Here is a 56,257-nt window from a genome sequence, read left to right on the forward strand (position 1 = left end):
ATCACAGAATAAAATTATCTCATTCTGTGGGCGAGAGAACAGCTACAAAGTCAGACCTTTATTCACATTATCTGAGTTGATTTTGTCTGCCACCTGATGATAGATTTGTTCGTATCACTTCTCAGAGTCATTCACCGGTAAAGGTTAGCGGTTTTCAGCTTGACAAAGACGCTTTAAGAGGATATGAATGTTATTTAAAGCAAATGAATCAACATAGGTGTACCAGATTCACTTGTCTCAAAGGAAAGAATAACTGATTATCATACTTTAACCTTGGTAAAAGAAAGGAGACAGCAGCGTGATTCAGAAGGAAATTGAATTTGCAGATGCAGAGGGAGAGGAAGTGCTCGCTCGAGGACATTAAGTGACCATGAAAGCTGAAAGCATGAAAATACAACAGACGGGAGTTTAATTTGGGTGGAGATGTTTGTTTACAATCTCTTTTTCTCTGAAAACAATTTCCAAAACATTGATTTAAATGCTTTCATGCTGGTTTCTTTAATAAAATGGGTTCTGTAAAAGGAAAATCAGCACCTTTTATATATTGTATCCAGAGTGTAAATAGACATTGCAGTGTACTCACCTGTCTGTGGTAACAAGAAAAAGAAATATTTTCATGTTAATTTTGCATTTTTACATGTGATTGTTGAAGCTGTCAAAATTCTTGCCATTGCTGCACAATGCTCCTCTTTTCTTTGGAGGCTTTCCATTAAATGTTGGCTGCAGTTATTTGCATCCATTTAGCCACAAGAGCATAAATGAGATTGGGTTCTGATGCTGGCTGATAAGACCATGTCGGCCTTTTTCACGGCAGACATTTTGACTTGGCATAGCACAGGTGTTACTAATGACATTGACAATGGCCTGGTCCTATTCAAATATCCCAGTAAGCCATAATGGTGTGATGGCGAGCCAGCATGCAGAATGAAAGGAACCTTAAATTGAAGCATCTAAATGGAGCGCATACATCATTCATTTTTTATTTACATCTATGTTTTTTCTTTTACTCTGACATGTCAAAATGTAATGCAAAAGTAGCTGGATGGGATGTAGGTTAGGGATCAGTGCAGGCCAGTAAAGTCCCTCCATTAACATTTCATGATACGTGGAGGCATGTTGAAACCAACCCAGTCTCTTAGTGAAGGGTCCTCGGTGTCAGATACTAACACACCAAGGAACCCTTTAGCAGCAGTATGAGGAGCATTAGGTGGCAGCTTTTTTAATCTGCAGAGCAACTGCATAAACTGTACATTTCTTATGAAAACAAAAGTATATGTTAGAGAAACACAATGCATCGTGTTAACTTGCTGTCTTTTTGGTGGGGGGGTGGGTAGCTAGAGACTCATAATTTGACGTGTAGGGTCATTGGCCAAGTGTTGGTATTTGACGAGTTGGGAGTTATATGGGAGAATATGCTGAAACAGAAAAAAGTCTTCCCCAGATTGTTGTCACAAAATTAAATTGACATTATTGTCTAAAACATTATTGTTTTCTGTAGACAGCATTAGTGTCATTTTTGTGGTACAGTGTAGAAAAAGGGAACCACAGCGAGGTGAGGCTCTGCTCCCAGCCAGGAGAGAAGCCCCTGCTGTCGGGCAAATATACTCAGATCTCTCCATGATGTCGAATCAGTCTGACAGCAACAGGTCACTTTGCATGAGCAAGAGGAAAAGAAACATTTTACAGTGCAGATCAGCTGACTAACAACTAATTCAGATGTGACTTTGTACACACTAATCCAGTGTCGATATTTCATTAGTCTCCATACACATGTACTAATATTGTTGCCTCTATGTTATTATAATCTGTAAAATATTTTTTTATATTTTGACATGGGAAATCTCTGTTAAGCATCAGAGCTGCTGACGCTTTCGGCATCCCTGTTCCTTTTGTCACACTTATAACTTGACAGTTTTTAGTATCCTGTGTGGCTTTTCCTTAGCCCGCACAAACACACTGAGCTCAGCATGCATCTCATCAGTAGTTGCAGTTTAATGTTGCTTATGGAGTTCTAATTAATAACCTTTAAGAGAGTTTGTGTTGTCCTCCCAGACGTGACGCCTGCTGTCCGCAGAGCAGGAAGGACACTGTTAATTATTGTCAACTTATTATGAACTCTACATTTCATTAGTGTTAATGATATAATTCAGTTTAATGTTGGGGTTATCATCAGGCATTGGTGGACAATGACAGCATGTCGCACAGACTCCAGAGGGACTTCAGTTTCGGCCAAATAGGCTTTTACTTGATCAGTGAGTTTCAAAATGGTTTTAGAAAACTGGAATCCCAAATGAGCCCTTTGGCCAAGGTCTGGTCTGAGCCTTCTATTTATATTCTACAGCTTTTAAAAAGGTCTTTCCAATTTTCTGCCTCTCCAAACAAATTAAGTTCCAAATTTGGGAAAATAAATATGACACTCACATGAAGCACTCAAAAACAGAATTCATCAGCTCAAGGGAGTCACAAAGGAGATAGCCAAAGACCAAAAAAAAAACCCCAACAAAAAACAACAACATAAATGTGTCAGTTTAAGAGGCAGTTTGTCATTGGCCAACTGGCACATCCATCTGGACCAATAAGATAATGGCAATAAGTGGCAGGCAAGCAGCTTGGCAGTCATTTCCGTGGACAGAGTAATCAGATTATTATCCACAACAACAATCAGGTGTCTGGTGGTGATTTTTGAATAAGCCTTACTAATGAATCCTAAACAGAAGGCCTCCACAGCCAGTAGACAAACTCCCCCAAGTGTAGCTGAACAAACCGTTGTCATGCTAACAAGGCTCATTAATAGCCAATGCCAGTGTTTTTATCATTCCTGCTTTGTGCATCTGTGCATGGCAACTTCGGTGTGGTTATGTGGTTAGAGAGGGATCGTGGTTAAGTCAAACAAAAAATAATAATAATAACTGAGGTAAAGCTGGCCACTGACACACTTTATGACTGAATAGGTAATCTGCCAGTCATTCCCAAACCAGCAAATTAGACCATTAGATATCACCACCAGTGACAATTTGTGGTGTACGTTATTGAACCGTTGAGCTTTGGTTAGGTTTATGAGAAGATCATGGATCGTATTAGTAACTGACCTACTAATTAGTAACTAAAATTCTGTACCTACGTATGAAACACCATGTGGTACGTTACCACGTTTACAACTAAAGTATGTCTTGTACAAAATATAAGTACATTTTGTAAATATGCCAGGTATGTTACTTACAGCTTGTATGTGCACAATTTAAAACAAGTCAAAGTGAACTTTTGGTCTACCATACGACATGAACAGCTGTCTCTTGGTTGAAAATCCTGTGTTTGTTTGACCCAAACATCTACTCTGACCTCCTCTTTCGCACTCTTTATATGACATCACCTGACTTACTCCTTTGCAAACATCATTACTGCAGCCACTGAAGGTCGCCACCTAACAATATATGTAAGTATGGGTCATTATAAGCTGCTTGCACAAATAGTTTATGGTGTGATTTGTTATGAGAAGATTGACACCACTTTCAGACAAATTATCTCTCAGCAGGAAAGTGAATAAGCTTATTTCCCGAAGTGGTTAACGATCATCACAAACAGCACTGCTAAGAAACAATTAATACAATTTTACAAGATTTCAAGAATGAACTTGAAATCATTTGAGAAAAAGTTGTGCTAATATTGGGAGAGCTGTGCATTCTGTTTACTGTGACAGTCGAACAGGAGGCAAGCCCAATTTTAGACCTTGGTTATTTTAATTCTCTTTACCTTTAATGTGGGACTTCCTTCAACCATTTTATTTGTTGTTTATAAGAGTTTATGATGCTTTTAGAGGTGTCCCATTAAAGGATACAGTCATCCAGAGAGAGGGTTTAATGCCACGTCTCACATCTGCTGAGTCAGACCAGGGGTCCTCTAATAGGGAACAGTGAGTAAAATCCACTCACATTTGCCCTTTTGCCTCTTTTATGTATAAATGGAAATATTACTCAGCCTCCCTCTTTTTTTTCTCCTCTGAAGTGTCTGGACATAAAACGATGAGAGGCACCAGGCTGGAGCAAAGTGACAGAGAGAATACTAAAAAGCACCTCCACACAGTGCTGGCAAGAATACAAAGAAGGATGGATGATGTAAAAGAGAGAATATGAGGCATTGTTGGTAATATGCAGATGAATGAATGGATGGAGCATGGAGGTAAAATAGATGGTGTAACACTGTGCAACTGTGTCTTCCTTTGTTTCTCTAATTGACAGCTGTTCAGCACTATTGCCCTTGAGCTCTCTCCGTCTTTCTTAATATGTGATGTTTTGATCTTAACATATTCAGTCTGGATGAAGTGGAGGACAAATCAATCTGAAAATCCTCACTTTCTAACTTGGAACCACACACACACACACACACACACACACACACACACTTGTGTAAACTACAGTGCAAGGCAATCGAACTTAAAACACAACTCTTCTCCAGTACGCCAAACTTTACTCATTGAATTTTTTTTGGCTCTTTTTGCCTTCATCAGAGTGGTGATTGAGGCTGATTTCACATTACCATCATCATCATAAAAAACCCTCCTATAGATACATACATTTCCAAGAGAGTAACAATAACCACAAATACAAAAATATAAAAATATATAACCCTCTTTTCTGATTTTTTAAAAAATCTAATAAAATCTTTTATCTTAATCCATCAGTGGGTAAAAAACAAAATAATAATGCAGAGCAACACATTTTGTATCTTTTCAACCCTCACTTTTCAACTCAATAACCAGAATACATGTTGGCACTGTAAATTTCTGCAAATGATGAATAATTTACATTTGTACGTTATTATCTGGAAGATATGTTGAAACTTTGTTATGGAAACTAATGTTATGGTTAGGAAAAGATCATGATCAAAATACCAGGTTTTGGTAACACCACTTTTTGTGGCACTATCCTGGCAGGAAATGCACCGATGTCTTGATAAAAAACAAACATATGACTGATATGACACATATGACCGGAGAACTAGCCAGTAGACTGTAGAAAAAACATTGATGAATGAAACATATTGGAGTTGAACAGTCTGAACATTTAGCATTGCTAGAGTAATATAATTTTGTTTAGGGAAAACAGCTGTATAAAAACATAATCTCTTGAGACAAGGTTGTCTATAAAATATTCAAAAGGACTATACTGTCACTCCTCACAGTCTTAACACAGATTCTCAATACTAAGCCAAGATTTAGCGTGTTGTTTTGAATAGTGGGGGTGATATTTTTCCCTCTTATCTGTAGACACAGGGGAGCATGTGTCGTTGGAAAAGAGCTGAAGCAAGAACTGATTGCTTGGTTGGTACATAGGGGACGATTAATTGGACAGACTGACAGATGTGGGCTACCAGCCAACAGCAGGACTGCTGATGCTCCTCCAGTGATTAAAATTCAGTTGTTAATAGTGTTGTAGGCTCCATGGAAATCTCAAATAATTACATTTGAATACTTCCCTTATACCACCTTCAAAAACTATCGCCATGTATTCATTTTTTATATCTACTCAGACTCTCTTTGTCTTGTGCAGAGCTTTAAAACCAGACTGATGTTTCTGGAAAAAACACTGAAATATTGCTTTAACAGTGACACAAGGTCACAAGGTTCCCTAACTCACAGTGCCGAAGGGACTCACAAGATGACTCATTCTGATCCCGTCATCATGTTGTCTACCTTCAGGCCACTCACCGTACAACTGAGTTTGCTGGTGATCCTGAATTGGACAGATTCTCCGGCAACAAAGGACACATTTGTGGAATAAAACTGTGTGCACAAGCTTGCTGATCTAATCTTTCACACCTGAGCCTCCAACATGTGCCTGAATCTCACCAAAATGTTATTTTGCTGCTTTAGAGTTCTATTACAGTAAAAGTCAAAGACATTTAGACAAACAACAACACCTCCACGACTCCTATTGAAACAGCTATTCTTTTATATTTTTTTTATGATGATATGAGCAAACAGACAAATGCAGCTTTTGCTTATTTGTTTTGATCACTTTTATGAGTTGCAAATAAAAAATAAAAAAACTAGAGGCTGCGGCAGTTTCACTGAATTAAATTCAGCTCATTTTTCAAGGAAACAGGCTTTATCAGGAGTCCCATTACTTTAAAGTGCTGCAGCACAATAACACTTACAGTATGTGCAGTTTAATAAGAAAGCGAACCATATGTCACAACAAGTGACTTAAAGGTTACCATTTGTCCCTGAACTGTTTCCTTTTTCTATTTCTTTTTTTTTTTTGAAGGGAAGGTGGGTAAGGCATTTAGACAGTAAGCTCTAAATCACAGCTGTATGTCAAAACACATTTCCAATACCACATCCTCTGAATTATGGTCAAGTGTCTTCATTTATTTTGAGACACAAAGAATCTATTGGGATCTGACCTTGAGGGATAAAAAAAGCAAAGGTGCAAATATGCAATGGAAAAAAATGAAGGATTTTCACGAGCCCACAAAAAGTTACAAGACACTTGAATGGTGCTGCACAGGGATTTTCAGTGTGTTTTCAAACGTTTTTGCCATCTCTTGTTCTGCCTCTGTCGAACTTTGTTTGCTTTTATTTTTCGGGTGCTCTACTCCCTTTATTGGCATTCAATTCTGAGATGATAGAAAGCCTTGGGAGATGATTACACAAGGAAATGCATGTTAGTTGTATGTGCCGTGTAATGATACCGTTCTTAAAGGTGGTGGAGCGAATACTGAAACTATATAGAGTTAAAAAGTAATATATTACAAACTTATCAATTACAAATTTGGTTTGCTTTATAGCAATATATGACTTTGGGTAGAGCAATGTTTGTCAGAAACTTTATACAGATTTTCATAGACGATGTATCGTGATGACTTGTGATGCTCTAATGATTCCTCTAGTGTCATCAGTGGGTCAAACTTTTCAGTAATCCAGTCAAATATCTCAGCATCTATGTGATGAATTAGCGCTTGATCAGTAATATTTTGTACACACATTTATTTTCACTCAGGATGGGTTATAATTGTGTTGGAGATTTCTTGGTTTTGATCATTCAGTGCCATCATCAGGTCATCATTTTGCTTTTTCCAATACTTTTGTTTATGACCAAATACCTGCTAAACTATTTCCCATGAGCCTCAGCTGGTTTGGTTTTTATTGCCAGTTAACTAAATTTACAACCCAGTTGCCAGGGGAAAATATTGGTGTTGTTGGTTTCTGCACTACCACATATGTTACATTTGCACGTTTCATATGCATAATACCAATACTTATAAAGTGGAGTAATTCACACGCATATGAGCTGTGTTTGTTATCGGGAGGTGGAGGGGATGGTGGACGGCAAGGAGAGAAGCACTGCACAGCTCAAGACCATTAAACAACAAAACCGATAAATGTTAATTAGTGAGACATCGAGGAACACTCAAAGGCGATTGTGCCACCAAACCTGGGTGCTTTTTAGTGACACATCACAGCATTTTCAACAGCAGGTTACGGGTATTTTGAGTCAAACATGATCTTTCCTTTGCCATAACCAAGCACACTTTGTACCTAAACACCACAGTGTTGTTTCACAAAGTGACACAAAAAAGTTACATATCCATGACTTCCAAAAACATACAATACTGGCACTTATTTTGGTGATTGGGTTGAATTTTAGCACATGTGGTTAACATTTTATATGGCAAACATGTTAGAATGGTTATTGTGACCATGTTTGCATGTAAATATTTAGCTCAAAGCATCACTGTTCCTCAGTACAGCCTCAGTTAATAGCATGGGTGTACAAGTAAAAAATAAATCATTTTACAGACTAGCCACTGCATTTCAGTCAGATCTTTATTTCTAAAAGCTATTAAGATGGAATATAATGTCCTTTGAATTTTCACTGACCTTCAGCATTTAAATTCCTCCTGCCATCATCCATATTCTTTTCTAAAATCCTTGCTGACAATATGCTGGTGACATATTTCATCATTAGTGGCAATCAATGTCAAAATGCTTTGTCTTCCTCACTTTGAAAAGCGTAAAATATTCCATCAAAGCGATGATCCATAAATCAGTTGAAGCAGAGGAAGTCGGAGCTGCCGCAGGCAAAGAGACAGAAAGACTTTCAAAGGGACTTTGACTTCTTGGGAGTTACTCAGTTTTACCCATTTCATCATTTTGATGGCTCTGAAACAAATTGTACCAGAGCAGGACAGGTCAACATCAGAGTACAACAAGCTATTATTTGTTTAAACAAAGAGATCAACTGTAGAATTCAACCTGAATTTAAAGATGATAACAGCTCAGGGGATACAAAATTCATGAAAACACTTTCACTACCACTGAAGTCCATCATCTGTCAAGATGGCCTCGCTGTAGCTGAGAGATCATTTTAATATGAAAACCCTCACAGTCAGATTGTATCTATAAATACCTTCTCTCCATCTTCTTTTTAAAATCTCTTTTCCCATTTTTAATGTTTTTCTCTCACTTTATTACGTTATCTCCCTGTCTTGCATTTAAATGTCAGCTAACTTTATAATGTTTGCTGGTGTCATTCTGTGTGCTTTTGCATAGTTTTCTTTGAGGATGAGGGGGCACATGTTTCCATCACAAAATGTACAGGTTTATGGTTTCCATTAACTCAACAAAAATCCCTCCAAACAGTTGTCATCTAACTCTCCAGCTGTCATTATCCAGATGAGAGTGGCCAGGAGCTGATGAAAATGCAAATTCTCTGAGCTGCCTTCAGTTTTTACTCTGCACTCACAGCAATAATGTTTATGAGCTGAAGCAAGTGCTTTGTGATTTTTTGTTTGTTTGTTTTCCATATGAAAATGTCCATCTCCTCAATTAGTATTGCATTTTCAGGCTGTTGGGCTCGTCAAAGCAGGCTGACAGCCCAGCACCTGCTAATGTGTACTCACTTTTTTTCTCGGATAGTTTAAGATCATTCAGGAGTTTTTAACCAGGAACTGCATTATCTGCAAAGGTCTCTTCCTCTCTCAAAACAAATGGACCATGTGATTTAAACTGGTGAAAACAGTGAAAAAACAGTCTCGTCGCAGAGGGGCTGGTAACTATGGTGGCTGACACAAAAATGCAAAACTACAAATGGACCTATCTGGAGCAGTGATGCAATGGTATGAGAGTTCACGGTACAAAAACCATTTTATAAAATACTGGTTTTCATTGTATTACAGACTTATTAACATTAATATCAGTTACAGTGATCCTTAAACAGAGGATTTTTCATTTGGTTGAACAAACATTTTATTACTATAATTGAATCATGAAACATATTTTTTAAATGTAAGTATGTGTAAAAAGTTCCACTTTAAAAAAATAACTAAAATAAAGGTAAGATTATCTAAACAACTGCACTTTTTGTCAATACTGTGGATAAGCAAATGTACACGGTATGATAAACATACTTTTTCATACCACAGTATACCTTGAAACTGGTGTATAGCTGCAACTCTAACCTGGAGCCAGTGTTTGGTTTGTCCATTCTGGGCTACTGTAGAAACATGGTGGTGTAACATGGCGAACTCTGTGTATAAGGACCCGCTCCCATTGTAGATAGAACAACGATTCTTATTTTCAGGTGATTATGCACTAAAGAAAACATACTTATTTTATATTCCATTTTTACCAACACATCCCCCTAAATCCTGAACACTGGACCTTTAAAATCAATATTTTCCTGCAATAGAATTGAAAATACAAATGAGTGTTCTTTGCAGTAAAGATAAAAATGCCACATTATCAGTCAAAGTATCAGGTGTCTATCAGTGACACTAAATGAGATTTTAAAAAAGTATAATCATCATATTAATAACACAGTAATTTAAACAGCATATCTCATCATGTAGTTAAACGACAGTACCATTAACATTCACAATATCTCATGTCACTATGATGTGCTCATTGCTATACCAATAGAAATAAACACGTAGGAAATACAGTCACATCAGATGCAGCTTTTTGTTCCCTTTCTTTTTGTTTGGTTCTTTTGGTTGAAAAACCTGTGACTCATTGTTTCTGGCTGCCTAACTTGTGACCACTGTCCCTTTGTGTCAGTGCTGTTTGTCACATGCAATCATAATTTTCAATTGTGTTCCTCTTGACCTACTAAAGAAATTAGCTTTTTTTTTGTTTTGACTAATACACCCACAGTTTGGGCACAGATGACCGCGCCGTTAGGTTCATGTATCAAGTATTGTGCTGATTGCCAGACTTTTATACAGACGATAAAAGCTGCTAATTGGCAGTTAGAGTTGTTGTGGTGTGTTTCTGTTGTTTTGCTCATTGTCTGCTGCATTTAAAATGCTCATCTCCTCTCTGCAGTCGATCCTGTTCCTGACATGAAAAGAAAATCTTCCACTGTCGAAACATCAATTGTGATGCCTTGTTTTTTCTTTGTTCTCGCCAAGAACAAACGCTTTCATTTGAGTCTTTGTTGTAAATGCAAAATACGAGTCACTGGAGATAACATTACAATAACCATGCAGCGTGCCCATTCAAAGGCCTCATGCCTTAAGATGGTTGCATAAACTCCTCCAGATGAAATGCATTTCATCAAATACAGTGTGACAAATGCGTGTATCCATCTAGAATGAATAAATATTTGTCTTGTATAAACAGATATGATTCGGAGAAGCGTAGAAGATCTCTGGTGAAACACTGTGAGTTTGTTGGCAGAATACTTCTGGCAAACCAGTGATGCATTTGTCTGTTTCTGTGTTTGGTAAAAGACACCAGTCACAGGACGGCTGCGCCTCACTCAATATTTTTTTCCAGTGCTTCCAGTTTTAGTTATTTGTTGCTGGATTCTGTGAAATTTCACAATCTATATGTTACTTTACAATACACAAACATGTAATTGTCATATATGATTATGTACATAGAAAAAGAGAATTCCTCATGAGGTATAGAGACGTCAGATTTTCTGACACTTATTCTTGAGTCACAGTAGGCCTTTAAATGTGAAGCTAAGTATTTTCTAATAACTTTACAAAGACATTAATGCATGCATGAAATTGACATGTTCACTATCTTAGCAGCTTTTGTAAATAGAAACACAAACAGTTGGATGCAAAATTCTGGACCAGTGACCTTAAGTTCACACTGACTATGTTCACATGCTTTCATTTTATTCCAGTTTTTGCCCTTGTTCCTGCTAAGTGCCATAACATGTTGTTTATCTTGCAAAATATGGAACGTGAACCTTTAAAAGTTGCTGCTGGAAAGAATTGTGAGATGGACACTCTCCTTTCCTTTGGTAAAGGATGCCCCAGTGTATCATATGCTAGGTAAGGGAAGCATTGACGCACCTTTCCTTAATATTAGGAGAATCTAAACAGATCTTATCATGGCAACTGCTCAGGTACTTCTGGTTCATCTCACTCAGTTAGGAACCTTCCTAACCGCAGCCACTGTATGATGTTGTGTGTAGCGGGTGGACCCAAACACAGGTGCCTTCAGACAATTGGAAGTCAGGTTTTACACAAATTTAGAGCAGGAAAAGCATCCTGAAGTTTACACAACTGGCCAAGGATCCAACAAAGACTGAACTGAAAACCAGGACTCAAACACAAACTCGTCTAATGATTGGATGAGGTGCAGGTGTGAAAAAAGGGCAGAGAGGGTCAGGTGAGGGGAATCAGGTGATTAGACAGCAGAACAGGGAGGGGGCTGAATGACTGAGGATAACTCTGGAGGAACTGACGAGGCTGATGGAGGGAAGGTGTGAATGAGGGGAAAGCAGCTATTCTTTTTAAAAAAATCTTAATTTTATTGGGGTTTTTTCCATTTTGATAATTCAGAGTTTAGAAGTATTTTAGAAGTATTTTTTGGGTTAATTTTACTTATAATAATTTAAGTACATTTTCCTTATCATACTTACTTACTTCTACTTAAGTAACAGGTCTTTTACCTGTATAGGAGTATTTTCACAGAGTGGCATGAGGATCTGAACACTTCAATGAACACGTCAATAAACTTAAGGTGTTTCTTATACTTTACTGCAGAGAGATTAGAGGAAATGAGAGATGGGAAACATTATGCAACAGAAGTCCCAGACACAATGTGATTCATGGTCGTCACCTTTCTCTGTATTATTATCTTGAACTTTGGGGACAAGTGTCAGTTTTTAAGTTCAAGCTAAAACATGTTGAACTTGTGAGGGTCAAGAAAGGAAACATATCCAATATGCTGCCTGCAGGCTTGACAACTATTCTGTCACAGCTACACACAAAAAATAACATGCACACACAGCTCACCAGTGGAGCCTGCAAAGATGTTATTTCTGTGAAATTTAATGTTCATCCTTACCATGGCAACAAGACAAAGCCCCTATACCTCCAACCACGTCACCCAAGGTACACTAAAACGGTGGCAGCACTTCAGAGGAAATACTAAGATATTGCAAAGAGTCTAAATTGTATTTTGCTAAAGCACCCAGCTTCCCACTTCAAAGCACCTAGTCAATTATCTGTGGGAATGCGTGTGTAAGTAACTGTTTATTCAGTGTTTTTGTAATTTATGCCGCTTATTTTCTTCTTCTTATGTGTCTTAAAACAATAACACATTCCCATATGTGCATTAAAAGAGTTGGTTGCTGTAATCATTCTTCATCTTTATATTGGCTCAGAAGAAATGCTGTAATCATTTTCTTAGATTGCTTTCTGCAAATTTTACTTAAAAGTAACAGCTCCACTAAAACCAGCATATAAAATCAACAAAAGAAACACTTTACTATTTCCATACTTATTTTTTGATTTTCTGATCTCTGAAATTATCTTTTTTCTAATCTTTTTTTCTAATCTTTATTTTATAGTTATCTTTTCTAACTTATATTCTAATTATTATTATTGTACATTAGCCTTCCTGCACATCCCCAAGAGTGTACCACCCATACATTTCACTGTACATACTGAAAATATGGCCCTGTTTACACCTGCTATAAAAAGCATGTTGGGTAATGAGATTTGACCATGATGTAGATGCGCTGCTAAAAAAACACCTGGTTTTGCTGCTAGAATTGTGACTGGAAATGCCACCTTGTCCCATTAAAAAAACATAATTGCTGATGGAAATGCTGTAATGTCTTGGTAAAAATCACTCTATTTTGACACCACAAACCCAGCTGGAAAGGTTGTCATGTGTTGCTAAATAACACCTGGTTTTGGTGCAACAATTACAACTGGAAATGCAAACACATCTCGCACACAACACACTGGTTTTGGTTCCAAAGTTGTGACTGGATATATTGTCTCGCTAAAAAGCACCCAGTTTTGTCAAGACATCCACCACTGAAAATGCTGCAAATTCTTGCTGACATATATCCAGTTTTGGTGCCACAATCATATCTCTAAATGCCACCATAATTTGCTAAAAAAACCAAAACAGCCTATTAAACCAGCTGGAATTGCTGCAAATTGCTGATAAAAAAACCCCACCAGGTTTTGTTGCCACAATTGCGACTGGAAATGCCGCTCCGACTTGCTACAGAACACCCAGTGTAATCACCACAACTGCTGATGGAAATGCTGTGATGTCTTGCTAAGAATCCCTCAGTTTTAGTGCCACAAATGCAGCCAGAAATGTCATAAGGTGTCACTGAAAAACACCTGGTTTTGGTGTGACAATCACTGCAGGGCATGCCACAACAGCTCACTAAAAAACACCCTCATTTTGATGCCACATATACATGTAATCTGATGTTTGTCGCTCCAGAAGGTTATATGCATATATAAAACATACAAAAGTCCATTGTTTGAAGGATAGTACAATGCCAACATTTTCTTCTGGCGACCGGGCTGTCTATTAAGTGATGCCTTTTCCAAAATGAATTTCAAAAATGAAGGCTGACAAAAGCCAGTCATTTCTCAAAATGCATCCTAAATTATGGGCTAAAGCAGACAAGAGCCCCATACTCAGACAAATAAAGTGGTTATCAACAAAGTTGCAGCCATCTTGATATGATATTCCCTCTTGAATTAATTTAGATATGAAAAATCGAAACTCATCCTTGAAATTTAACCACCATCTGTGCTGTTTGTGTTAATAGTTATGCCTTATGGTCTTACAGGGATGAATTATATATCTATCATCACAGCTGGTAGTTGATGTTATTCAAAACAGTGCTCAAACACAAGCCACAGAAGCAAGTCTGCTTGATAAAATATCAAGCTCAGAGCTGAAGGCGGCCTTTCTTTATGTGGAAACTAAACAACGAGGCAGCAGTCGCAAAGTAATCTCACATCCCAACTAAATGAAACTCTGTCTTTGGGCATTTGAAAACACGTCCATGCATTTAAAGTGATAAGACTCTCCTATCCTTATCAGCAACAATAAAAGAGAGCTCCCTTCGTTCCTGATGCTCCTCAGGTTTTGTCAGCTAACTCACTAATACAATTAGCTGACAAGGCATTTTTTAACATTTTGATTTTGTTGATTAAAGCAATTGTGAAAACAAACTTATAATAAGGACCTTGAGTACTAGTTATGCTCGTGTTGAACCGTTTAACTTCAGGCGGGCCTCCAGCACGTTCAGTAAATGATCTTTGCCCATTTCGTGCCTCTCTGAAACTGTAATGAGACAAGCAGGGACATTATCTTGATTAAAATCAATCCCTATTGGATTACACTGTGCTACATTCCTGCACAAGGCTTCACTGATTAGAATACAGCACAGAAAACAGAAATCAGGATCAAGGGAACTCATCAGTGCTCTACACGCATGGGCTACTTGACTGATAATTGTCAGACGCCTCCTCACCATCCATCACGGTTGATTTTACATTCTCCTGTACTATCACATTCACATTCACTATCACTATCACTATCACATTGTAACAGAAAAAGCTGATGGAACAATTTGTGTGTTTGTCTGTGTGAGACAGAGAGAGACAGAGAAAGAGGTGTTGTTGATGAAGAGCACCTTGTAAAACTGTTCATACAAAAAACAAACAAAAGCCTCAATCAGAACCAAGACCTGAGAGAGAAAAAGTAGAGGAAAAGAAAGGAAGCACAAAGGAGAAGACAATAAGTAGAGTGGGGGATGAAAGAAAAGAAAAGAGGGGAATAAAATATGAAAAATTTGAAAGGTGGAAATATAGGAAAGGATAGAGACAGGAATAAAAATGTAAAAGGGATGAACATAGATGAGAGAAAGGGGGTAAGAAGGGAGTGGAGAAGAAAGGATGCAAGAAAGGGGAGAGGATGTAGGAAGCAAGCAAGAGAGGAGAAAAGGAAGGAAACAGAGGGGATGAACAAAGAAGGAAGTAAAGAGAGAAGGGAAGGAAATAAGGAGAGAGCACAAGAACAGAATTAAACATCGGAGGAAAGAAAGAAGGAAGGAGTGAACAATAAAAGGTGGAGAAAGGAGGGAGAAAGGACACTAAAAGAGGAAAGGGTGATAAGACAAGGGGGGGGTAATCAGTGAGGAAAGAAAGATACAAGGAAGATAGGAAGAGAGGGGAGAAGGAAGAGAAAAGGAAGGAAACAGAAGTGATGAGGGGAGTGGTTGATAGGAGTATTGCAAAGAGAGACAGAAAGGGGAGAAAGAGAAGAACAAGAAGTGAATAAAATATGTAATAAAGGCAAAAACATTCTGCAGCAGCCCGGGTTCGAGTTCGGCCTGTGGCCCTTTGCTGCATGTCATCCCACCTTCTCTCTCCCACCTTTCATGTCAATCTCAGGCTGTCCTACCAATAAAGGGAAAATGCCCCCAAAAATAATCTTTTAAAAAAGGGAGTGTACAATATGTGGAAGTTAAGGAGAGGATGGCAGAGGAAGGAAACATACAAGAGATAAAATGGATGGAAGGTAGAAAGCTAGGAAGGAAGAAGGAAAGGAAGGAAACAGAGAATAAGTAGTGGATGAAAGAAAGGGATAAAGGAAAGAACGAGAGGAACAAGAAAGTAATCTAAGATGGGAGGGAGTGAACAAATAAAGGAGGGAGAAAGAAAACAATAATATGAAGGGATGGTGCAAGAAAGGTCGAAAGGATGGCAGGTAGGAAGCAAGCAAAAGATGAGAAAATGAAGGCTGAAGCGGAAGGAAAGAAGCAAGGAAATAAAAGGAATGAAAAAATGATGGAATAAAGAAATGAGCGCGGAGGAAGGAAAGGAAGTGTAAGGACAGGAAGGGAGAAAAAGGGAGCGAAGTAACTCATTTTCACGTCGTCGCTTCTGCTCCGTGCGGGGTGGGGGGGTGGGGGGTGTTCGTTGGTAAACTGAGTCTCGCGCAGCCTGGTGTTAACCCTCATCACACGCGGCCACCTTCTTCAACACAGTGACATACACCGGCGGTCCGTCCAGTGCCGGAAACGCAGCGCATCTCCAGCGTGAAACAACAACAAGCACCAAGCGGGGCATCTCAGCCACCGAGTCCGCCGACGGGCACCGGAGGAGGCGAGAGAGCAACACCTCAGCGCGAGCACCGAGCGATGACCATGGAGAGCGCAGACAACGGCTCGGACGCGAATTACGGGAGCCCCGTGCTTTACAACAGCAGCGGCAGCTTCTGTGGGAACTTCACCGATAGTAACAACACCACGAGCTTCACGGAGGTGTCGTGCCACGGGGAGCGCGGACTGACCGGCAGCCTGTACGACGACACCAACCCGGTGATCATCGCGATTGTGATCACCGCTCTCTACTCCATAGTGTGCGTGGTGGGGCTGGTTGGAAACGTGCTGGTCATGTATATCATAGTAAGGTAAGACAGTAAAAACACTGATGTGTCTTGATGTTTTCTCAACTGTGTTGCGCACAATGAAACCCTTTTCAAACAAATCTTAAAGTGAGAGAGGGCTTTATAGCAACCTGTTGCTGTGTTAACCATGCTGCACGTAAAGGTGTGTGTGTGTGTGTGTTTATAAGAGCCGTGTGAGTCCATGTGAATGTTGACAGTGCTGCCAGCTCAGCTGCGGTTCGTGCGTAAAATCCCTCCAACCGCGCAGCAGGTTCCCTCCAGCAGCGCGCAAAAGCGAGCCCAGCAAGGATGGAGATGGAGAGGGGAGTTTATTATTATTATTATTATTATTATTATTATTATTTTTACAGCCAATATCCATAATATCAGAGGGTGTGTTGTATATACAGACACACATCACATTCGCTCTCTCTCCACCTTTTTCATCCAAAATGCCATTACCAAACTAGAAACAGATGCTGCACATCACTCCCATGTGAGTGCTAAACAAAACCATTATGCACTGTGATTCTGTCAGATGCTGCTGTTGTCATGTGCACAATGGCTTCAGTGTTTCCTTGTTCATGGCTGTGCTTCTTCTACCTTTTATGTTATTGGATGAGAGGCCTTAAATCAACTCTGGCATTTTACATGAAAGATGAGTATAATGTTGAGTATTATTGAGCTCAAAAGACTTGCATGTTCCAGTATTTCTCCAATTGCTTAACCATATTTAATTCTTGACAAACAACTTAACAATAAATGACCCAAAACAATAGCAAGAATTTTGTAAAAACAAAAAAAATGCCAAATGTTTGCATTTTATGTGACATATCTTGCTTAATGCTACTTAAGTTTCTCTTCATGTTTTCAAATGAAAAAAAAAAAAAATCAGGTTTCAGTGGTTTGAAAGGCTGTGAAAGGCATCTTAACGCAGAACAGGATCCAGGTCTTAAATGGTTAATCTAGGCCTCTCTCATGCAGAATCTCTTCACTTAACTAACATCTTATTAATTGATCATTAAAACTTTGTATAAAACAAATGTTTTGAGATCTCATCACAGGAGGAGCTTTTATTCTCTTTAATAACCTGTCACAAGGAATAAGCAATGATGACCCGTGGTGCCAAATGAAATCTTCTAACTTTCTTTTTACTTTTAAAAACCAACTGACTAAATGTTCCTGCATGGAGAAATGCTGTAACTCAGTATTAGGAAGGTCTTACAAGCTGGTTATTTTCAGTTATCTCACACTGATATTGATATTAACACTTAAAGGAATAAAGCAGTGTATAATTACATCAGAAACCACTGGGATGGATTTCACATACAGGTGGTGCCTTCAATAAAACTTGAAAATCAGACATTTATGTTGATTAAATGCTCCCCTGCTGATGCAATGTCAGCCCGGATGAGCCTCTTTCAGGTTTAAAAAGTCAGCAGATATATGAGGCAGGTAGAGGAGGAGAATGAGGACAAAACAGGTGAGAAATGAACCTAGAAAGAAGCTGTACGTGAGTGGAAGCTTGAGGGGTGAGAGATTGATGGTGAGTCACGAGAAAGCTGAGGAGGATGGAGATAAAGCTAAAAGGGGTCTACGATCGTTTCTCCACCTCGTGATTACCCACTTTGTGGGTCTGATAGAATCAGTGAAGAGCGGCCCAGTGGAGGGTTTTCTGTGCTGAAGTTGCAAGATGGCCACTTAAATGGCTTTAGAATTGAAACAACACCATTTTATTAGATAAATTAGAGTGTTAAAAGAAGAGTAGACTCCTTTATTTTGATTTACCTCCCTATTACTACTATAATATATTACTATTACTTTGTTACACCATATAATTCTCCTCAGTTTTCCAAAGTTTCTTGGGCAGATGCAGCGTCAAACGAATGCTCATTTGCCAGAGTGCACACATCAACCCCTCCAGTCTGAGTGCTTCCCCAAATAGTTCTGTTTTGCTAAAGAATGCATGCATCTCTGCCACCATGTTTTCTACCCCAAATTATTCACAGTAGATCTACCCCTTGGGCCACAGGTGGAAAGAGTATGGTGTAATGTTTTACCCAATGAAAGTAACATTAGTTGTGTTAAAATGTGCTCAAATATGTATTATTATATATGTATATCAAATATGTGAGTAAACATTACTGTGTTACATTTTTAAAAGGGATGGTAAGCTATGTGATGATGATGTTATATGAAAGAATGTTATATTAATGAACACTTAAAAATCATTCAAAATAACCCAGTCACTCACCTGGTGGAGCGGGTGATGACCTTGCCACAGCAGTGAGGAGTTTTCAATTCCAACCTTTGGCTCTTTGCTGCATGTCATTCCCTCTTTCTGTTCCGCTTTCATGCTGAACCTTTCCTATAAAAAAAGGCATAAAAAAAACAAAAGATCTTAAAATAGGAAAAGAAAATAAAGTACATTAACATGTAAAGTGTACAGACTAGTGTGACAATGCTGGGATCACAGTGTTTTGGAGTTTGAACTAAGCAGCAACCTCTGGGGCTAAAAAAAACTGCAGTTCCTTTAATGGCCACTTGAGGCTGGCTCCAAAAATGAGTCAACGCCCACAGATGCCTATGTTAAAATACCCAAATTAATAACAGAAATAATCATGCTAAAAGTTTCATACAGAAAATGGTTGTGGTCTGTAAAGCTACTCTCCCTGTTCATGACAGCTCTTTTATAACTCACCTGTTTAAGTAACAGGCTGCCACAGTTTATCAGTGAAATGCACCCCTTGCTCCGCATCTCAACCCTTTTGTCCAAATATGGTCACTTTTGGCCTTGAAAATCCTAGATGGCGACGGCCAAAATCCCAAATTTTGGTAACTCCATTACCAATACCAGCACAAATGTATAAACTATATGAACTCAACAGCCCAAAAACATGCACATAAAATCAAAAAGAGAGACTGCACTGCACCAGATGAATGACTTCTTAACATGGACTGTAAATAAAGATCGACGACATGACAGTGCCCCCTAAGTGTAACGTTTTAATCTCAAACACCCTCTGGTGTCTGACTGCAGTACAGGTCATGGAGCCCGCCCCTCCATGAGCAGGACATAGGCCAAACTAAAATCTCAAAGTACACGCCAAATAAAATTTTCCCAAAGATGGTTTCTGACCCTGAGGGTATTTCTTATCATCTGATGTTTTTTCAGCTGTTTGTTTTTATGATTCATTCGGTATTAATGAGTTATTAATTTATATAAAAAAAGGGGTATTTTCCACCATGATTGACAGCTGTGTGTGCCAATCCATGCAGTCACATTCAATGGCGCTGCTCACAATTGGTCGGATAGGTGTTTTTGCAGGAACTCCCCCACTATTAATATCGCTACTGCACAGAATTTGGCTCTCAATGACATCACCCTTGCAAGATGGCAATGCCCGTATCGCCGCTATTTCAACCTCACTTAAGCATAGCGGGGTAAAGTGGGGATGTGTGTCTACCTTTATATACAGTCTATGCTTATTTAATACATCTTTAGTTGCCAGGGGGATTCTGTAGCGCCAAACTGTCTAAAGAGAGAATGGAAGCGTGCTAAGATACTCCTCGCTTTTTTCCTCTTACTTCCTTTAGAAAGTTGGCTTAAAGGCTTTTGTGGCTTGCTGACTATCTTACTTGACCTAGACACAATCCTAGAAAGTTTGCTCTTACCTGTACAGCTTAGGTGACCACCAAGGAATGTGAAAAGTTAAAACACTCTCAATCATAGTTTTATACACTAATTCTCAAATCTGCTGACTAACACCCAAACCACAAAGTTTCCTGAGAAGGTAGAGTCACTGTGAGCATCTCTTTAAAACATACTCTGTATTTCCAGTGAAGCTCACCTGCGAGTCAAGAACTGCGCCAAGATGTTTAAAGTTGGTCACAGTTTTTGTTTTGTGCAAATAGGCAGTTCTTTAGTTTTGACCACATTAATTTCGAACTAACTGATGCTGCATCATGCTTGAGGAGCCTTAGCGTAGGCCACATGGGCAGCTTCACCTACAACAACTAAGGCTGCAGAATGTGTCTCCTTATGGAAATGTTATGGGTCGATGAGTGCGTTTGGCAGTACCGCTGTACTGCCCTCTTGCAGAAAAACTGACGGCTAATTATTGTCTGCTGCAGTTGAAAAGGCTCCTCTTTTTTTTTCTATTGTCACATGCTTTATTATCATTTTTCATGTGATGATTAAAAGCACTTATTTCAAAGAACATACGTGAGAAACAATGATGTAACAGTAAAGACAGTAAATGTTTTTTTTTTTCTTTCACCCCTGCCACTGCCATAGCAACAAACATGTGGAAAAAGAAAGGGGAGTACCTGGCAAACTGAAGAGAAATCACCTTCTGAAGTATAAGTTATGCACCAGCATCATTTTAAGGGTGGGATGCAAGCCTTTCTGCACATGTCTGGCAAGAGTTGAAGAGTATTTATGATGTATGAGTTGGTACACAAGCTCGCATTATGTATTCCAAAGTAGTTTGTCCACAAAGCAGATGAGAGATGTAAGGGCATGACTTGAGCTTTAGCTTTCTTGTCCTTGGCTGTTTTTCAACCATTGCCTTCTATCAAAAGCAGTGAAACAAAACTGACTCAAGCAGCATTGTGTGTGCAGGCATGCGTGGTTGTGAACAAGAAAAGTTTTGTGGATTTCGACTAAATGAGACTATAAGAAAATTGGGAGGAAGGTAAAGGATGTGTCTCATTCCTCTGAGAACTGCAATCCCTCAAAGTCATTAACATTCATCAACCTCTTTGTCTTTCTTTGCTCCGCCCGTCTTTTGGTCTCTTCTCTCTCTGCTGGCAGATTGAGAATGAAGAGCCATTTAGCTAATGACACACAGAGGATATTTACCGTTAAATGGAAATGTAGTCTTTAACCATTTGTCCCCACTTTATTGTCATGGCCTTGGATGCATTTTTGCTAGATTAAATAGAGACAGCGAGGGGATTAGAGATGTTTTCCCCCTCACTGTCTGTGTACTGATAACCTAAAAGCCATAAAACATTTCTCCTTCACTCTTTATCTCCGTGTCCTTTCGCTGTCTCCGTGTCCCTCGTCTGTATGCCCCACACTCACATCCGCAAACTTCTTGTGAGCAAACAATCGCAACCAGAGATCTGCACGCTCAATCGGAAAAATCAATTGCGGTTGAACAGCAGACCGCAAGGTTCCACAAGGAATACGCTGCCAGTGCAGAGTGCTTTCCTGTTACCATGGAAACACTGGGAGGCGTTTTGAGCCTGGTGAGTGCAAAATGACTCCATCACCATCCAAAAGCCCTGCCTCCATCCAACATCCAGCTAGATCAACAGCTGTACCTGGCTGATCACATTCGGCAGCCAAAGCATTTCTGAAACTCTGGATTTTTAGGAGGCTTTTGAATACCTGTACCTGCTGAGCTGGATGCACCAAACTGCTGTTTCTTTGTAGTAGCACAACAAATACAACCATATATATTTTTGTTACCTCTCCACAAATTTTCCATGACCCTGCTCTCTGATGTCAAAGTTACTTTTTTGTGTCTCTGCTGTTTATGTGAGCGTTTGAACCCTTTGCGCATGAAAAAAAGGTGTTATGATGAGAGTCAACACAATCTGCTTCACAAGACTAATGTCACTGAGCCTCGCTAACGTTTCTCTCTAATGGTTTTCTTTTGGCTCCCGCTGCCCGACATGACAAACAGTCTCAGGCTGAGTTTCAAACAACTAATCTGCAGCCCTTTGATATGATGTCAACAGCTGGGGTAATGCTCGACCACAATCCAGACGGCTTATAGCCTTTTCTCGAAATAATTTCCAGAGCTTGGATTAGTTGAAAGCAAACAATCTTTTTTCACAGTTTTCACAGCACATCTTAAAATAATAGTGACATACCCATATAGTACATTGAAAAGATATAGGTCGCTGTAATTGTTTCTAAAGCAATTTCCATGTAAGTGATAGGGAGACAAAATCGTCTCTGGCATTAATGAGTTCTAAAGTTCAGCTGAAGTTAACCGTCTGAGTTGGACAATCACTCTTTCTCTTCAGTACCAATTTCCGTTCAGCCACCACTCAGCAAGAAACTGTCCAGGGAAACACAAAGAGGCAAATGCATACTAAAAAGACTGCAACTTTGGAAGATAACATCTTGAAGAACCCTCATATAAACTTCAGCTGAACTTCAGAATACATCTTTACACAAAACCAGGACTTCAGATTTTGTCCCCAATCACTTTCATTGACATGCTGTTGGAAGGGCTTTCTTTTAAGGGGTACTTTGAATTTTAACAAACTTTGCATTATAATAACAGGGCAGTATGTGTTCCTGAATTGTACTTTCTCATTTCTGCCAATATGGACACAATCACTGACCATCTTTCCAGCAGCAAAATGCTTAAGGCCAGTATGGAAAGGAGGAACAATAACAGCAAACAAAAAGCCACTCCTTTCTATGTAGAGGCATGTCAGTATATTGTTTTACAATAAACCCATAAACCTAGTCTTTTGCAACACAAAAGGTCTGTATTTTTAGGATGCACTGCATTTGAATTCCTAGAATGTTTTACACATTGCAATTAACAGGAGGTGTGTGGGATTAAAGAGAATGGCTTCTCCCTAATTAACACAAATTAGTCACTAGGTGTGTAAAGTATTTTTTTAACCAAGAAAAAATGCATACAAGTCAAACCTCACTGACTCCATTTTCACTTTGATGACTTATGAATAGACTCTGGTTGCTTCAAAATGTCTTTCATGTGTATTCATGAATATCCTCATGCATAATGGATGCGAATTGTTCTCATTTCACTTTGAACACGTGGTCACTCACTCAATGTAGGAGCATCCAGCCTATGGATTTCTTTCAGGTATACACAGAAAAGCTGAACAAACAACAGACGTCGTGCTTCCAGCAGCCCTGAACCTCCGGATAACCATCTGTCTTTTGAGATGCATTCCTTTATGTGTGCACAGCACTTGGCGCATCCTTCTCTCACCTCTTCACAAGCATTGAACATTTGAGGTTGAGGGCTCTGACCTCAGTTTTTGAAGAGCTGCACAGCCCTGAATTTGCTGCCAATGACAAGTGGACAGCTCGATAATTTCCGCTTGCCTTTGGATTTAATGCTGCCATTACTTTGTTTGCTTTAAAGTAGTGACAAATTTACCCGGCACAAGTGTGTCAAGACAAATGTATTCAGGGCTGCAGCAATAATAAAAATATCAGCTGCTAATGAAGATTTATTGCTCGACTCGTGTGTTTACCAAAAAGCTGCCTGAATTTCAATGATCGCTACTATTATCAGAGATTGACAAGGTCGTTGGAAAAACACAGAAAGGAGGAAATACAGCATGCTGCTCTTTCTAAATTTGTGCATCTGCACACAGCAGGGTGGTACAGAGTTTAATTTCTTGTTAGCGAGACAATTGTGAGTCGACAGATCTGAGAGGCAATTAGGCTATCCTTCCTGTGTGTGTGTGTGTGTGTGTGTGTGTGTGTAATGAGCTTCTTAACATCACTGGACACTGCTGGAGACTCAGCAAAGTCTGATTGTTGAACTCAGGAAAAGGACTAAAGACATATAAAAGCCCCTGTCACATATGCACCGCAGACCCAGACATTACCCAGGAGTTCTGTTTGTAAGAACGCAAATGTCTGAATCAGTTTGATTGGACATTAAATGGACTTTACCTTGCCAGCTCCCTAGTGCGGAGAGCAGGTCCAGAGAATTCACAGTGAGAGTGTGGTTGTGTTGATGGCCTTTCGATCATGCAGTTTCCGTGACACTGGAAGAAAGAAAAACATCCGAAGGTTAGGGAAAAGGGTAATTTCCTAAAAGAAGGTAACAAAAATGTCTAAAGCTCAGTTCATATCAAAGTCACGCAACCAGATAAGTTGAAACATGCAACTACTTGCAACCTGCCGATCTGCAACATTCTAAAAACCTGCCAGTTTGCAGCAATGCAACTAGACGACACAGTTTACCATCTCATTAGCAACAACTCTTAGTATTGCTATTCTGATTTTCAGCTTGTCCTGCTCATTTTACTCAGTGAGGATAGTGAGATGCTAGCTTCTCTGTAGGCTTGTGATGAAATAACAAAAACATCTGCCTGAGCTTCGGATGGACAATATTCATAATCAATGTGCCAAAATGACTTAAATAACCAGCAGCGATTAATGAGTCAATGTGTTGTGATAAGATTAGAGATGCACGATATTGGATTTTTTGCTGATATCCGATATGCAGATATACAACAATTCATTTGGGCTTCTACTTAGGGTTGATGTTTTGTACTTGTTCACTTTGTCAATAAAAAAATCTATATATCGGTTTGTAAAATTGGCAGAAATCAATATGGTGACCCATTCTGATATTTCTTTTTAAAACCATTACCTGTTTATACTATTATCTATCCCTAGATAAGAATACATAAAGCGAGCAGCAGCAGTGACCCACAAAATGCCACAGGAAGCGAACCTGCCATGTGTGGTCAGTTTGACGTTCCCAGCTGACTTTGCTACAAGCAGATTGGCTGTTAAAACAGGTGACCCGCTTTACGTTCTGAAACCAGCCGCTGCCGATTTGACAAGCTGAGTCACAGGTGACAACATGAGCTGGTTTGAGTTCAGCTCAGACTGGCCAGTTCACACTTATTGCTTTGTTCACTGCATATTCGAAATAAACATTTCAATCAATCAATCAATCAGTTGAAACACTGCTGCAGCTTTTCTCTGCAGCGCTCTAAAATGGTTTCCTATCATTACGAATCTTTTGTATGAACTGGGCTTAACTGGATAGACTATATGACAGAATATAGTCTATCCAGTTAAGCCCAGTTCATATAAAGAACTGGGCTAAAGACCAATTCTGGAATCGTCAAATTCAAGGAATGGCAAGATTTGTGACCAAATTACGAACCGGCTACGCAACTGTGGTGTTATTTTCCAGCGCCTCTCCTTGCCCGAACCATACAAAATACTTCCAGTTGGTGAGAACACTTCTAACTCAGAAAATCTCATGTTGCGTGCTACATATGTGAAAGGAAAACTCAGCACAATGTCCTTACCTGATTCTATCATGACTCATTCATTAACAGTTACATGAATCTTTGGGAATTTGACAGACCTTGGCTTTGGAGACTGAAGAGATCTCAGAGAAAATCAAGAAGGTATTTATTGGAGGAATGTAGCCATAGTCCACACTGAGTAAGAGGCAGAATAGATGAGCAATGATTTACTGAAGAGGTGGGAACAAAAGAAAGTTTTTGCCTCTTTCTCTGCTTGATGATTGATGGATGCTTTTGGCTTTTTTCTGTCAATTACAAGGTGACTCACTCCCCTATCCCGATTCTGCTCTTTATTCTCTATGACATGTACAATTAAACATGTCCGTCTTCATCAAGGCTGGCATTTCAAAGCACCAGAGGGTATCGCAGATTTGTTCTCCAAATCAATTTGACGATGTTGTCACCCCCACCCCCCCAGCTGTATGAATCCTGCCGTACGTCTTTTTGTCTTTTCAAAAACAGGATTTTCCACAAGAATAGCTTACTGTTGCAACATGCCACGAATGAGCAAACAAAGCAAGCCAAAGACGTCAAGTGATGACATCATCCCAGTTTGAAAGCTCGGGGGATACAGAAAAAAAAACCCTTTTTGAAGATCTGTAGTACATAAAAAATGGTGTCCCTAAACAACAAGCTGATGGACTCATCTAGAGTTCCATGTTTCCATTACCAGCATCACAGAGGTTGGGCTGGGTTAGGCTTAAATTGGTTGCTTATTTCTTTTTTTCATACTTCCGGAGATGGAAAGCCATTAGAGAATCACAATGGGCAGCGACTGTCAAACACGTGAGCAGAACACAATGCGTTGGTTGCTTATTATATGTGGCATGTGTGATTCAACTCTTCGTGATCTAGATAATCCCATTTGGAGGCTGTTTTGCAAACTACATTCAAGCATCTCTTAACAAGGTCAAGTTTTTTATTGTTGTGGTTTTCATTGTGAACTGAACAGCTGTATCCAAAAAAATAATTTACTGGCCTATTTAAAGAAATACAAAACTCCTACAAATAATTAGCACACACTTCTTAATAAGAAGTCTTTTCATGACAGTTACACATACTGTATATCATTTTCAGCTTTAACTGATTGTTTTGGATGTTTTAGCCTAGTTCATTACAAGCCACACACATTTCACATTCCTGCTGCCAATTTCCTACAGATTTGTTTGATTGATTTAATTATTTTATTTAAGTTATAGTCTGTATACATTTTTTTTTAAAATGTAGCCACCTTGACATCACTCATAAGACTGTGGACTCCCATTTTGAAACCTTGAGTTTGACATGTTTTGCTGTCACCAGTCAGAAGTGACCCAAGGTACGAGCGGATATTGCTGTGGAGGAGTGCAACCCAATAACCAGAATAAAATGACATTGTATATTTTTGCAAACCACAGATATGTTACACTTGCATGTAATTATATCACAAATACATTGAAATTTTACTTTTTAGTATTGATGTGATTAACTTTTGGCTAGGTTTAGGAACAAGTCCCACTTTGTTATGAGAAGATCATGTTTTAGCTTAAAATACCTGTGTTTTGGGTAAAATCCCGGCTGGAATAAAGCAGCGGTGTCACTATCCTGGCAGGAAATGCAGCGATGTATTGGTAAAAGATGATCATGGCACAATCCCTGTGGGAAAAACAGCAACAGGTGATGAGAAAAAAATATTTGGGGACTACAAAGCCACATGACAAACAGCAACGTGTTTGTAAAAATTTAGCTATTTGTGGTTTGTAGAAACATGCAATGCCAACAATTTGTAAAAAATATGTGTGCTACAAAAACTGCAAATTAAAAAAGACCACAGAACCACACAGGTTGAAGGCTGCAGGTAAAGGGATACTTTGCCAGTTTTCAACCTGCCGTTTACCATAACAATATGGGTAACGTGTAAATGAACTATGTTAAACTTAAAGTCTACCCATTTCTCCCCCAGCAAAACACCACCGGATGACGCAAAATGTGTCATTCAGCTGGGCAAATTACAGGCTGTACATCCCTGACAGTAGTATAGAAATGCACCAAGAGACAGGCTGGTAGTAGTTGGTTTTCTACCTCATGAGGAAAAGTCGCAGCAGCAGTCCTTTTTCTCAGTTGTCTCTGGTCATATCGCACCAATTTCAATTAGCATTTTTCTACTGCATAGACATTGTATTTTTATGAAAAGACCATCTGTCAAGCAGTGAAATACTTCTTTAATAATGTTACAGAGCACAGTTAAAAATGTGATGTTGTCTTTAATTACACTGTAAAGAAAGCCAGGAAGCTGCTACAGAAACATAAGAAGAGAAATGTGTTTGTGTCTGCTGATGTCTGGGAATGATTTGCGTCAGTTACCAGGCATTTTCTTTATTAGCCATGTGTGCGTATAAGAGATGGGTGTCTTGTAACAGTGACTTGGTTGTACATCTGCTGAGTTTCTACCCAATTTGAGCCTGTCTTTCTGTGTCCAAAGATTATTGATCTCCCTAAGTCAGTTTCAGTCAAGCCAATCAGGAGCGTTCAACGTGCCACCTCACTGCTGATGGATGTCTTTTTGAAATGCCTCAACACATTTTTCTTCGTGCATGATTTTGCGTGTAATTCTTCACAACGATGCATCACTATAAGCGCCTAAGCTTGGACCCTCCACTTGTGCAGCAGCACATCTGCACTAACAGTATCTGCCTGTCGCTGTCTGACAGCATGAAATTTGCTCAGCCAAGCTGTTTGTTTTACTGATGTTATGACGTGTAGCTAACTTTTCCAATTCTTTGCAATTTTCTCTGTGTGTGTGTGTGTGTGTGTGTGTGTGTTTACACGTGTTTTTTTAGTGTGTAAGTGAAGAGCAGCTCAGGATATGTCATGTGTTTAGTCTTTTTCAGAGAGGACTGAATAGCAGGTGGTTTACTGATCCTCACATGGATGCATAAAGTTCCCGTGCAAACGCTTACCTGTTTTTTGTATGTCTGCACTCTCAATTAAAGCGCGTTTAAGTACTTAGCAGTGGAGGGAGAGGACAAACCTGAAAAGAAAGACAGGATGTGACAGAGGGACGTAACTCATGCAGAGTTCACTTTGCTTACCAATGCAAAGACACGTGCAGCCAAGCGCAACATGTTGCCACTTTCTTGGTCCAAAAATACACTTTGCCAGGCACTTTAGTATTTTTGGCCAAGAGGATAATAGTCAGCACACCCTCCAGTCTCTGCTACTCTCCAGCTTAACCTTCTGAACATATTGACAGTACCCTTGAGTGAAAATAGCAGGTGCTCTTGGCTACACTCAATGAGCGTGTATGCATGGCCTCGTGCTTTGCTCTCATTTTTGTTAAAATAGAGCCAGAAGTGATAAAGTTATTAAATTGTGTCTTTTTTCTCTTTCTGGCACACACAAAAACTCAATTTATGGGAAACTCAATGGGTAATAATAATTTTATCACCCATTGAGTTTCAAAGACTACACACAGTTTTTGTAATGATGAAAAATTGAAAGTGGTTAATGAAGTGGCCAGCTCAGATGTGGAATTGCTGTTTGATGACTGAAAAGCCACGAATCTCTGTGTGTTTGTGCTAAATCATTTCTCTATAACTGGATTTCAGACTGTGATGAGAAGCCATTACCAGTCACTCAACACGTCGCTTCCGATATTCCAATTTTATTCTGCCAAAATACTTCACGATGTGCTTTTATTCCTTGCTCCAATTACTTCCCTTTTCATTCAAGCAGACACCAATGGCAAGGCAATTTAATTAACAAAGCCTTTAATAAAAGGCGATCATCATCGACCTGAACCCCCACAGGGAGTATTGGTTAAAGCCCTAGTTTGGCAAAGGGGGGATGAAGACTCCAAAACAAACTCATAGTGTAACCACGCTCAGTTGCACTTCACTGCAGCTGGCTGGTCCAAATAACCCCTTCGACTCTGCATTGTGTTGAAATGACGAGGCTAGTTTCTCTCTTTTCCAGTTTATTCTCAGAACGGGAACAGTCTATGTACTGGTCACTCATACAGTTGACTCTGTAAGGCAGCTCGCACACAGCACGCTCGGCACTCAGCACGTCTCCTGCTAACTGGCAACATTCAAACATAACAAAATAATATAGAAATGATAATAACATAAAAATATGTACCTGAACAGAAACAGGATATGTATTTGTCCCTTATACAGTTGGCTCTATCAGGCAGCTCACACACAGCGCTTTCTAGAGTAAACCATTCATTTAGCACAGAGGCTAACAAGCTAGCTTAGCAAGTGCATTGTGGTGTTGTTTGAATATTTTAGAAAGTAAAAAGCACAGCAACCCACTCATAACTCTCTTCATGAACATTTTCCTACACCATGGTTCACCTAATGTTCACACAGTGGACGTACAGGCTTCAATACACAATATTTGTACACAGTGCTGTGCTCTGCAACTCACTTCGGGCATGTTCCCGCACTAACTGGCAACATTCATACACAGCCGGTGGCATACATCAACTACGTCTAATAGGGGGTGTGAATGAGCCAACAAATAAAAAAACACACATCACATGGCAGTCATAGCAAGTGGAATCATATCATATATACTCAGCTACTATTTATACCATATTGTATTTACAGCTTAAACACAATAGCAATTGGAATATTTAATTAATATATTATATATCTATATATATATATATATATATATAAACAGTGTTGGTCAAGTTACTTGGAAATAGTAATTAGTTACTGATTACTGATTACTTCTCCAAGAAAGTAATCCCGTTGCTTTACTGATTACTTATTTTCAAAAGTAATTAGTTACTTTCATAATTACTTTACTTAGTTACTTTTCAAAAACATGATGCACAACCTGAATACAATATAAAGCAATAGACCTCTCAGCCTAATTCTATTCTTTCTGCATATTCCATTAGATAAAACTGAATCAAATGAAACTGTCTTTTTAAACTTGTTTTATGAGTTTCAATCCTTTAACTCAGATGCGTCGGAACGATTCAGAGTCTACAGTGGAAATGGGCAACATGTCCTCGACAATATAGCCAGCGACGAGCTTCTTCAGTTCAGCGGCACTAAGCCCTGTCGGTCTTCAGTCTGTTTTCACCTGTTTAGCAGGAGGAGGGCCCTCGGAGGTTCGCTCGGTGGAACCGGATGCGGTAGCCTCAGCGGACACGTCAGTGCGGGATTCTCGGTGAGTTTCACATTCCCGTGCCGGCTTGCTAGGTGCAGATGCAGGTGTAGATAAAAGTTTTCTTCCCACGCACAGTGTACAGCGGACGCTAATGTTTTTGTCACCTTTAACTGAGTCAAACTCAAAGTAATGTCGGTACTTCCAATAATTAAATGCTGCACGGCCCTGCTCTTTCCCGCGCTCCATGTTGTCTTGTTGATCACTACACGTCTGTTGTTTACCACAGACGTCGCGCCGCTCATACGTCATTGTCACGAGACAGTCTCACAAAACAAAATGACGGTTTAGTAACGCAGTAACGCAGCCTGCTTGCAGAGAAGTAACAGTAATCTAATTACTATTTTTGCAATTGTAATCCCTGACTTTACTCGTTACTTGAAAATGTAATTGGATTACAGTAACGCGTTACTTCTAACGCGTTACTGCCCATCAGTGTATATAAAGCAAACTAATGTTAAGAGCAAGTCACAGCTGGAGAAGGTGAGCACTGGAATAAGGAGGGAAACACAGGGACTGACTAACAGTGGAGACATTGAGGGTGTGGTAGGTAAAACTAGAGTGTGACAAACGAGACTAACAACAGACAGGTGTGCAGGGAAAACTCTGAAACAGGGAAGGACTAACGAGCCTGATACAAAGCAGGTGTGTATTAACACAGGCGGGAAACAGACAAAGGTTGGAAGTAAAACAAGACAAATGAGGAGAGTAACTTAAAAAAAAAATGTGAATAACTATAACAAAACCCTCGAATCCTGACAGAAATAAACCTTTCTTTGTTGATAGCTTTATGGCAGCATTACTCTCAGCACATTGTCCCCTGCAGAGTTATCACTCCCATCTCTGCTATTTGAACACATAAGGGAATATGTTTTAGTTTCACTGGCGTTTTAACCCTCTTTTGGCCCGTCAACTCATGAGAAAAAACTTCTGTACTGAGCTGTCAGTTTTGTTTTGTCAGTCCTAAATAAAGCTGAAACCTGCAAAATGCAGTTAATTCAGGGTTAATTGAACAAATATTGCTTTTTCATATCATCTGCCTTTTTTTTTAACTATTCATGCATCAGCATTTTGTTGCTTCAAGCTTTCCTTGAACAGTAAGTGTCATCATGATTCATGAAAAAACATTTTTAAGAGCCTTTATATCAGTGTCAGAATATAAGTGCTGCTATGGCTGCTTACAATGTGTATGTGCAACCGTTTAGCAACACTTAGGGCTGCATTGGGATCTGTTTCCTCTGCAGCATATTCCCAGCAGTGCCTTTCTAATGGATTGATGATTTAAAAAAGAGTTAAAAAAAATAACTGGGGTTTACTTCAATTCATCTCGTACCATAAGGGAAATATAGTTTCCAAACATATTAACACCAATAAAGCAATAACCATCCACTGTCATGTAGGCAGAAGAGAGAAATCATTATAGTGATGAAGCCTCCTGACATTTATTTTAGTTTTTGTTCATTTTTTGGTTTCTCACAGCCACATCACATTCAGGATCCTTTATACAACTAATGCATCAAAAAATAAATAAATATAAGCCTTATGTCTGACCTCAACACTGAGGTTGTTGTAGACGTATTCACATTCTGTTCTGGAGACAAATCGTTCTATGGGAAATGTTTTACAGTCGGGAGCTCTAATGCATTTTTAATCAAGTATTTTATTACATCAGGTGTTAAATTAAACATAAACTGCTTTAATGTAAATTAGGCCCCCTATAAGTAAGCTGTGCCATTTTATAATCACATTAAATTAAACTTGAATGATCCTCTTGAGAGAGAGATTTAAAGGAACAGTCTGCCTGGATTCATAGCAAATACAATAAATACCAAAGGCGTAATCTCCTTAAACAGATACCTGCATATGTGTGCAGAATCTGTTGGGAGCAGGAAAAGATTTAAGTATTTAAGGTATTTAAGGTATTCTGGTGCTCGTTTGTAGTCCAAGAAGTTTTGCACAATCACTTTAGAGCAGCAGGTTAACAGTCTGTGTAGAGAGGCAGAACACATTTGCCGAAATGCAATATCTGATACCATCAACTATTGGCTGAGTACTTTTTAGCTTTATGCAGCTTTTTTTAATAATTATTATTATTTGCATAAGCAGATATCTATTAGCCGAAATGACTGGCATATGGAAAAGGAAGCCTCGGGTACCTGTTGGCTACACCAGATCACCTGAAATATTTGCCGTGCCCCTCAGAGGCTTTATTGTCGTTAGATGATAGCCGATGAGTTCTGAGATTACTGAAGGCGAAAATCATGGTGAAAAATAAAAGCATCTAAACATCTGTAGAAACATGGCAAACATACCTGCATCCCACCTCCTGTTCTCCACCGTCCATACATGCATACATCCATGCTTTGTATGCTTTGAACCCTTATTTTTGTATGTGTGTAAGTATGTCCCTTTGTGCACAGTTAAGTGTTTACATCTGTTCTACATCTATCTACATCTCAGTTGCACCAAACATACACAGCAGTGCTTATCACTTTTTTGAGGAGTATTGGTTTGCAGGGCCTGTTTATTCCTATTGGTGGCTTAGTGGATGACAATATTCGTCTGTCTGTCGTTCCAACACTTTGGTCCAGACTAAATTATTTCAACAACTATTCGATGGATTTTCCGTAAATGTGGTGCAGACATTCATCATGCCCAGATGATGATGATTTCTATTTACTTTGGCGATCCTCAGACTTTTCATCTAGTGCTGCCAGCAGGCCAAAGTTCTCACTTATGCTCTGAAATATGTCACCATCGACTGGATGAATCAGCACAACATTTTGAAGAGGGATTTATGGTCCCCAGAGGATGAATCAAATGAATTTTGGTAATCCCCTGACTTTTCCTCTAGCACTAAACTGAGGTTCACATTTGTGGTTTGAGTGGAATTTCACATTAACTATTGAATGGATTGCCATGAAATTTGGTACAGACATGAATGTTCCCCTGAGCAGGACAACTTTGATGATTCCCCAAACCTCTAATTGAGCCACAACAGCAGGTCAATTTGTTTATTTTTCTAGTGAATAACCTAGACTATAACACAGATTGGCACAGATTTTGAAACAAATGGTCTCCAGAGGATAAACACTAATGACTTTGGGGATCCCCTAACTTTTCCTAGAGCTTCACCATACACTGCAAAAATGGCCTGTCAAATTTAAGGCCAAACACCCTAGATTTAAGCATACTTGCACTTAAAAGAAGCAAATTTGGCTGCCAGTGCAGTAAGCAAATTTTGCTTGTTAAGATGTCTTAAAACCAGTAAAACTGTGTGACTCTCATTATAGCCCATAAAATCTTGAAATAAGATCAAAAACACTAATTTCACGCAATTTATTTAAGCCTAGTTGGACATACTAGTGCTTAAAATAAGGTTTCTATAGACCTGAAGTGGATGTTTCCAGACTTGTCTCCTGTATCTAGTTAAAAATAACTCAGAAAAAGACAAAGATGCTTAACAAGACCAGGCAAGTTGTATTTACTTGAATTAAGTCGAATGATCTTTCCTAGTCAGCACTAGATAATCCATTTATACTTAAAACAAGACTAACTAGATTTTTTAATCTAAATATAAGATTATTACACTTGTTTAGATCGGCAGTTTTTGCAGTGTAATATCATGATGTATTCTATCTATCTGGCACTTCCATTTCTTTTCTTTGAGCATTGCAGCCTCACAGCATCACTTGTTTGGCTGTAGACTGTTAAGTCTTGTCTGAGAGCTGTTAGATTACTACTACTATCCCTAATGTATGTATTTTAATTAAACATAATAATACATTAGGGGTGAGCAATACATCATTAAACTATATATTAAGACAATATACATTTGACAACGGCCTTGAGATGTTGTAGTATTGTTTATACCATGGTGACTATCCCTTTAATATCTCTGTGCAAATTAGGTCGTAGTGGGTAATGTTACAAATCAGTGAGCAGGACCTGTTCATGGCAGTATTGAATTTTACATGATCATTAATGTGATTGAGTACTGTGATGTGTGTCAGGTGTGTAATGAACTGAATCAGTCAGTTTTGTCCATACAATTTGTTTAAATATCGATATTTTCATAAAGAATTACATTTAGTGCAACTGGGAATTTTATCCCCATCACACACAAACATGAACACTACATACATGCAGTCAGAGCACAAATCTCAGAGACGCATGCCCGGCAGTCTTACATGCACACAGTCACACTGTCACACTGTGTGCACCCTAATCCATCATGCTCCCCACCGTGAGCATGGACAGTGTTATTGGCCGGAGCCGCAGGCACACAGACGTCTGTTCACATGAGCAGCCTCTGTTTCTGCAACCAGGCCTTGGTTTATCCTCACCCAGCAGCAGTCCATTATTCATACACAGGGCTACACATACACGGGCCAGCATCAGTGATGAATTATGTTTATCTCGCTGTTCACAAGAGCCATGAAAATTAATCACCCTCAGTACCAAACTGTTGACCTCGAGTGTGTAGGTTTCATCTCGACATTTGTTGAAATATGGTGACAAAACTGTTGATTCACTACAGACTTGTTGCAAATAGGGAGCTCGCAGCGGTGTTTACAGCTTTAACGTTATTCGTCTCTGAATATCTGTTAGCATTCCAAAATGATCAGTGTGACACAATAAACAAAGCGCCAGGCAACAAAAACCCAGAAATGTTTATTTTAAAAGCAGCAATAAGCAGGTCATTAATCCTAATCCAGTTTTATTTTTATAAACCCTTGTGTTTTTTCTATTCTACTTTGCTCAAATTAATAGCCTCTGCTCTTTTTTTCCTAAATACTTTGCTTTTATGTTTCATTACTGTGGTGTTTACTGAACTAAAACTGAATGAGTTTTCTTTAAAGATTTAAAATTCACCTTTAGGGGTTTGGGTCCCTTAATTACACAAGTGACGAGTGACGGTGATATTCAGTAGCTGATGTTAAAACCATTAGAATAGATAGCTGGTAGGAGTGAAGGGCCATAAGAACAGGAAAGACAACCAAATGATCAACCAAAAGAAAACACTTACATGGCACTGGTTTTTGTTTGGCCACAAAGACGTAAAAGATTGCTTTGGACAAGGAATGTTACCACAAGTGCTTTTCATGAATGTGCTGCTATCATTATGTTCTTGTTATGCTCTCTTATTATTCGGCCACCTGGTCATTGTTGTTGCCATGGTGAGGCCCGAGGCTCACATGTGAAAACAGACAGTTATCAACTTACTAACATGCGGGCACATTTAAATGGCTCCATGCGGCGTATTCATGAAGTGTGAACACGCTGTGTGGGCAGAACATATTTTCTCTCCTGCCGGGTCGTCCCATGTGCATTCACGTCCGTCGCTGTTTCACTCAAGGCTCAGCTATTATTGACAGCCGCAAAGAACTGGAACAATGTCTGTTCTTTGTTATTGACCAGCTGGTGTTAGCCTGGTTCATCCCAGTGACACAGACAGCACCAGTGATGGGTTTAAATGTCTAAATATGTATGAGAACAGTGTTATTATTGCGCCAGAAAAATTTAAAAGGCATTTTGAAGAAGCAGGTCGATAGGCAAATGTATGTGCAAAAATGTGGTATTTATTAACCGACAGATGATTGAAACAGAGGCAAAATTGCACCCCATGGAATACAACGTACTAAATAAAGCTTAACACTAATAAAAGCTGCAGTCTCACAGCAAACTGCTATCTACCCCTATTCCACTGAATTGCATTTTACCTTCACAGTCTCACCAAATGAATGATCCTAACACCTGCCTAAGTATAGGTGACCTAAACAGATCAAGTGCACCAAATTTAACTGAATGCCATTTACTGCACAACTATTTTACCCATCTTAACAGGGCCTGTGCCCTCCCTGCTGAGAGGACATAATAATGCAGCCCTTGGGTGCAGTCAATCTGAAAAAAAGTGTACACTGTTCTGCCATGATTTCCGGGTTAGCCATGTTTCCTCGTTGTCGCTTTGAAATATGTTTCTCTCCTTTGTCACAGGTGTTACTGAAGTATCAGCATATATAACAAATAAAATTTTTGTTTCTGTTTCATTATTGCGTTAGCAAGGTAAAGCTATTTTTCCCAGTTGTTTGCCAATAAAGCCCCTTGATTTGAACTGAACTAAATAAAAGCCAGTCTATTAAACGGCAATGCGCTTGCATAATACAACAGGGTGTTCAACACACCACCGTTTCTCTTTAAATAAACATTTTGCTATGTTTTGTAGGGGCTGAACACAGCCATAATTTCATTATCCCTGAATGGGGAGCTTATCTACCCCGACATCTCAGACAGAATAACAACAACGATAACAACAAGAAAAATAAGGTGAACCCTTTTCAACAGATAGTAATATATATGAAACAAATTACACATTTCCCTGCTGTGGGACTAATAAAGGATTTAATTAAATTATTAAAGAGACATGAAAAGAGAAAGTAAAGCATAGATTTAGTCTTCATCTGTGCATATATTCACACATTTGTATAAACATTACATTTAGAGTAAATAACAATACATTGGGAATCAAAGTCCATCTGTTTTTTTATTTTTATTTATTTTTATTATAATAGGATGGATGTAACTTGAGGTGTTGTTCAGCTATGAAGTTAAAGTATTTGGATATTCAGATTCCCGATTAAGAGTAACACAGATAAGATCAATATGCCCCTTTTTGAACGTTTCATAAGGGTTTACTTGTGCTGAGTAAACACAGGCGAGGTGAATAGGGAACATCAGAGTGAAAGAGCAACAGTTTCATTAGCTGATATGTAATATATTTTATTCTTTAGGTTTTGTGTGGTTGAAAATGAATGTAAATAATGGACTGATTGTAAACTGTATATATTTACACGCTGCTTATTACACATTAATACCATCATCAAAATTCCACTGTCATGCCAAAATCTAAAAGTATCGCCCTGAATTTTTCAATCTGATAAACATCATTAGGGCACAAGACAGAAAAGACTCACAAAGTAATAAATATCTGTTTCTGTGTTTTCACAGTACAGTGTCAGCAACAGATGAGGCTCATAAGCAGCAGGCTCGTGGTTATTGTAATTTCACTTCAGTAATTTGTCATGCAGTGTACTTAGAGAATTATTTGGACTCTTTAGTCAGAGTGTGGATATAACCAAAGTATTTCATCATAATTATAATTTTGCCAAAATGGCCACAGTACACATTGTTGAAATTATGTGCATTTAAACAACCAAAGTGAAAAAGTCCTATTTTTTATGTAAATGTATTGAAATAAGAAAAATTAATACAGTTTTAGTGACAAAGTTGTGGATCTGCATATATGTCAAATGATTTGGATGTTTGAATAATGCTTCCTCAATAACAGCCTGTCAGATAAGGCTGAAGTTCCTCTTTCAACTGGTTGCATTTGCGATTAGTTTGTAAATTCTCATCAGATTCGCCTCAGGGATAATTTACAATCATCATCAAATCTGCTTTTTTCTCATTTAAGGAGAAATAAAGATGAGAAACAGAAGGAAGAAGAAGGTGCCTCATTCCCCCAGGTGGAAACCACAGCTAATGGGTTGATGGAAGGCCATGAATTATACATGATTTTACTCAAAGGACTGTTTTGTGTGATTTTAAGGTCCATTACGGCACATCTATCCACCGCCTCTGTGCTTCAGTGGTCCAAGAAAAAAACACCAAGTCAAGGTAGTTTAGAGGCAGATTGAGCAATTTCTGTTGTCAACTGTTGTTTACTCACAGGAAACCACGTAATGAAGATTTACTCTTTGCAGATGGTTACTTCTGTATGGCCTCTCTGTGGCTTCTCTGTCACTCTCTCTTCCCGTCAATAATACGCTGAATATTTCCCATCAACATATTTATGTATGGTCTGTTTACTGAATTATAATGAGACAATGTTCTTATCTTTGGTTTAGGTGAAAGGAAGAACAGAGCTTCGATATTCTTGTCAGAGTTTTTTTCCTAAATGAGAAACCATCCGTGAGAGATACAGCTTACATCGTCCTTATGAATGATACTTATCAAATGATTGCCGCTGGCAGGGAAATTAATAAGTAATACTGTGTTAGATTTCCTCAGTAGAATATAATAATAAGGCAACACTATAGTAAATCAAGCTAGAAACACATCTTATAAACGTGTTTTAAATTTCCCAAAATACCAGTAGTTGGGTAGTTCTTCTCCCTTACCTGCATCCTAAAAATTACCTTTATACACGGCTAATTTGAAACAGCAAATGTGTTTTTACTGAAATGCAATGCTACCTGAATTTAATTTTTCATCAGCATGAGGAAACATTTTAATTAATGTATCTTTCAACAGATGATATCGCAAAACATTTACCAACAACGTATCTTTGAATGTATGCTATGCAGGAATTGTCAGTGACCATTTGAACATTCAAACTTCGGTCCCCTAGTTAATTTAATACATTTGTATTATAGTACTGTGATGAGATTTCAATATATCGAGATGGATATATATATTGTGTATTGGGATTTAAGTATTGTTATATTATTTTAAAGCAATCTTGCCCAGCCCAAGTGTTGGCAAAAAAATGATTTTTTTGTTGTAAGTGTAGTTTGCATAAGCTACATTACATGGACGTCATTGTCAGCCAAAATGTCCCACCGAACACAATTCAAACTCCAAGCATTATATGAACAAAAAAATAGAACAACCAAATCTGAATTTCACCAACATAATTTCAAATTGATTACAGCCACAGTTTCTGCAGATAAATACGCCACCACACACTTGGGTCATACCTTTTTTTTCCCAGAAAATCCTGCACACTAAGCTTTTTACCGATAATATCAGTTTATTTTAACTGAAGCATGGTGTTTTGTGGTTATGTTTAGACTCTCAGAGCACTTGCGTACGGTTAGGTAGAGTTAGATAGAGAGTTAGAGTTAGTTATAGAGTTTGAGGTCTTGGGGGATTTGAATGAATGAAAGGAGAGATAATTACACATAGCAATGTGTCCTCATTATATTCTCAGTGGAAAAGGGCATGTCAACCTGTGTTCTTCTTTTTAGAATTGACATGGCTACTTCTACCACAGTTTGGAGGGTCAGTGAGTGAAATGTCTGGGCTGTTTGACTTAAACTGAACTCTCAACAACGGAAATGCATACAATCTAGTTTTAACAACATGAGCAGTTTTTGATTATATAGAGTTAAAAACAAAGTTCCTCTTGAATTGTTATCTCCACTGAATATGTATTTTTTTTATTTATTCATTAATATATCTTTCACAATTATATAATCAAATCATGTTGACAAGAAATGGGTGATCATCAGCATGACATAATCTCAAGGGCGAAGAATAAATTAAAGCTGAACACTCATTAATAAAACACCTCGTTTAGTTAATTTAGACGAGATGAGGCCATTAACCCCCACACGGCATGCTGGACATGCATAAGCCTCAGACATACAGCACACTGGAGAAAAAATGAGCCATCATCTGTAGCCATGTTAACAACAGTCTCAAAGTCAATAAAGGGGTGCTGGAAATTACCACCAGCTCCAGCACACTACTCAGCGTAGCATGACAGCTTTTACCGCATCTCGAGGTGCCTCGTCGGTCCCTGTTCAAATAAAGCTTGAAATAACAAACCCACTAAGCTGTCAGTGTTAACGTTAATCAGAATTTAATGAACTCACTGTCATTTCTGGTTGCTAAGAGGATTTGGGATTATTGAGGTGAGTGCTGCAATGAAATAGAAGTAAATTACCTCGCAGGTAGAATGACAGCTGGGGTTTAATAAAGTGAAGACCAGAGGGTGTAATGTATCACTGTCACTTTGTGCATCCAGAATAATTCAATAACATTACGGCAGGGATGTGTCTAAGTAGTCTTTACATGGAAAAGTGGGGAAACAGAATAATTACTGTTGTACCTTGGAAATTGAATTAAAGGAATAGTTTGACATTTTGGTCATGAGCAGATGAATACCATTTGCAAATTGGTCTTAAAAATGTAAGGCTATAGTCAGCAGCACCTCTAACACTCTCTAATTGATATATTATAGCCTATTACATCTACAAAAAATCGGTGTGAAAACTTTTTAATGTTTTATGGGGGATATTTAATTCCTAGCTGGAAACCAGTAACTTGCTGGTGTCTCCTCTGGTTGCCTGGCAACTACCTAAAGCCAAGGAATAGTACAATACATAGGTATAATTACTTTTTTACTCTTTTCTTTTTTCTCTATATTTTTTATATTAACAAATGAGACATAACGTGTTAGTGGGCTTTAGAGGTGCTGGAAAAGGTGTATTTTGTAACAGTTTGAAAGATCAGCCATGCTAACAGTTCCCCCCCATTTCCAGTCTTTATGCTAAGCGAAGCTAACGAGTTGCTCAATGTAGCTTCTTCTGTGACTCTGTGTCTTCATATGAGGACAAAATATTCTGGTTTTCTGCTACAATTTATAATTCATTCTGCTAAACTTTGACCTGTTTTGGTCATTAGTGGACACGTTTTATTTTTTGTTTTTGTGCCAACTAGTGGCAGCAAAGCACAGTACACTGATCTGTGATGGCCAGCCTGTTGTCATTCTTAATCTAGATGGTATCTTTTGCTGAGGCATGATATGCAACTGTAAAAAACCTAATGTAAGGAGCTGGAGAGTCCTTATCGAGCTTGTAGAGGGAGGGGTGGCGGATTGGTCCAACAAACCCCAGACTTTCACCAGGGAGCCCACTGTTCACTTCCTGTGTGAATGTTGAGCCAAACCATGATGTTTTCTTTTTCTAAAAATAACTACATACTTGTGTTGCATAAGGAAATGGGCATAAACACAAGTGTTTTACTGACTTTATACGTTTATTTTAAAAAAGACTGTATGCATCTAAAACATAAACTGCACATTTTCTGTGAAAACAGAAGGGTATTTTGATGAGACACAATTCATTTAAGAGACATAAATTGACATGCTGTCCTGAAGCATCAACAACAGATGCATGAGGATACTTAGTGCGTCATATATAGAAGTAAACAGTATTGAACAAGCATTGCTATTTGACAATTTGGGACAGTCACAGCCAAACCCAACTAAACGGTGCACAAGTTACAAATCCTAACCATTATGGTTTAAACTTGTTAATGTATGCATAGTAATGTTTGTGGTTTGATAAGGCATACAAATTTCACTAATTTTCTCAAAAGTAACAAGCTAAGACACTGTTAATTTGGAATTGCTCAACTGTGGACATTGGGACTTTATTTTTGTATTATCACAGCATTTCACACAGACCAATGTGTGACTGTTACTGAAAAAAAACAACTGATATTCCTAGCTTTAAATATGGAGCAAGGAAAATGTCTACAGTTACAAAACGGACAAGTCACAAGGCTTTTAGACATGTTGCATTATTTGCAATGTTTGTTGCAAAGCCCTGTTTGGGCATTGAAATGAATAATTTTCATCCATTCTAGACACTCTAGACTATAACAGTGACCATTTACCCTTAGAGTTGCAAGACTGAACAAATGTTGCATTGCTGGCAATTTGTTTTACTTAAGATATTGAAATAATCTGTTTGTACTTTGTTACAAACTTGATACAATAAAAGATAAACCCATTGTTTATATGATGGAGTAGTTAAAAATGCATCTTTTTTTATACTTATCAAGTTTAACGAATGTCAAATGATAAGTTAAAAACAAAAGCTCGAGACTCAGGAGATTAATGAACAGATGAGAGAGTGGTATCAATTTTCTTATCTAACTCACCTATATGGGAAAACGAATTCAAAATAATAAGTGAAATTAGAATTTAAGTGCCTTTCACAGGTAGCATCTTCTAATTCCTGAATAGCTTCATTATAGCTTCATTGTGGGTTGATTAGCTCTCTGTGGAGCTGCTTAATAGCTCGGAGGCATGTTGACCTCATTGGGGGAGCCAGCAGTAGAAATTCGTCTCACATTTATCATTATGAAAACAAAAGCAGCTTGAATAAAATGTCATACTTCACTCAGACTTGTCCAATGTGGTCTTGAGCTACAGGTTGTTGCTCAATTTATCACTTTATTTAATCCATTAAAAAAAAAACATTTAATGCTCTTTTTTCATGAACACTGGATGTCATTAAGAAATGTAAACCTAAAAAATAACCAGATAATTCTTTTCTCTTACATATTTCATTTGGAGTCTTTGGTATGCAGGTTATGACGTACAAGGTAGATTCTTTAAGATCTTCTTGACGTGATCCAGCTTCACCTTTGCTTCATTGCAAAGTAAACAGAAAACGCTAAACATAACATTTTTCTTTGCTGACAGGAGCTCTAAACACTTGAGGCATTTTCAGCCGTCTGTGTTACATCCTTTGTGCTAATGGATCCACACTCTTTCTTCTGTTTCAACAAACAGCCCACGATCATCCATTCTCTTTGAAGTACCTGCCTCTTTTGACCAATTTACCACCATAATCATCCGTAAAAGCCTTTGATCAGCCTTCATTCAGACAGTACCTTGAAGCACGCTTTTTTTTTTAATGATGGATGCTCTTCCTGTACAAACACAAACTGAACACATTTAAATAATTTCTTGGCACTCTACTTATGTCCTTGTAGTGTCTTCTTTATTCCATTCCAAAAAGACACCAAAGGACATGAAAAGACCCCAAAGAGACTCAAAAGAACTGAAAAGACAGAACAAGACTACAAAGAGACACAAATTGACTTAAAAGAGACTCAAGACAACTACAAGGAGATTCAAAACTACAACAAAGAGGCACTAAAAGACTACTAAGACACTAAAAATGACTTTTACAAGACTAAAAATGAGAGACAATAAATATCCACAAAGAGACTCAAAACAACAATATGTGATGTGGTCACGTCATCTGTAGTCAGTTTGGGGGTCTTGCTCCTGTATAGGAGCAATGTTGGACATTTTACATGTCTGTGCCCAGAGGCCCTTTGTCTCATAATAAATCCATGCTTTCTGTGCAGATACACTAAAATGAAGACCGCCACCAACATCTACATCTTTAACCTCGCTCTGGCCGACTCCTTGGTCACCAGCACGCTACCATTCCAGAGCGTCAACTACCTGATGGGGACCTGGCCATTTGGAGACATACTGTGCAAGATGGTGATGTCCATCGACTACTACAACATGTTCACCTCTATATTCACGCTCACCACCATGAGCATTGACCGCTACGTCGCTGTGTGCCACCCTGTCAAAGCGTTGGATTTTAGGACACCGCGTAATGCAAAGATTGTCAACGTCTGCAACTGGATTCTCTCCTCGGCCATCGGGCTGCCTGTCATGTTCATGGCCTCCACTGCCGTCACCCGTAAGCATGTGCACACACAATATAATTGCTGTATATCCTTTGAGACAACCACAATAAATTAGGGAATTTATCTCTCCTGGAACATTTCGAAGGCGAATAAAAGTATATTTCATCAGAAAGCAATCTTCTTTCAGATTGAAAGAGCAATGTACTCAGGCAGGCTCTATAAAAGGAATCAATCCAGACAAGTTGCTTATAGGTTTCTCTGTAACTGCATAAAAGAACCATTTAATGCTATATGCCAGGATGGTGACTAATACAATCCTCTGCGTGGTCAAGAGGCTACCTGCAAAGTCTGGCTTCTCTGACAGCGTAATTGCAGAGGTAATGGAGGGAAAACTGCAACTGAAATTGCTAATGTGTGATCCCGCTTTGTTTTGATGACAGACAGTAATGAGGGATTTGCTGACCCACTAAAGTTTTAACTCTGCATGGAGCATTAAGATGTTGTTTCTTTAGCGAGACAGAACACATAATAGTGGTATTTTTATGGGCGTCCGTGTCTTTATTAGCGATTTAGACAGTAGAGAGATGGCAGAATATGACGGGGGAGATGGGGAATGAAACGCAGAAAATGGTCGGACTCAAACTGATGATGTTGTGTGTCATGGTCAACGGTCCAGTATTTAGGATTTAGTGTTAGGATGTATTGACAGAAATGGAATATAATATGATAAGTATGTAGTGTATAATCACCTGAAAATGTGAATCATTGTGCATTCATTGTCTTAGGATGAGCCGTTTAAACACAGACTCTAGATAGGGGCAATCGAGTTCTCGCGTCTGCCATTTTTCAGCTACTCTGCAACAAGAACACCAAAAAGGCGCTGATTTTTTAAAAATGTTAAACTGCTTTATTCAGTGGTTTAAACAGTTTTAATGACTGGGTCTGTTTGTTTTGGAGATGAAGGGACTTCTGCGAATAATTTGCTCCTGGTGAAAACCTCCTAAACATTTGACCTTCAGTTTTCAGAGAAAAAAACCACTGAGCACACAATAGCAGATGGTTAGCAGCCCACCTCCAACATGCCAAACAGCATCACAGCATCAGAGAAACACTGATTTATAATATGAAACTGCTTTATTTAGTGTTTTGATAAACTCTTTTAAACCTGACCAGATAGGCTTGATTTCTTTCAAAAACATGGGAAGAAGGCAATAAGCAAGAAAAGACAAAATCACCCAAATATGAGTTATCTAACAGTTATTTTTTAAAGATAATAATTAATTAATAATAATAATAATTTAAAAAAGAAACAATGTTTTTAAAAGTGCTAAATTCTAAATATGTAATTATGATGAGCTATAAATATAAGTTCTTTGTGGCTATTTTTTTTTTTACCCTAGATATTTTTCCCTAGCTTTTTAGTAAAAGAGTGATACTGTGTACTAATTTCCTGAAATTTCTTACCAAGTTGCTTATTGAGTTTTTCTTATGTTTTTGAAAGAAATCACACCAATTTGCTACGGGTTCAAATGCTTAAATACTTGTGAAAGGCGTTTGAAAGCAGCACAAGAAAAGTGATGTGGCTCCAGGTTTCAAAAGGTTAAATCCCTGGGTCCGTTTGTTTTGGGGAGTAAGAGACCTCTGCATATAATTCCGCTCCCAGTTAAAACCTCCTGAGCATCTGAATCAGAAATAGGGTGAGCACACACTAGCAGGCGGCCTATCCACAGTGTGCCAAACAACTTGGGAGAAGAACTGATTTGTAATATGAAGCTGCTTTATTCAGTGTTTTTACCCGTTTCATTTCACTTGGTCCATTTGTTTTGGAGAGGAAGAGGCCTCTGCAGATAATTTGGCTCCCGGTAAATACCTCCTGAGCAATGAACACTGAAGGACTTCTAACCAGGAGAAGTTTCAGCTGATTGCAATATGAAGTCCTCACTGATAGATGCCACTAAATCCCTTTAAATCGTACACGCTGTGCCTTTAATCCCGAAAAACAGAGTTATATTCAGAGCAGATACAAATAGGTACTCTTGAAATTTCTCATGTGGAAGTGATGAATGTTTGCGTCCCTGTTTACCTGACAACATATATCTCTCACGCTGTGTAGCCTCAAGCATTGTTGACTGCAAGCTCATATTCCCCCACCCCTCCTGGTACTGGGACACCCTACTGAAGATCTGCGTCTTCATCTTCGCCTTCATCATGCCCGTCCTCATCATCACTGTCTGCTACGGCCTCATGATCCTGCGTCTGAAGAGTGTGCGCATGCTGTCGGGCTCTCAGGTCAAGAAAAATCTGTTTTCTTTTTGTATTTTGTATATTTTGTGCCAAAGGCTTTCTATTACATGCAAATGGGGATTTTGAAATGCAAGCATCAGTGAGCTTTTTGTGAAATCTCAACAGCTTGTGTCTACCAGCTACGTGGTCTACACTTTTTACAAAATAACTAATTGATTCTATCTTTTGGAGTAATGAAGCAAAATGCAAGGCTGCCCAGAGCTTGCATGCAAATACGGTGCACTTATTGCTCTCAAGAGAAAGCAATTAGGGAGAATCAACTTAAGCCTGAGGTTGCGGCTCAGTTTTAATTCATCGCAGTAAAAGACCAAATAACCCAACAACAATCATTTTGAGAAAATGCACTAGACGTTTGCTGCAATACAATATCAAAGTGGTTGTAGATATGATGTGGTTCCACTCATGGTTCCTCAGCCAGAGACACACTTTTCCCAACCACTTTTCCTCCTTTCCATCTTCTTTTTTCTTTTCTCTCTGCCTTTTGATCCAACTCTTCAACTCTCATTCCCTTCTAACCATGTTCTCCTCCTCCTTCCTCTCATCCTCTACTCTCCTGTGTACTTCATCTGCCATTACCTTCCCTACATCACATTTCCCCTGTTTATCTGTACTTCCTCTTTTCTACACTACTCATCTTGTACCCTTATTTACTCCCAACTAGAACTAAACGATTTTTCTCTTGAAGATTGAAATTACAATTCTCTATTGCACTCTTAGATGCTCAAGTGAAAAAACACCTCTGAGATGCTTGCTTTTCAGACAGGGCTTTAAACAGACAACATCAACATAACATATCAAAGTGCTTGTCTTTCATAGTGGGGGACAAAATACATAACTCTCTTACTTGAGTCAAAGAATAGACACAAGTAGCAACACAAGTTGCTAAATCAAATTATTACTTGAGTTAAATTACTTAAGTACTTGCTTTTGAAATACTTAAGTATTCAGAATACTTTAAAAAATATCAAAACATTGTTGTATATTGTCACATATTCCGTGCACAGACATGAACTGAGCCCCAACACACACACATGTTTGACTAGTTTGGGGTTGACAGGTGTCAAATCTTGGGTCTTAGATGGATTACAATAATAAATTGCATTTGTTTGGAAGATTTTGGAGGATTTTATTTCACTTTCATTTCAACGAGTAATGTAACGAGAGGTTTATTTTATTTTTATTTATTTGTTTATTAATTCAAAAGGGACCATGTACAGTTTAAAACATAAATGTTACCATCTGATGCACTGAACCAGATTATAGTTTAGAGCTAATTCACATCTACAGTCCCTCAGTATGTCAGAGCAAAGATACAGCACAATAACATGATAATATAAAGTTGTACAAAATATTTAAAAAACCACACATATGACAAACAATACACACAATAGCACATGATATAAAGTGATACAAAGATGACACAAGACAGACATAAAACTACAAAAAGGCACATCCCACATAAAACACGCAATAAAACTCTACACATAATAGCACGTCACAAGTGAATACTTGCTGCGTGAATACGTGCTGAACAGCTTTTTACTATCTTTTTAAGGTGTTTTTGAAAGTCCTGATAGAACTGCAGGCTGTTAACTCAAGTTATGTCCCCTGTGTCTGTCACGTTTCTCTTTCCTCTCTCTGCCTCGTGTCTGCGTGCACACATCAGATGCAGCCAAGCAACAGGAAAACACAGTAAAGGCTCTCACACTGAGCCAGATTTTCTTTTCTTCGATTAATCGTGCAGCCCTACTCCCAACACTAAACCTTCTATGTCTTCTACATACGCATGCAGGAGAAGGACAGGAACCTGCGTCGGATCACCCGCATGGTCTTGGTGGTGGTTGCTGTCTTCATCGTATGCTGGACACCGATCCACATCTTTGTCATCCTCACAGCTCTGATCAATATCCCCAGCTCCACGCTGCAGACTATCACCTGGCACTTCTGCATTGCCCTGGGCTACACTAACAGGTAGAGACCCTGCATTAGTCTCAGACAAATATATTCAAGCTAAGAATTCAGGTCTAATAAGAGGAGATAAATCATTAAAGCCTGTTAAATGTAGATAACAGGATGTGCCCGATAAGAATTGTGTGTTTAACAGATAAGAGCAAATGGTATTGACTTTTTGATAATGTACATGGTTTTTTCAGTGACGGAAGTCGACTCGTAGTTGACCCATGCTATGCTGCGAATGAAAGTGAAAATGATGTTGGTGGGTTTTGAGGGATGCTGTGAAATGTTGTTTTTGACCTCTGCAGTAGTCTGAACCCGGTTCTTTATGGTTACCTGGATGAAAACTTCAAGCGTTGTTTCCGTGAGTTCTGCACCCCGAGCCCCTCGGTGATGGAGATGCAGAACTCGTCCCGGACCGGAGTCACTAGCCGCAAGCTCCCCCAGCGTGAACACAACAGTGCAAACACAGGAGAAAGGTCCAATCAGCAGGTAGATGTAAGACTACACTTGTGTCTGTTGAGTAAATGATGCTACAGCCAGGAGCTAGTCAGTCAGACTAAGTCAAGGACTTGTGGTCAATATGTCATTTGCTCAAAAGTCACTTCACCTGGCCAAAAAATAGTCCAGCACATTAAGAAAAACAAAATGTTGTTTTTCTTTGTGAGTTTGAAAGATGCTCGTAAGTGGTTTCTTTTTAGGTCAAATTTAAAATTCTCCCCCTATTTCCAATTTTTTTATGCCAAACTAAGGGCCCGTACACACATCACATTTTTTTGCATCCTCAAATCTGTTGATTTTAATCTAGACGATCAGAAGGCACACCATCCATCCATCCATAGCCGTCCGCTTATCTGGGGCCGGGTCACAGGGGCAGCAGGCTGAGCAAAGCACTCCAGACGTCCCTCTACTCAGCAAAGCTTTCCAGCTCCTCCAGGGGGACCCCTAGGCGTTCCCAGGCCAGATAATAAATGTAATCCCTACAGTGTTTTCTGGGTCTGCCCCGGGGCCTCCTACCAGTTGGATGTGCCCAGAACACCTCTAACCCAGCCACCCTCCAGGGAAGCTCATTTTGGCCGCTTGTATCAGCTAACTCATTCTTTTGGTCACTACCCAGAGCTCATGACCACAGGTGAGGGTCAGAACATAGATAGACTGGTAAATCGAGAGAGCACACTCAAAGTGAAAACAATACTGCTGTGATGACTGTGCCTTGAGATAAACTTCAACTTTTGGAACACAGCAATGCACGGCATGTTATTTGACAAGGAACAACAAATTACAACCAGCAGATATGTTCCCTTTCACCAATAAATATCAGTCTGTGGTAAATATGGAGAAGTTGTTTAGTGCAGGGCTACTCAGAGCTTTACATCTGTCCCACAGACAATATATTGGGCCTAATGCGCACTTCAAAAACAACAGAAGATCAGCTCCGAACTCTGGATTTTTGGTAAATGGGTTATAATGCAGTGCTGGTAATTGTCACTGAGTAACTTGAGACGCAGCCTGCCTCCGTGCTTTTGGAAGTTAGCAGACAGCAGGCTAAAGAGTAGCATCCTGCACCCGACCTTGTGTTTTCCAGGTTAAAGATTCAGCATGTGCCCTTTGATTGTAGCGTCAAATTGACCGTACAGACATGAGAGTGCATTCAATATTTTAGGTGTATAACTATGAACAGACAGTCATGTAAAGGTACATAAAAATATACTATACACAACATAACATAGAAATACATTCTCTTTTTTTAACCACCTTTCTGCAGGTATGACTAGCCTTGGAGGGGTCGTCGGTGGACTCCCGCTGTTGTGGCGGTGTTGCCAACGACGATCTCAACTCAGAGGTTACGCAGGTCACCACGGGGCTCTGACCACACAAACACAAAACACAAACAACACTTACACACAAACAAACCAGGCTCATGACTGAGACTCAATAGCACAGACCATTCTACAGATGTGTTGCAAGCTTAACTGCAGCGCTGCATCGGGTCAGGCTGTTCACCTGCCGGGCAGCTTAACTGTTACTAACTGCATGGCTGTGCAAGGCTTTAACTCTTACTGAAACAGATACAGGAATGAGGTCAGGATAGACTGAAACAGAAAAAAAACAATACTCCTCTTTACTGAGGAAGCTGTTGCACTAAACTGAGCAACAATTCTACTACAACTTGACAAAACTTGTATCTTGTTATTATTATCACTACAATGACAAGATAGATAATACAAACTGAATATTTGCAGCAAACAAAGACAGTATACAGATCTATAAAAGCCACCCACACAAGACACTACTATCTGAATGCTCCAGAGAACGCTGCCTCATTGATCTAAGTCTCCTCTTCTAACCATCGCTTTTCCTCCTGATGTTTTCTATTTGTCCGTGTGAGGACAATGTAGTTGTAGTTTTCAGGAAATATGGATTTATGGGGATGAATGGACCGTAAAGTAATCCGATTTTGGACTCATGCTCAAAAGCTCTGTGGCTCCTTCACCACATGAAGACATCTCTGGACAGGAGGTGTTGTTCAAAGTCATTTACACCTTCCCGTTCACCCTCTGTATGAATTCCAGCCTATTACAATGCTCTCTACTGATTGATCTCCACAGCACCATGCTGGCTTTGGCCACTTCAGGAAGATTGAGTGTGTTGACGTAAAACTGTGCTTTCTCAACCCAGCTAACCCTTTGCTGTCATTTACTGCCCCTTGAGTCTCCATCTTTCTATTTTTATTCTCTGTAAAGAAGTTTTATGCCCTTTTACTGTACTTTATCATTAAATAGACATATAGTTGAGCACTGTATGTTCTCAGAATTTGACAAACTTCTGAATGTACAGAGGGAAAACCAGCTGTATTTATCACGCTGGATCATTGTGCTGAACTGTGGATCCTCCAAACCAGCAAAAATGATGCATCAGCCCATTTGCACAGCACTCGGCGCGTACTATTGCAGCGTAGTTTGAACATGTGCTGACCAGAGTATGATTAACTACAGCTTAACAGCCGTTACAACAGCTACTGGTTTCAATGGAGACACTTGTAAAGAAGTTAACAAGTGAGTCAAGCAGGATTGTACATCTGTTGTAATCTTTAGAATCGCTTGTGCTTAACTTGTCGTGCTGTATGCTATACTTGCCAGTTGCCTTTACAGTAGCTCTACTCGATATTCTGTGTACAAGTATTTTTTTTTTAATGATCTGTAAAGTCGGACATGATTGTATTTATCTCCAATGTAAAATACTTAAAGTATTCTGTTGCTTTCTATAAACATGATATCATAACTTTGCCAGAGAAAGATTTCTGATGATCATGTTGGACCAGCAAGTTATTGTGCTTTTAACTATAACTTTTGTCATATGGACGCTGCCTTGTTACCTGAGGAGATATTAAAGAGAAAATAATGTGTGTAAAACCTTCAATTGTGAATTTGAACATGTATGCAGAGTTTAACTGAATCAACTGTTTCATGTTTTTTTGTTTGTTTTGACATAAAACTGGTGTTTGGTGACGTGATTCTGTACATACAGACAGTCTATTTTTGGTATTGCTGCTTTCAATCAATTTTGAAAGAATATGCAGGAAACTGTTATCATTTCCAGTATTTCGGGCCACCAGCTATTATGACAGAAACTGTTTAAAATTAATACTTCACTGACAAAATGATAATTAATACATGAGTTACTCAACCAATGTTACATTGAATTTGTGAGGAAAATGTTATTCTTGCATGTCTCCATTGACAATGAAATTTCCAGAAACTGAGAAACTGTTTTTTGCTGAAAATTTTGCCCCCTTTTACACTAGTAAATCCTGAATTTTCTCCATTTTTATGTTATTCAGTCACCATGGAGGCATGCTGGAAAAACAAAGTTTCTTCACAAATTAAAGGTAGCATGGATAGTAATTTATATACAAAAATATAATTTTGTAGATATAGTCTTTGAAAATGTGTGGCCAAATTGTCTAAGTTAAAAAAAATATTGCAAAAACAGCAGCTGAGTTTGGCGAAAGTGTAACATCCTATAATTCATGCAAATGAGTTTTATTGTGCAACAAAATGTAAATGTTTCATTTATGAACCATAAACAAAACCAGTTTTAAGGGGGCAAGTGTCACTTGTGTATGCTATAATGCAGTTTAGGAAATTGTCATTTATATTTATTTATCATGAGATAAAGAAAATGATACATTGTTTGACACAAAAACTGACATTTAGGATTAATGTAATAGGCTATCATTATAACACATTTTGCAGCTGGTGGTATTTGGTATACCATACAGAATAATGTAAAGACAATTTTTAAAAATGACAATAATTTGATGGTGTCCATGATCTGATACACATTAAACTCTTTTTTTTATTTGCTCATAATAATACGTGTGACTCAGTCATGACTTAACTTGTATTCTCATCTTGAAATGCCATTGCTTGTAATCTAATGTACAGATGATAATTTCTACTCTATGGGCGACACTCTGTAACACAGTACATGTAATTTTGCTGTTAATCAGTGCATTGTCTATGGAATAAAATGTACTTCTGAGTCTCACTGAATGCCTTTTTTCTTGAATATAATTGAAGCATCATCTGCATTGCGACGTGTCCTTCCTGAAAATACAAGTGCGTCTTCCTGAGACACAACGCAGCTTCTTTTCTCTGTACACACAGTGATGACTACTACAAGTAACAAACAATAAAAATGAGTTACGGGGATATCATCTCAAAATAAACTGTATAGCCAGGGAAGGCATTATTCAAATCCAGCAACCATCAGTTTGTGCTTTTTCCACCATCAAACACGTGTTACCTCCAAACTAGAATTTACCACCAAATGATTGCTGCAATGCAAAGACTTATTAGTGTGACATTTCTCCATATTTCAGCCTCAAAGGTGCTGCGTCAGCTCAGTGTGTGTATCTTCATTTGGCTGTGCATTAGGATGTCAATGCAGGACAAGCACAGGTGTAACAAATAACATTAACGACTGCTCTGCTCCAATTTAACTGTCCCACTGCGGCATACCAGTGAGCCTGCGTGCACAATGCTAGGACCCTAGAACAAGTGAACCTAAATGTGTTTGGCCAGATAAATGCCCTCTGTGTCTGTGTGGGGGGTGTAATGATTTTTAATGTAATTGATTTTTCCTTGGCAGCTCCTCTCATGGGAAATCCTTTGAAAACTGTTTGAAACTCAAGTGGACTTCTGTGAGATCGACAGGTTGAAGGCTGAGGGAGTGAGGGATCAATTATCCACATTGAAAGGGTATGCTTTAAGGCTTTCATCATTTTTTTGCACAATGCATGATAGAATTTTTAATTCTAAAGTAATTTAGACTTACTGTATAACTTAGAGCAATTTTGTATCATGCATTTTCTTTTAATGTTTAAAGACTTATTTATGAAAGTGAGTAATTTAACATTGTTCATCCCTCCCTCTTCTCAGTATTCTCAACTATAAGGCTCCCTTACCAGCAGGTGTGTTTCATTTTCACTCCTCTGCTGCTCTGACCCTGCTCAGCAAGTGGCCGCTCGCTTGACATATGGTGCTACGTATTACCAAGTGTTGAGGGGAAGTAAAAGAGGACACTTCACAGATATGTTACCACACCATTTTCTTATTTCATACTAGGACGCCGTGATTGCACTGAAGCTTTCAGTCTTTTAAAACCACTTACAAATATTTGGGGAAATCTAAGCTTTTGTTGCATAATTTCACCCCAGATTTCATCCAAAAATACAGATACCAACCCAGACTATCTGCGAGGTCACTGTGGATTCAATGTGTTTAAACACCGTAAGAAAACATCATAAATACAGTCTCAGAAGAGCATAGGCACATTCACGGCATGTATGTCTGCGTTCATGCCTTCAACTCTACCCTGTCATGTGTGAGGCTGACGGGGAGCCACGCTTTATGTTATTGGAGTTGGCAGCATGATTAGTCCTGTCATAGTGATTTCTGTCAAGTGGCGTTGAATGTCGCCTCCTCCTGCATAGACGGCACTCACATTCAGACGTGATCATGCGAGGCTGCCCTTGTCTAGGTATGGAAATCAACCAAACAAAAGATAATCAACCGAACGACCCTCGTTTTTGAGAAAACGAGGGTCGTTCGGTTGATTATCTTTTATTATTATCTGTCTCAGAAGATTAAAAACATTTTATTTTAAGTAACTGCAGAAATGCGTTACCATGGCCAACTCATTTCTCTTGTATGGAACCTTATCATGCTGTCCTGCATACAGGGGACAGCTATTCACCTACTCATGCAAATGTGCACATTCTGTTATTGTTTTCTTAAAATTGGACACATTGGATAAGGTTAATTATCTCATTGTGATGCATGTAAACACATATTCTGCACATGTTCACACACAAATATTCATGATCTAATATCCTTGATTAAAAGTACACGTTTTGCACATTCTCGAATTGTATATTTAGAGGGTTTGAGTGCTACAGAGGCTGTAAAATATCACACTGTCTGCAACAGGCATGACCTAAATCAGTGATTACCAAACTTATCCTCAAGTACCACTAGTCCTGTATGTTTTAGATACAGTGGTGGACAGTAATGAAGCACATTTAGTACTGTACATAAGAACAGTTTTTGAGTATCTGTATCTGCATTGCATATTATTTTTGTAAAGTTAGTACTTTGACTCCTGTACCTTTGAAAGCCAAATATTGTACTTTTGACTTCACTACGTTTCTATGAAGGCTCTCGTTACTCTTTACATTTGCTTTGAAGCCAGCTGATTTTTTTTTTTTCGTTTCTAAAATGCAAAGGTCCAGAAACAGTTCTGCATATGGTTTGTTTATCGAAACGGTGTCCCCTCTACCTCGCTGATTGGGCGGCTCATCGGTGTGGTCATCAGTGGCCGCGGCAACAGATTGAGTGGAAGATTCTCCACCAGATCAGCCATGGCCCTAACCTCAAGTCCATTTTTGAGATCAAGAATGATTCGTATTGTTTAAACGTCTGCTCCGTTTACTGCGCACAAATCTCATCATGGCCTACAAGAATTCCACATCCATATTCAACAAGCTTTTCATTCTACAGGTTCTACAAGCAAGTCAGTGCATTCAGTGGGGCTGTTTTAAAGTCGTTAGATTCTGCAAATGTATTGTGAAAATATACAATAAAAGATACTTTGAATACTTAAGTATTTTTAAAAGCAAAAACTCAAGTCCTTAATCTCAATTAATACTTTGACTCTTTGACTCAAGTACTAGAGTTGTGCTTCAACACACCTAATTCAAATGTTCAACTCGGTATTAACTCCTGAAGCTGCTTGATAATGAGCTCATCATTTAATTCAGCTGTGTTGCAGCAGTGAGAGATCCAAAACATGCAGGACAAGTGGTACTCGATGAAAGCTTTGGGAAACACTGGCCTAAATAATAAAATTCAGTGGAAGTGTGATTTCTATTCATTTGAGATAGCCATATAGTGCTGATCTTGTGTTATCTGATTCACACAGTGCAGCAGATTGATGTTCGTGTTAATGTTTCAGGGAAAACGTCAAAAGCTAGAGTCTTTTTCTACTCTTCCACTGCTTTTGGATTTTCTCAGGTCATACAAAGTGAGTGAACAGGCTCTTTACTGATTGTAGCATTTGGCCAATGGAGAAATACGGAGTTTTAAAGGAGCAAATAGACATTAATCCTTTGCGAAACCTCACACAGCAAGAAGGTATGATATTATATGTTCAGAGCTGTGCAAAATCCGATTTAAGTCCACCAGGCCGGGCAGATCAGCACTGTCATAGAGCAGCAGCTTACTCAGGCTATTTCACACACAGATTAATGGCTAACCGGCTCTCATCTTCTGACTGAGAGGG

General features: G+C 38.8%; 1 protein-coding gene across 1 annotated transcript; it reads left to right on the top strand.

Moving 5' to 3' along the window:
• Positions 1–16,200: 16,200 nt before the first annotated feature.
• Positions 16,201–52,963, top strand: oprm1 (opioid receptor, mu 1). The gene is made up of 6 exons (XM_042502756.2): positions 16,201–16,702; positions 43,859–44,208; positions 46,269–46,444; positions 48,252–48,430; positions 48,721–48,904; positions 50,178–52,963. The coding sequence occupies exons 1-6, from the start codon at positions 16,431–16,433 to the stop codon at positions 50,181–50,183; spliced, it is 1,167 nt and encodes a 388-aa protein (XP_042358690.1). The 5' UTR covers positions 16,201–16,430; the 3' UTR covers positions 50,184–52,963.
• The last annotated feature ends 3,294 nt before the right edge of the window (positions 52,964–56,257 follow it).

Source organism: Plectropomus leopardus, chromosome 13 (assembly GCF_026936395.1).
Source record: "Plectropomus leopardus strain MGB_pleo_1.0 chromosome 13, ASM2693639v1, whole genome shotgun sequence".
NCBI lineage: Eukaryota > Metazoa > Chordata > Actinopteri > Perciformes > Serranidae > Plectropomus > Plectropomus leopardus.

Excerpts from the sequence above, each read along its gene's own strand:
- oprm1 (XM_042502756.2), top strand. The coding sequence starts at position 16,431 with ATGACCATGGAGAGCGCAGACAACGGCTCGGACGCGAATTACGGGAGC. Across the intron at positions 44,209-46,268 it reads GGCCTCCACTGCCGTCACCC|CCTCAAGCATTGTTGACTGC; the intron begins GTAAGCATGTGC and ends CACGCTGTGTAG. Across the intron at positions 46,445-48,251 it reads GCATGCTGTCGGGCTCTCAG|GAGAAGGACAGGAACCTGCG; the intron begins GTCAAGAAAAAT and ends ATACGCATGCAG.